Source organism: Squalius cephalus (genome assembly GCF_949319135.1).
Source record: "Squalius cephalus genome assembly, chromosome: 12".
In the NCBI taxonomy this organism is placed as follows: domain Eukaryota; kingdom Metazoa; phylum Chordata; class Actinopteri; order Cypriniformes; family Leuciscidae; genus Squalius; species Squalius cephalus.
Genome location: NC_137133.1, coordinates 249972 through 322060, shown reverse-complemented (window position 1 = coordinate 322060; position 72089 = coordinate 249972). Strand labels below are relative to the sequence as shown.

At 39.4% G+C, this 72089-nt stretch overlaps 2 protein-coding genes across 3 annotated transcripts; one reads left to right on the top strand and one right to left on the bottom strand.

The window, feature by feature from the left end:
* Positions 1 to 417: 417 nt before the first annotated feature.
* LOC307168061 (NACHT, LRR and PYD domains-containing protein 1 homolog) lies at positions 418 to 6845 on the top strand. Its single transcript, XM_079887620.1, has 3 exons — positions 418 to 522; positions 3321 to 3403; positions 3782 to 6845. The coding sequence occupies exons 2-3, from the start codon at positions 3339 to 3341 to the stop codon at positions 4659 to 4661; spliced, it is 945 nt and encodes a 314-aa protein (XP_079743746.1). The 5' UTR covers positions 418 to 522; positions 3321 to 3338; the 3' UTR covers positions 4662 to 6845.
* A 7564-nt stretch (positions 6846 to 14409) lies between these two features.
* On the bottom strand, positions 14410 to 60074 carry LOC307168023 (NLR family CARD domain-containing protein 3-like; the record flags this gene model as incomplete). 2 transcript variants are annotated; one of them, XM_079887523.1, is made up of 7 exons in its annotated part: positions 59995 to 60074; positions 51780 to 51976; positions 46633 to 48489; positions 21196 to 21369; positions 20932 to 21105; positions 16326 to 16372; positions 14410 to 16245 (listed from the first exon to the last, which is right to left on the bottom strand). In XM_079887523.1, the coding sequence occupies exons 2-7, from the start codon at positions 51953 to 51955 to the stop codon at positions 15713 to 15715; spliced, it is 2961 nt and encodes a 986-aa protein (XP_079743649.1). In that variant the 5' UTR covers positions 51956 to 51976; positions 59995 to 60074. The 2 variants fall into 2 exon arrangements, with proteins under 2 accessions (XP_079743649.1, XP_079743650.1); XM_079887524.1 differs by lacking the exons at positions 14410 to 16245; positions 16326 to 16372; positions 20932 to 21105; positions 21196 to 21369 and having other exon boundaries at positions 46629 to 48489.
* Positions 60075 to 72089: the final 12015 nt, after the last annotated feature.

Here is a 72089-nt window from a genome sequence, read left to right as displayed (position 1 = left end):
ATTGACTCTTGTGAAGCGACAGCTGCTGGTCAATGAAGATCTCGGCCCAAACATCTGTAATGTTTAAATATACTGTTTATAGAGCAAAGAGTGACGGATCGTGTGCAGTTCATCATCAAACATATTACAATACTCATTAATCAATAAAACTGAAACCCTTCACAAACAGAAGATATCACATATACTAGATTATAATCATCTGTTTCTCATGAATAAAACAAACAGATAAATGTGATGTATATTGATAAAGATGTGGAGTGGAGGTTTAGAGATTGAGGAAGTCATGATGTCACACACTCAGTGTACAGTAGGAGACGCCAAACATCCTTCACGATAGAAAACTAAACGAGGAAGAAGAGAGATGATGGGCGGGGTTTATTTGTTGTTGACCCCATGATGTCTATGGTTGACCCGATGCCTCTGCGCATGCGCATTCTGAGCAGAAACCGAAAGTTAAAAAAGATCCAGGAAACGCAAACTCACCTTCAGAAGTCTTAAAACTGTCATTTATATCACACTACGGTAAGTTAATCTATGTGCTTATGATATCATGCCATATTATGGTACAATGTTTTCGCATTCGCGTCGCTATCATATTAAACTCGATCCTCCAGGATGAACTGTATGGAGTTGTGGCGCATGTAAAGTGTCCCAGACAGCAGAACACACGCCGGCCAGTTCTGGTTTATTCTCCCAGCCGGACACGCGCATTAAAGAAGATGCAGAAGTCAAGCCAACACGTATATACTAACTTATGAATAAAAGGCAGACATAAACTTAAAACAGCTTATTATATTTATCCCATAATTGTTGCAAATGATATAAAAACCAAGACCAGAAAATATGAAGAAAATAAATGTATTTATAAAATTGCAGATGCATCAAGAAACAACTTAAAACACTTTTTTAAAAATAAAACTGAACATAAGTTATTTAGGGAATTGCACAAGTATAAAGAAATAAACTTGCATCTAAAAAAACTATTTGAATTAAAAAAGTGCACACTGCACAGGTATAAAGAAACACCTTAAATACAGACTTTTAAATACATTTGAACATAAGAAATATAACATTGCACAAGTTAAGAAATATCCTAAAACACCAGTTTTTAAATAAACTTGAATAAACAAATACTGTAAAAATGCACAAGAATCAAAGAAACGTCTTAGAATGGCTTCTTTTTAAACAAAGTTTAATATATTTTTAAGTATGAAGAAATATCTTAAAACACCTATTTGTAAATAAAGATTAATATAAAAATGAATGAATATAAAAAAAATATAAAAGTGCACAAGTATGAAGACATCTTAAAAGCCTTCTTTAACTAATTAGAAGTAAAAGTAAATTATGCATTAAGCACGTTGTTAGATTTCGCTCTATCCTTCTTCCTCCATCCCCGTCGGGAGAAGCTGTAGCCATCTTGTTCTATACTTCTCCAGCTCTTCATCAGTGGACATCTTGTTCTATACTTCTCCTCTTCATCAGTGGACATCTTGTTCTATACTTCTCCTCTTCATCAGTGGACATCTTGTTCTATACTTCTCCTCTTCATCAGTGGACATCTTGTTCTATACTTCTCCTCTTCATCAGTGGACATCTTGTTCTATACTTCTCCTCTTCATCAGTGGACATCTTGTTCTATACTTCTCCTCTTCATCAGTAGCCATCTTGTTCTATACTCCTCTTCATCAGTGGACATCTTGTTCTATACTCCTCTTCATCAGTGGACATCTTGTTCTATACTCCTCTTCATCAGTGGACACCTTGTTCTATACTTCTCCTCTTCATCAGTGGACATCTTGTTCTATACTTCTCCTCTTCATCAGTGGACATCTTGTTCTATACTTCTCTTCATCAGTGGACATCTTGTTCTATACTTCTCCTCTTCATCAGTGGACATCTTGTTCTATACTTCTCCTCTTCATCAGTAGCCATCTTGTTCTATACTCCTCTTCATCAGTGGACATCTTGTTCTATACTCCTCTTCATCAGTGGACATCTTGTTCTATACTCCTCTTCATCAGTGGACACCTTGTTCTATACTTCTCCTCTTCATCAGTGGACATCTTGTTCTATACTTCTCCTCTTCATCAGTGGACATCTTGTTCTATACTTCTCCTCTTCATCAGTGGACATCTTGTTCTATACTTCTCCTCTTCATCAGTGGACATCTTGTTCTATACTTCTCCTCTTCATCAGTGGACATCTTGTTCTATACTTCTCCTCTTCATCAGTGGACATCTTGTTCTATACTTCTCCTCTTCATCAGTGGACATCTTGTTTTATACTTCTCCTCTTCATCAGTGGACATCTTGTTTTATACTTCTCCTCTTCATCAGTGGACATCTTGTTCTATACTTCTCCTCTTCATCAGTGGACATCTTGTTCTATACTTCTCCTCTTCATCAGTGGACATCTTGTTCTATACTTCTCCTCTTCATCAGTGGACATCTTGTTCTATACTTCTCCTCTTCATCAGTGGACATCTTGTTCTATACTTCTCCTCTTCATCAGTGGACATCTTGTTCTATACTTCTCCTCTTCATCAGTGGACATCTTGTTCTATACTTCTCCAGCTCTTCATCAGTGGACATCTTGTTCTATACTTCTCCTCTTCATCAGTGGACATCTTGTTCTATACTTCTCCAGCTCTTCATCAGTGGACATCTTGTTCTATACTTCTCCTCTTCATCAGTGGACATCTTGTTCTATACTTCTCCAGCTCTTCATCAGTGGACATCTTGTTCTATACTTCTCCTCTTCATCAGTGGACATCTTGTTCTATACTTCTCCTCTTCATCAGTGGACATCTTGTTCTATACTTCTCCTCTTCATCAGTGGACATCTTGTTCTATACTTCTCCTCTTCATCAGTGGACATCTTGTTCTATACTTCTCCTCTTCATCAGTGGACATCTTGGTATGGGCATTTGTCCTCACTGCATCTGTAGATAGAAAACAATAGTCAAAAATAGATAGTTATACTTTTCTAAACTAGTACAAATCTGCTGATTATGAGGAGTGTCATCACTAGTCTTAGAGTTATGAGTTTGCAAAGACTTCTAAATCTGAGCAACACTTTCCCAGGCCTTTGTTTGAATTTTAGAATTCATATAAAACTCATATTTCTCAGCCATGACTTGCATATAATGGCCTCTTCTGTGTTGAGCTCGGCAGCTTCAGTGATCTTGTGGTCTGTCAAAAAAAAAGATGCGTAAACAATGTCTAAACCCTCCGTCCTCAACTAAGGTTTCTGTTTTCACGAAACTTACAGGAATAATTATATTATGTATGATTTGTTGTCTGTGTTTCCATATGCAGATCTGATCTCGGTTTCTCATGATGGAGAACAATGAAGCAGTGACCTCTGACCCCAGTGATGAAGCAGTGACCTCTGACCCCAGGTGAGTGTAAACATGAACATATAGTGGGTGATTTAACTTCTCTATAAGAGTCAAACACACTGAATTCACACAGAGAGATGAGATCTGCAATAGGGCTGCAACTAATGATTATTTTGATAATGCTTTAATTTGTCGATTATTTCTTCGATTAGTCAGATGAAGTGGCAAATAAATACAGTTCATATGAATTCTTAATTTTTTTTTTTTTTATTAAATGTAATTTTCATCCATTATGTAAGGAATAATTGACTCCGGTCCGCTACTGAATATCTACTAACGCAGTTAAAGTCACCGGCAACTGTTATTGATTAGTTTATTCCTCAGTGATCTGCATAAGAACAGCTGACTCTGCTCCTGTCTTCTCCTGGTTCTCCACAGGTCCTCTCAGCCCAAACCCTCTGGGCCCGACAGTCCTCCGCTGCTGACCTGCCGGTCCTGTGTCCATATAGCGGACTCTGACCAGTGGCTTCAGATCGAGCCGTCGGCCCGTACAGAGGAAGGAGGGTCAAAGTTCAGGGTCAGCACTGACCCAGGCCGCTACGAGTGTGTGAGGACCAGAATGCGCTGGGTCTGTGACTGTGCCGTCACCCTCCAGTACCGGGCCGTGAGCGGATCCTTCCTGAACGGAGAGCTGGGGAAGCTGCAGTGCAGCCGGATCGGGCCAGTGATTGAGCTGACGGTGACCTCAGGGAAACTGGAGGAAGTTCATCTGCCCCATTACGCCTGTTTAGGAGACTCTGACCCCTCTCTCAAAGGTGCTGTGAAAGTCCTCAGCGTAGAAGACGAGGGAGTAACCACAGAACCGGTGCAGCTGACCCGATTCCACGCTAAGATCCTCCAACCATCCTTCTCTACCGCAACAGTGATTATAAGTCGGATAAAGCGACTGTACGAACACTGCGATCTTCTTCTCTACATGCGCTCTAAAGATCCTCTCATTCTGTTTATCTACTTCTTTCCATATGATGATTATGAAAAAGAAAAAGTTGAGAAGACTGAAAAGACAATTGACCCAATACCGTATCCCAAACCCGACAGGCCGTTCCGGATGAAGACGCCACACTTCCTTACCCTTCCTGGTGCCTTGATCCATCCCAATGAAGGCATCTCCTTCAGGAGAGAAACTCCCCCAAACTTCTTCAAGGTCAACACTCGTCTGAAGAACGATCTGCACATGACTCTTCTCAGAGAAGAGGATCAGAAGACCGTCTGGACTGCAACCATTAAGAAAGATGAACTGGATCTGATTCGTCCATAAGAGAGACGAGCCGCGTCTGAGGAAGATAAAGCAAGATATTTCTATAAACATTGGCCAGATCTCATTCAGGCGGTTAAAAATGTCCAGATCATTGCAGATAAACTGTGTCAGCAGAAACTAATTAATGAGGAACAACATTCAGAAATCACACAGAGTTTAACCAGTCAGGAGAGCATGAGGAAGATCTGTGCCATTATAAACACAGAGATGCTGTGAAAGCTGAGTTCATCTCGGTTCTTCAGGAAGAGAAGCTTTACCACTTCTGCTCCTGCCCTGACAGTCTTCTCTGTTCTGTCTCTGTTCAGTGTCTGCTTGTTCCTCTTGTGTCTGATCACATGGCTTTGTCTTTGTTTGTGTTGGTCATGTGCTCCTTTAGCCCCGCCTCCTTGTTTCCTGTTGCCACGCCCCCTCGGTTAGTCCCTGTCTAGTCCTCTCGTCCCTTTATACTGTGCTCTTTCCTTCATGTCTTTGCTGGCTCGTTGCATTCATTGTGTGTGTGTGTGTGTGTTGTCAGTCACTGCTAGATTTAGTTTTACTTTTTTGACAATTTCCTTTTGATAATTCTATAGTTTTCTTGTTTCTGTGTTTTTACTCTAGTCAAGTTTCAGTCTTTTGCTCCAGTTCTCCAAACCTTATCTAGTGTTTTATTATTATTTTATCTAGTTCTCTGCAAGGTTGCAGTTTTTTTTCTTTTGTTTGCAGGTCCAGTAATTCTTTTCTAAGATTTTCTTTATTTTGTTTTAACCCCTTAACGCCCACTGTCGCGAATTTGCAACAAACCCCTTCCATTCAGACTGCAGGCGAGATAGCGTGTGTTTTCCCCCAATGCCTGTTTGTGCACATTCGATACATACCTAGGAACATTTTGCACGCACTGGTTTCTCGTAGGAGCGGTCGGAGTGGGAACTACATCCGGGTCACCGAAGCTAATATTTTGGTTTGCAAAATCCGCATATCAAGGGCGCAAATGTGGAGAAATTGCCCAAAATGAGTTAAGTTGTGCTAAGATAAAAATATGTACCAGCTTATTGATTGCTTCTATAGCTATGTTATTCATATAGACTTCATGTGACGAATATTTTTTACGTACTTTGTAGATTTCTGTTTGTAGCAAATTTGCGACATTGGTCCATAACGGCTGGATTGGGCTAATGGCTATATATTATAATAATGCTGTATTTAGATGGTTTCAGGCCAAAAAAAAAATTTTTTTAATTTTTTTTTTTTTTTTCACAAAAAATAGCATGTTAGGATATAACACTATAAGAATATATAATGTATGCACTGGAGAAACAAGGAAAGAGTTAAACAGAGTGTAACATGGAATGTATAAAAACTACTGTCAATGTTAGGGAGTAGGAGAGTGTTTTGTTTCTTGCTGTTGTCAAGATTCATTAATTTGTCAATTAAAGTTTATAAGTTCTAACAACTTTGTGCCATGAATAAAATCTACATACCTGAGATGGGAAAATGTGTTTTATTAATTTTACCATTTTGTAAAAATTACCCCAAATGCCTGTTGTCGCAAATTTGCAACATACCAAAATTTCTATTTATTTGTTGTGCAAAAGTGAAATTGATCATCTCAACATTATTTACCATCTACTTAAAGGCAAAAACACACATATTTTTTTTTATATATACAGCTATATAAATTCAGGCGTTAAGGGGTTTTAACCTTTCATTCTTTTTCAATATTTAGTCATTAGTCTCATTAGTAACATTTTTCTTGGTGAAAAATTAGCCATAAACTATGAAATGTAGAATTTACTAGAAAGGATAGTTGTGGCATATAGAATCCAGCTGCAATGAGGAACAATAATATTGTCTTTATTTAATAAAAGCCATTTTTTTGGAAACTTTATTTTGTTGTCTCAGAATTTAATGTTGGGATTTTTTGATATTTCACTGCATGGAAATATTCTGAATGGTAGACGTTCTGCAACAACATGCTTTACCCCTAATGTTGGGTAAGTTGAGCCACTTCTGTGTCACTAGCTCCATTTCTGTGTCCTTATGATCCGTTCCTTTATTTGTCCTGATAGAAGACAGCTGAGATATGATGTGTTGTATAATAATGCTGAAGCACAGATATTTCTCAGTGAAGAATATGTACTCCGAGCTTCATGTCCTTCAACGAACGCCTTTATTGTCATCGCATTTAAATTAAAGAAGATTATAGAGCTACTCTAGTAAAGTGCATCATTATAACACATACAGTATATAAACTCATTTCACATCATATTCATTGCAAACACACACACACACGTACATAAAGTACACTCACTCATCATTCTCTCATCTTTCCTGCAAACACACCCTAACCATAACACAAAACATAAAAAACACAACTGACCCACTCTCCTACTAAGTGGCTAATAAATATTCTAGTATGATAAAGTGCTGAGTAACTGTGCAAACTACATCATTAAAGTTAAAAAAAGTTTAGCTTCATTTAGGACTGTTATTGCTTTTGGAAAGAAGCTATTCCTAAATCTACTAGTCAGAGATGTATAAAGTACTAGTGACCCAGACTTGAGTAAAAGTACAAGTGCTCTATCACAAAAGTGACTTGAGTAGAAGTTGAAGTGCTCTTTAAGCAAAACTCTTAAGTAGAAGTACTAAATTATTCAACATTTTTTGTACTTAAGTATTGCAAGTAGTTTATTTTTAAATTTACTACTCAAGTACTGAAAGTAAAAGTACAAGTATTGTGTTATGAAGTTATTAAAGAAAACAGTCAAAAGTTTGAACATCATATTGTTTATATTATTTCAAATGTTTAGAACACTCACAATTAATTTGGCTGAAGCAGCAGTACAAGGACAGGAATGTTCAAGAACACCTTAACACACTGAGCTTAACTCTTCGTAAACAAAAACAGATCAAATATGTCCCTTCCCCCTTTAAAGCATCCCTCTCTTCTCTTCCCTGCTTGTGCCTTTTTTCTCTACAGCTTATTGGGTATTAATCAGCATGTAACAGCGATCTCTGGAAGCTTGTTTATGTCAGGGAGTTCCGGGAAGCGATATTTTTTTTCCCAGGAGGGTAGGGGAAGACTCATTAATATTCATTAGGGAAGTCATCACTGATTGGTCTTTACCCCAGTGACGGGTAGGTTTAGGGGCGGGGTTGGGGTAGGTCATCACATAGACCCCAGTGACGGGTAGGTTTAGGGGCGGGGTTAGGGGTAGGTCATCAGACCAATCAGTGATGACTTCCCTAATGAATATTAATGAGTCTTCCCCTACCATCCTGGGAAAAAAAATATCGCTTCCGGGAATGGCTCTTCTTCATGTGTTCCATATATGGTCTAATGTGCATAGGGCGCCCTCTAGCTGCCAGTATGGACTGAAAACACAGTACATCAGAGTATCCAGCGCTCATAATGATTACATTGGCCCATTTTGGTTATAATAATTTAAATAAATATTATTCCTCTATAGAAATCTAACGTAAAATTATGCACAAAATCTGCACATTTTTGAGCTAAAAGCCCCGAGGGACGTTGTTTGGTCAAGCGCTTTCATGACGACCGCACATGAGTTTATTTTTTGCTGAATGGGTGCGGCTGACGCTCATAATTCATATTAAAGGTATCGACTATTTTTTCCTGATATATAACTGCCACAAATTAAGACATAACTGTCCCTATAAGTTTCTCAGAATAAAATAGTGCTCAAATACTGAAACTTGAGTCTTATGTCATTTTAATGATGTATAGTTTGTCAAGGTAATAACATTACATCTAATAGTAGCCTAACTTTAAACTATTTAAACAAAGAACGAACGATTCAGTGCATCGGCGTCCTCATGACGGCTAACAGTTACGCACTTCAATCTATATGAATTGTCTTTCACTCCAACAAATGAAAACATGGACTCTAAGTAAGGCCAGGGGTGGTCTCCTTCCTCACCCTCACTGCCACGATCACTCGAAGTTCTGGTTCTTCCATCTCGAAACAAATTAACAAAGCTCAAGTGTTCTCAGTGGAGGCAGGCAGCAGAGCGAAAGGCAGAACGGGAGCACACACGGTCTACTTGATCGTTTGATTCGCTGGGCTAGCTTCATCCAACCTGGTGACAGAGCCATCTACCGATCTGGCAGTGATAATGTGGGTTTGGAATGATTCGTAACATTTTTATAATTGTAACGAGTAACGATGCAGCACGTAAAAAAAGTATCGGAGTAAAAGTATTACACTCGTCGAAAATATGTACTGAAGTAAAAGTGGAAGTAGGAGAAAAAATAATACTCTAGTAAAGTACAGATACAGCCTTTTAGTACTTAAGTACAGTAGGGAAGTAGTTCTACTTCGTTACTATACATCTCTGCTTCTAGTCCTTGTCTTTTGACATCTGTAACGTCTCCCTGAGGGCAAGAGTAGAAGAGCACCAACAGCTTCTCACACAGATGTGTTTTTTTAAGAATCTGAGGAAATACAGGCGCTGTTGTGCCTTCTTTACCACTGCTGTGGTATTGTCCGTCCATGTGAGTCGGTCCGAGATGAGGGTTCCCGGGAATTAAAAATTGCTGGAGTAAGAGGGGTTGCAGTCATAGGTGTACAATGAGTACAGAGGACTCAATACACAGGCCTGAGGGGAGCCGGTGCTGAGAGTAAGGGTAGAGGATTTGTGGGGGCCGAGCTTCACACTTTGGGGCCGGTTGGGTAGAAAGTCCATAATCCAGTAGCAGATATGAGAGCAGAGTCCAAAGTCAGACAGCTTCCTGATGAGGATGTCTGGGGTGATTGTATTAAATGCACTGTAATCTACAAAGAGCGTCCTCATATGTCCCACTGTGCTCTAGATGGTCTAGGGCTGTATGAAGGGCTATGGTGATGGCATCCTCCGCTGATCTATTCGCTCTATAGGCAAACTGGTGTGGATCTAGGGTCGATGGTAGACTGGTTTTGATGTGCTTTAATACCAGCCTCTCAAAGCACTTCATAACTACCAGGGTAAGTGCCACCGGTCTGTAGTCATTCAAACTGCTGGGGGAACCGGGATGATGGTGGATGTCTTCAGGCATGATGAAATGACGGCTTGGGCGAGTGACCGATTGAAGATCTTGGTGAACACAGCGGTAAGCTCGTCAGCACACTCTTTAAGCACTTTTCCAGGTACACCGTCTGGACCGGCAGCCTTTCTTGGGTTCACTGAACTGAGCACCCTCCTCACATCACAGTCCTGCACAGTGAGTGGTGCTAGAAGCAGGAGGAGACAGCACACCTGATGTTGGACTTTTACCTCAAAGCGAGCAAAGAAACTGTTTAGTTCCTCTGCTAGCGAGGCATCTGTGTCGGAGAGTATAGAGTTGCTGCCCTTGTGGTTTGTAATGTTCTTTATGCCCTGCCATGCCCGCCTTGGGTCGATGTCTGTGAAGTGATCTTCTATTTGTCTTTTATAGTCCTGTTTCGCCTCCCTAATGGCCCTTTTCAGGTCAGCTCTAGCTGAGCTGTACCTGGCTGTATCCCCAGACCTGTATGCAGCATCTCTGGCTTTGAGAAGAGTCTGTACCGTCTTATTCATCCAGGGTTTCTGGTTAGGAAAAACCCTGACTTTCTTGTTCACAGTGACTGTGTCCACCCAAGCTGTGATGTAGAACAGCACAGTTTGGGTGTATTCATCAGTCCGGTTGTGCAGATATGTCCCACACAGTGTGCTCGAAGCAGTCTTGTAGCTGTGCAAGAGCCCCTCTGGCCAGGTTTTAATAGACTTTACGTCAGGCCTAGCTCTCTTCCTAAGGGATGTATATGCTGGGATAAGGAGCAGTGAGATATGGTCTGAGAGTCCTAAGTGTGGCAAGGGAAATGCCCTGTATGCATGCTTAATATTTGAATAAACATGATCTAATGTGTTCTGGCCTCTGGTGGCACATTTCACATACTGGGTGAATTCTGGTAGTACAGTCCCTAAACGTGCCTGGTTAAAGTCTCCAGCTGTGATGTGGACACCGTCAGGGTGAGCCTGCAGCTGTCTGTTTATAGTGGAGTGCAGGTGGGCTAGTGCTGAGCTAACATTAGCATCTGGGGGTATGTTTACAGCCATGACAATCACAACCGTCAGCTCTCTAGGTAGATAAAGCGGTCTACACATGACTGACAGAGCCTCTATGTCAGGGGAGCAATAGCTATGTATGATTCTGCTGCTCGAACCCCAAGCGTTGTGCACGTATACACACAGTCCTCCTCCCCTTCAGAGTCTTTGCTGCGGTCCTGTCGGTGCGTTGTGCAGTCCGCTAACTGTACCGCAGCGTCGGGGATAGCCGGGTGGAGCTAGGTTTCCACTATCACTAGCACACAGCAGTCTTGCAAACAGTTGTTTTTCACCAGCTGTAGCTCCATCTCGTCCATTTTGTTGAGCAAGGACCTGGCGTTGGAGAGAAATATGCTCAGTAGCGGTGGCTTGTGCGGTTGTTTCCATAGCCTAGCCAGTAGCCCGGTGGTCTCGCTATTGCTGGGGGAATGTTGTTAGTTCGATGGAAGTCCTGAGTAATCACTCCATTGAGCTGTAATCCCCAGTTTATAAGTTTGTGATGACCATAGGCATAATTTGCTTGACAGTGTTCCAAAACAACTATCAAAAACAAGAAAAAACTTCATACTAAGCACCATGCTAGAGAGCCATAAGACGCTGCACCTCAGCAGTCTCAGCCTTCCTCCAACATCAGGCCACCTGAACGAAGCATCAACAAAATCTGTCCGATTAAACATTATGCAGCTGGAGTGTCTAAATCATTTCAACAAAGAGCAGAAAATAAGAGTCCAGTGATGCTCTTCCCATGAAAGCAGCTGAGCTTTAGAAGCAGAATGTGAGATTCGTCACGTAGAGCTGGAATATTTCTTCTCATGTTGCTCCATCAAGTCATGGTTTATTCTGTAGTTGAAGCACAGTTTGTGTCTCCAGGAGCTTTTTATCTATTTATTAAAATGATCAACTGTAAAGATGCCTAACTTTAAAGTCTGGACTACAACAAAGCTTGCGCTCTTATTGCTTTAGAGAAAAGATGCTGTTCATTTCACACATTTGACTGCTGTGTTGTGATGAACACAATGAACTGTCATGAGTCCATTTATGTATCTTTCCTTTCACGGGGAAACGAAGGGCGCATTTAGCATCGCTTTTGAATCAGGGTAGCCTTCGTCGCGCCGTGGTGCATCCTCCGAAGGACGCAACCGTCCTTCGAATACGGCCTTCCAAAGATGCAGAATTGGCTCGCTCGATCGCTTCCGTGTTTTGTCTCAGCCCGCCCAGTTACATCCGGTGCTGCGTCGGAAGCCGTTTTTGCATTCGGTGGAGATAATGGTAAATTACACTCGCTGTTTACAAGAACTTCCAGCGGTTAACGTGAATGATGTTAACAATATTGTGAGGCAGTTAGCTGTCACACCTAAGAGTAAGAAAGAGAAGGGCTTTAAATTATATATTTCGAATTGGGACGTCCTTCGTCGCGCCGCTGTGACGCAATCGGCCTTCAAATACAGCCTTCGGAGGATGCAGCCTTCACATTGGGACACAGCTTATATAAATATAAGAAGAAGCGCCATAATACTTCTTTCTTCTTTTGTTTAATGGCGATTTACATTCTCAGTGCATATCGCCACCTACTGGGTGGTCTTTTAATCTTTCATATTTTTTTTTATTTGTGAACAGGAATTATATTGTTTATTTAATGCTAAATATATTTATTTAAAGAGAGATGAACTGACCTGAAAAAAACAGTCTGTGCTTTCAAAGATAATATACTCTATACGTTTATTTTTAATGTTTAGCCATTTTACTTCCACATTTGTTGTGAGATGTATCACATATGCATTTTATTATAGAAATACATTATATAAAAAATGTCCTATTTTCGGTCAGAAACCTTTTGAATGCACATCTACGATGTGTGAGAAGAAAAATTAAATATATAAATTGGAGTAAAAACATTGCTTTACTAAAACTTTCTTGATGTTATTATAATAATTCGAGTTACTGGTTCTTATTTTCAATTCAATTCAATTCAATTCAATTCAAATTTATTTGTATAGCGCTTTTCACAATACATATTGTTTCAAAGCAGCTTTACAGAAAGTGCATTTCAGAAATGTACATAGAAAAATACAGTTAGTTAATCATGTATTAATTTAGGGCATAACATATCGCCAGCGTTGAGTCATCTCTTCACGGGCCTCGAGTCGTCTCTTCACGGGCGTCGAGTCGTCTCTTCAAGGGCGTCGAGTCGTCTCTTCACAGGCATTGAGTCATCTCTTCACGGGTGTTTAGGCATCTGAAGTCTCCATGAGAGGCTGGATACAAACTGGAGCTGACGAACTCTATTTACCTCGGAACTAGCGTCCCGAGATAACAACAGAAAAGCAGATGGGAAATAATTAGCGTAGCTGCTGTTCATAATATTAATGCATTTGATCTGATTCAACTGTAGTATAAAAGGTAAGTATTATGTGAATGCTTGGCTAAAGAGATGCGTCTTTAATCTAGTTTTAAACTGGGACAGCGAATCTGAGCCTCGAACAATATCAGGAAGACTATTCCAGAGTTTAGGAGCTAAATGTGAAAATGCTCTCCCTCCTTTAGTGGACTTAGATATCCTAGGAATGACCAGAAGCCTCGAATTTAGTGATCTTAAAGAGCGCGATGGATCGTAGGGCGATAGAAGTTCTGTTAAATACCCAGGAGCTAAACCATTTAGGGCTTTATAGGTCAGTAGTAATACTTTGTAATTGATACGGAACTTAATAGGTAACCAATGTAGAGATGATAGAATTGGTGTTATATGATCATATTTTCTTGACCTAGTAAGAACTCTAGTGGCTGCATTTTGGACTAACTGTAGCTTGTTTATTGAGGATGCAGGACAACCAGCTAATAAAGCATTACAGTAATCTAGTCTCGAGGTCATGAATGCATGAACTAACTTTTCTGCATCAGAAACTGATAGCATGTTACGTAGCTTAGCAATGTTTCTAAGGTGGAAAAAGGCTGTTCTTGTAACATATGAAATATGATTTTCGAAAGACAAGTTGCGGTCTAGTATAACACCCAGGTGTGATGACGAACCTATGTGATTGACGTCATCCCCATTTCAGTATGTCTCTGTGAGTGTTAAATGTTGCTATATTTATTCTGTCAAGTACATTGTTTAAGCGCTTTGTTTACATTTTATTTCTTCATCCCGTATAATTAGCTATGGACATTTGCAACTCCACAATTCATATATTCAGTAACATCATGCAAGTTCAATTTCTTTGTTTACTGTTAGCGCTTGCTGAAGTGTAATAAATCACAAGGAGTCTAATTATTTTTTACAGACTGTTTATTGGTAATTTAAACGATACAGCTCTGTGGTATTGTTTGTGCTTACCCGTTGATTTCTGCTCTGCTCGTTCCGGTAGCGCGCGTAACCCGGAACGCGCTTATAATAGCAGTGGTCATACCATTTTTCACAACTGGGGGGAAGCAACCTAGGTGGGGATTGTGATGTTTGTTCTGTTTAATGTTTAATGTATGTTTGTAACTTTACTTTGCTTAAGCTGCACTAATTGTATTTATTCGAGACTAATTGTATTTATTATTATAAGATGAGGTTGTTTTAATGTCATTGTTGTAATGGACATTATTGAAACAAAGGTTACCCTGTGCAAATGGTACTTCCCATTTCCGTTTGGCGGGAAGTTTGTGTATTTAACCAGAGTGTTCCTTTATTGAAGGCGGTTTGGTAGTTTGCTCTGTTACTAGAGTACAACATTATGGTCTATTGTTGATAGAGCGCTGTTTCAGCAATTTTCCTTTGTCTTTAATGTGCAGAGGTTATAGTGCTGCTTCATTAGCATTCATCATGTATTTTTTTTTTTTTTTTTTTATTATTAATTTGTACTTTACACGGATTATCCTTGGATAATTAATAAATGATCTATTTTCCACCGAAAACCATCTTGTCATGCCATACCTTCCTAACTCCTCTCTAACTCTCGGACTACAACACCTGGCTTTGGACAGTCACAAAGGCAGTCCTTTGCGACACCAGGTCTTTTACTGTAGTGGATAAAGTAACAGGACATCCTTCTAAATTAAAGTTGTATTGTAAGAGGTTTTGTGGGCAGTTTTTTGGACCAATAAGTAATACCTCCGTTTTATCTGAATTTAATAGCAGAAGTCATCCAGTATTTTATATCTTTAACACACTCTGTCAATTTAGATAATTTTGATAATTTAGTGTTTTCATCTGGTCGTGATGAAATATATAATTGAGTGTCATCAGCATAACAGTGGAAATTAATTCCATGTTTTCTTATAATATTACCAAGTGGCAGCATATATATTGAGAATAGCAGAGGGCCTAACACAGATCCTTGCGGCACTCCATAGTTTACTGACGTTATCTTCGATTTTTCCCCATTTAAACAGACAAAATGGTAGCGGTCTGATAAGTATGATCTAAACCAGTTTAATGCCTGTCCAGGAACACCAGTGTAGTTTTGTAGTCATTCTAAGAGTATTTTGTGATCTATAGTGTCGAACGCAGCGCTAAGATCGAGTAAAACTAGTATTGAGATACAGCCTTGGTCAGAAGCTAGAAGTAAATAATTTGTAATTTTAATGTATTTTAATCTATGGACACTCTTAGTGTGTGTAAAATATGAACAACACTGTCATTACTGTGACGTTCGGCTGTTCATAAATAACCCAAGAAAACACATAGAGAATAAACTCGTCAACGTCACTAATATTACTGTACAATCTATACGACTCAAAATCATCTTTAGACTTGATTTGAAATGTACACATCACAGCAGCACATAACACACAATAATAATAATAAAATATAAAAAACATTTACGACAACAATTATTTTACAGCATAAGTTCCACAATAATGAAAAACATTAATTAAAAATGAATGAATGAAACTGTAATTTAAAAAAAACTGAAACTGTTTTTTTCTGATTTGATGATTCTGTGTGCATGTGGACATTAGAAAGAGGATTTACAAGTGTGTGTGTGTGTGTGTGTGTGTGTGTGTGTGTGTGTGTGTGTGTGTGTTGTTTACTGACACAGAGACACAGAGGAGTAATAATCAAACCTAAATCCAGCATAGAGGGGTTCAGTGAATGTGGTGTTGAATGTGTGTAAGCATGTGAGTGTGTGTGTGTCAGAGACGCTGTAGAAGGACAGAGTGCCGGCCGACACATCCACATACACTCCTGCTCTCTTACAGGATGAAGAGACGACAGGAATATCAGTGACTTTATTATTGTGACGGACAGTGAATCTGTTATTAGAGCAGATCAGACTCCAGGATTTATCATTACATCCAAACTCACAGTCTTTTCTCCATCCTTTCCTGCTGATTCCTTTATATGTCACTGATATTTCAGCATAATATCCGCTCCATTCAGCCTCCCAGTAACAGCGTCCAGTCAGACTCTCTCCACACAGAACCTGTTTATACACATCAAATCTCTCTGGATGATCAGGATACGGCTGACGCTCATACACACGCGTCACTGTCCTGTTCTCCTCAGACAGAATGAGTTCAGTGTGTGCTGTGTTTGGATCCAGTGTGAGATCACAGGCATCTGAACACAAGAAGAGAAACATTTCACTAAATGAGACAAATCAACAATAAATCACTAAATGATTGTGTGTGTAGACCTACATTTGTGTGGTCCTGCTGTCATTCTGAACTCTCCACAATGATCCACACTATAAAACACAAACATGATTCATATTCATTTTCTAAAGGAAACACAAGAAAGAAACGTACAAACACACACACACACACACACACACACATACAATCTGTTCTGTGACCAGTTTTGTTGAAAACATGTCGAGATCACATCCTCCCTTTGAACGCAAGAGTGTGTGTGTGTGTGTGTGCATCATCGTCCCTTTGAACGCAGTTTTATGGCTGAATGGGGAAAAGGAATCAATCATTGGGTCTGTCCAGTAACTCATGATGAACTCTTTACAGAGAAGCTTCATTTGCTCAGACTGTCTGATGTAAAGCACATCTGCTCCTAAAGCTGAAGGCCTATTGTTTTTTTATAGGCTATTATTTGGATAATCTATTAGTATAATATTTCACACATTATCAGAGCTTGGCAGACAGATAATTATTACACTTTTAGACATTAATTCAATGTTAGGCTGCATAGATTAGGTCAGCCGGAACCGGGAAAACTTCCCATTAATCCTGATGTACTTGTTACATCATAAGAAGAATGGCGTCTACGTAAGAAGAATGGACTTCGGCGGAGGCAACCGTCCTCCGCTGCGCGTCGTAAGGTTCACGCCTCGCCGTCGTCCATTAATACCTGACAATGGACACCTCGAAGGGCATTAACCCGCTTATACCATGATTATTACCATTAACCCGCTTATACCATGGTCACTTGCCAAATAACACATTTTTAAAACATTAGTTTATATTTTAATTAGTTTTACAATCGAAATCTAAAGTTTTTACAAACAATAACTTGGTTTCCCTGGTTACGCCAGGTAAATACGTTTATTTACTAGGTGTCCTCTATCACTTCTTAATGGGCACCCTGCAGCCAATCAGAATCGAGTATTCACCCAGACCATGGTATAAGCTAATATTAGTCTCTCTGTTTATCCCGAGGTTTACCGCAGTCAGCCGTATCCAGGCCGTATCCAGATCTGATGAAGGACCTGCGCCTGGACGCGACGCCTTCCCTCCCCTACCTTTACCTCTGTACAGATAAAGCGTTGTTGGAATAATTCCGGTTTGCGTGGCTACGTGGAAGCGATAAAAATTCTGTATTATGAACTTTAAAGCCAGACAAGTAGTTTGTTGAGGGTTGGTTTGTAGGGAAGGACTACATGCCTGCAAACAAATATTCAAAAACGCATACCTATAGACTGAACTCGTAATGCGCATGTACTCGCCATCAGCGTTCTCACAGGTTTGCGTTTTTAAAGTTTGTGTAGAGAGAACTTAAGAGTTTCTGTTAAAACAGTGTCATGTGTAGGGGTCTGACAGGTCAATTTAGCTCAAAGGGAAATATTAATTAATAGGGAATTTGAAAGAATCACTTATTACGGCCGAGCAAATGACTCGTCCAGTGTTCATTTGAACCAACCGTAACTATCAGCTCTGCAGTGGATATACATATCCAAACTATAGTGCAACACTATTTATTAGCAAGGTAACTTATATCAGCAGTTTAAGACATTAAATTCGTAAGCACATAACACAAGAACAATTATCTTTAAAATACAAACAAGACTTTATTGATTATTGTAACACATAAAACTAATATCTAACACAAACACACGCACACACATTCATACGAGTTGCAGAAAGAAAGTGAGGAAAGAATGAGTTTTAAGAGTGAGATGATGAAATCCCAAGTGTCTATATGCACTTATAAGACATGATCTGAACGAACCATCAATCATTAATTTAACCCTTCTATCGTTTCTTAGGCGGGTTGTTAAATCTATATCAATGCAGCAGTTCAGCTAAGAGTCTGGAGGCTACTTGCTTGTCTTTGCGTTCCTTTTGGGGATTCCCTTTGTTAGCGTAAAATACGGAAACGAAAAGTAAGAGAGAGAGAATTGAGACCAGAGTAGTTAGATGGCTTGAATGAAGCTGATTAACCCATGTTCTTCTGAGCTTGATTTGGGTTCTTTCGTCTGCTCGTCTACATGGTTACTCATCTGTCTGGATGCATTCTAACCAATTCTGGAATCTTCTCTAGCAAAAACTCCCCCCTGGACCTAAGATTTTAAACTCAAATGTTTGTTCAGCCTCCTGGATGAGTTCTGACCAATTAGGCACTGTCTTTATTTGAGAGATGGCATTTTCTTCACTTCTCATCGTAAATCATGCGTTATCTGTGATCTCTTTACTCTCCAGCTCTAGCAGAGAGTACAGAGGCCACAGTTTAGACATAATTCCTATTATAAGATTACAAAACATTTTACACAGATTTCAATCAAGCCATCTTCCTAATTGTGAACATACGGTCGTACTGATAGGAAACAAGACACACTTTCATTCAAACATTTAACCCCTTAACGCCCACTGTCGCGAATTTGCAACAAACCCCTTCCATTCAGACTGTAGGCGAGATAGCGTGTGTTTTCCCCCAATGCCTGTTTGTGCACATTCGATACATACCTAGGAACATTTTGCACGCACTGGTTTCTCGTAGGAGCGGTCGGAGTGGGAACTACATCCGGGTCACCGAAGCTAATATTTTGGTTTGCAAAATCCGCATATCAAGGGCGCAAATGTGGAGAAATTGCCCAAAATGAGTTAAGTTGTGCTAAGATAAAAAATATGTACCAGCTTATTGATTGCTTCTATAGCTATGTTATTCATATAGACTTCATGTGACGAATATTTTTTACGTACTTTGTAGATTTCTGTTTGTAGCAAATTTGCGACATTGGTCCATAACGGCTGGATTGGGCTAATGGCTACATATTATAATAATGCTGTATTTAGATGGTTTCAGCCAAAAAACATTTTTTTTTTTTTTTTTTTTTCACAAAAAATAGCATGTTAGGATATAACACTATAAGAATATATAATGTATGCACTGGAGAAACAAGGAAAGAGTTAAACAGAGTGTAACATGGAATGTATAAAAACTACTGTCAATGTTAGGGAGTAGGAGAGTGTTTTGTTTCTTGCTGTTGTCAAGATTCATTAATTTGTCAATTAAAGTTTATAAGTTCTAACAACTTTGTGCCATGAATAAAATCTACATACCTGAGATGGGAAAATGTGTTTTATTAATTTTACCATTTTGTAAAAATTACCCCAAATGCCTGTTGTCGCAAATTTGCAACATACCAAAATTTCTATTTATTTGTTGTGCAAAAGTGAAATTGATAATCTCAACATTATTTACCATCTACTTAAAGGCAAAAACACACATATTTTTTTTTTTATATACAGCTATATAAATTCAGGCGTTAAGGGATAGTTATAACAATTACATGACTTTTATGTGATCTAAGCATAATAGACAAATATATAGGTTCTAGACACAATATAAAATTATGTAGTATACGATGTTTGATTATAAGTCAGTCAAGAATTGTTTTGGGATGTATTTATGTATTTTGATATGTAAAGTCTCAGTCTCTGTGGTTATAAGAGATTTCAACCCTGGGGTCGTTCAGAGGTCCTTAAGAAGAAGGAGGTCTGTTTTGTATATATGTCATGGAATCAAGCAACCTCTGCCGTTATCTTGGTCGGGCCCTGAGCTTTGCCATCTCTGAACCAATCAGTCTTTTCCAAACTATCTAACATTGACAACGTTCTTCCTTTAGTTGGACTCATCTCTTTGAAGCTTGCATGGCCATAAAGTTCTTAGCTGGGGTTTTTCGTTGTTTAGCGTAGACTGGCTGGAGCCTGGAGTTTATGGTTCTGGATTGGTGATTTGGGGTCTGGAGTGTTGAGTTCTGTGTGGAATTATGTTTAAACGAATCACCTGGAAGATTCATTTGTGTTTGGTTCGCCCTCAAATCCTACACGTCTTAGCGGCCCCTAATTAAAAACGAATGATCGTTGCGGCGGAAATGAATCAATCAAAACTAACTTCAGTCTTCTGTTGTCGGTTCTCGTTAAGGTTTGTTCTGAGTTTGGTTTAGGTTTTCCTTGTTGATCTTCGTCTTGCCTTCTACCTGCACCACGCTTAGGAAACGTGACAAATTCAATGACATAATCATTAAGACATTTACCGCCACCTACCGGCAGTTTTAGTTTCTTATTTAGAGTATAATTTCATAAAAAAAAAAAAAATCATATTTCCATATTATAAAAAAAAAACATTAAAGGTATAGTTCATCCAAAAATGAAATTTCAGTCATCATTTACTCAACCTCATCGTCCAAAAATGTATGTGTAATAAATTCTATGCTGAATCACATATTTCTTTCTGAAGCTACTTTTTGTAATGTCTATTTGATGCTTTACACAATGACTTGATGTGCAACTAACTTGCGATTAATTCGATTAATTAATAAGATTGTTAGATTAATTAATTGCCACATCATGTTAATAATCAGATTAAAAGTTTTAACCACTTGACAGCCCTATTCAATATATTGGTAATTAATACTTTCTATGAGAATTTATATTTCAAGTTTTGACTGTAAATGTCACGTCCATAACGCTGGAATAGCTCTACATCCAAATTAGAGTAACCGACTTGTGGTCAGATCACCTGAGACAGATCTTAATACCAGGTGTAAACCGGGCCTCTTATTGTCTGACATACTTGAGTATCTGCAGTGAGCAGTTTGGATCCTTCAGTTTGTCAGAGAACAGCTTGACTCCTGATTCTCCGGGGTGATTGTAGCTCAGATCCAGCTCTCTCAGGTGTGAGGGGTTTGAACTCAGAGCTGAAGACACATAACCACAGCCTTCCTCTGTCACCATACAGCCAGACAACCTACAGACACACACAGTCAGACCATCTACAAACACACATCGACATTATGAGTGGCAGACTGTAAATAATCTCTCATATGTTCTTAAATACCTTAGTATCTGCAGCTGACAGTTTGCGCTTTTCAGTCCATCAGAAATAATCTTCACTCCTGAATCCTGCAGGTCATTGTTACTCAGATCCAGCTCTCTCAGGTGTGATGGGTTTGAACTCAGAGCTGAAGACACATAACCACAGCCTTCCTCTGTCACCATATAGCCAGACAACCTACAGACACACACAGTCAGATCTGATCAGAGCTGATGACACAATTTCACAATCCTGACTGGTAAGTAAGTAATCTTTATTTGTATAGCACCTTTCACAGACAAGGGCCACAAAGTGCTTCACAACACAGTTTAAATCAGAAATAACATGCAATGAAAACAACACCGAAATCATAACAGCCCAAAAAGTAGCTAATTAAAAGCTTGAATAAATAAATAAGTCTTAAGATTACTTTTAAAAGTATCCACAGAGTCAATAGAGCGTAAAGAGAGCGGAAGACCATTCCATAGCCTAGGAGCAACAGCCTGGAAGGATCGGTCACCTCTAGTCCGAAAACAAGTGCGTGGAGCCTTCAGCAGATTTTGATTCACAGACCTCAGAGCCCGTGCAGGGGTATACGGCTGAATCAGATCGCTGAGGTAGAAAGGAGCCTGACCATGCAGGGCTCTAAATGCTAGAACCAAAATTTTAAATTGGATCCTATACGACACTGGCAGCCAATGAAGTTGTTTTAAAATGGGATATACGTGGGTCCTCTTGTTAGTACGGGTCAGAATTCTCGCTGCACAGTTTTGCACTAATTGTAGTCGAGAGAGCTCTTTCTTGTTTAAGCATGAAAACAAACTATTACAATAATCCAAACGTGAAGACACAAACGCATGAATGATAAGTTCCAGATCATTACGTGCGACCATATTCCTAAGTTTAGAAATGTTCCTTAATTGAAAGAAACAGTTCCTTGTTAGCTGCTTACAGTGCTGGGCTAATGACATATCTTTGTCAAAAATAACTCCCAGGTTGCGAAGACTTGGCTTCGCAGACTGGCCTAAATCGCCCAGGTATTGTTTAATCCCCGGAATTGCATCATCAGGTGCGATAACCAGTGTTTCCGTTTTGTCTGCATTTAACTGCAGATAGTTTTCACTAAGCCATTGTTTAATCTCCACTAGACAATGGAGCAGAGAGTTTAACTTCTGGATTTCAGACGGCTTAAAGGAACAATAAACTAGTGAGATTACATCCAACAAGACTAGAAGAGAGTAAATACTGCACAATAAGTTTGGGTTCAGGGTGCTTTTCTTTAAAGGGGCAGCAGTAGCACCTTAAAAACTAGAAAAACAGATGAATAAATAATTGGCAATACAAACATGAAATAAAGTCAAATATTGTGAAATATGTGGCCGTTGTGGAGAAGTAGTCCACATTGGTGGATGAACAGCTTGACACTCACTGTCCATAGGGTTCCCTTGTCATAGCATAGTTATTCTAAACTGAGGTAGTATCTATTACAAAAAATTAAATATAAATCTATAAAAATTTCAAGATAATAAAGGACTGTCAAGATATAATGTAAATAGGATCTGTTTCACGTGGAGTTGGGCCATGATTTAACGACCAAAATAACTAGCTTCCGGCAGACGGCTGTACACATCGATTTACTGTGAAAGAGTATCACTTGACCTGACGCAATGACGAAAGCGGAAGCACAGAGGATAGAGCTAAACAAAACACCAGTCACGAATTAGAAGTCTAAAACAAAAAATTTTAAAGAGAAATGTGGGAGGAGCTTGAGTCCTGTTTGTTTGAACCGCAAGAGGCGTCAAAGCTTACGCTACTCCTACATCTACGTCATACATCATCAAGTGTTACTCTTGTGGCGCAAGTCGACTTGCGTTGCCCGTCTGCCGGAAGCTAGTTATTTTAGTCAATAAAGTTTTAAATATGGATATTTTTCTTACACAGACGCATCGCTTCCCTTCAGAAGGCCTTTATTAACCCCCCAGAGCCTGTGGAGCACTTTTATGATGGATAGATGCACTTTTATGATGGATAGATGCACTTTTATGATGGATAGATGCACTTTTATCATGGATAGATGCACTTTTATGATGGATAAATGCACTTTTATGATGGATAGATGCACTTTCATGATGGATAAATGCACTTTTATGATGGATAGATGCACTTTTATGATAGATAGACACACTTTTATGATAGATAGATGCACTTTTATGATGGATAGATGCACTTTTATGATGGATAGAGGCACTTTGATGAACTTCAAAAAATATACCCATTGACTGTCATTATAAAGCTTGGAAGAGCCAGGACATTTTTTAATATAACTCTGATTGTATTCTTCTGAAAGAAGAAAGTCATATACACCTAGAATGACGTCAGGGTGAGTAAATCATGGGCTAATTTTCATTTTAGGGTGAACTGTCCCTAGGACCATAGACATAAAATACAAATAGGATTACCAAATTGCCTATCACAGTTTTTGGCAAGTAAATCACGTGATGTGACATCCTATTGACCCTGTTCACATTTCTGGGTTTCTCAGAAGTGGAAGGCGTCATAGTTGGGTAAACTTCTATATCAGTGAAGGAAAGACTACATTAAATATATTTTTTGTGTTCCAATTTGCTAAAATAGCAAAAGAAAAACACCACAACAGAGTTTTCACAACTTTCAAAAAGAGTAAAAAAATAGATAATGGCAGTCGGAAGAGAGAAATTTGTCAACTTTGTCACAGCCGTGCTATTATAAACACCCTCAGAGCAGCGTTAACTAGTTTTATGACAGTATGTGGCAACATGTACGTTAAAAGCGCATCTTCTGCACTAAACAATGATATAGATACTTACATGTATCTAACGCCACACTTACTCTCACACTACAGAAGACTGTACATTTTTTTGTATTTTTGTATTTTCAAATTACAAATTACTTGAATTTTAATTAAATACTTTTTTTCACAGCAGTATTTTGTATTTTATATAAATACATTTGATGAGTAAGTATTTGTAATTTGTAATTAAATACTTTTTGATGTATTTGTGCCCATCTCTGCTCACAGTAACATTATATGAGATACTGAATTATGACATACACAAAGTAATCCTATTTTAGCTCCTACAGTGTTCAAATTGAAAAGCCACAATTTAAAAACAGCATTTACTTTTCAAAATGCTCTCAGTCCACACTAGTGGTTTCCAAAAATTGTCTGTCTACACTAAATCATCTAAAAATGCTTAAACCCTTTTACAGCACCAATAAAATGACCAAAGTAGACCAAAGAACTGTACAGAAGAATATACAAAAACAGAACACAACAATACATAACTCATACAAAACATAAAATACAATATAAAACAAATTAAGAACAAAACAACAGGAGCAGTTGATCAGCTGACCTGAGAGAACGAGTGGGTATATAAAGACGAAGTAGCTCAGAAATGTAGGGTGGGGAAAGACCATTTAGCGATTTAAAAACAAATAAAATAATTTTAAAGTTAATCCTGAACTGTACAGGCAGCCAGTGAAGCAAGGCTAAAATGGGGGAAATGTGCTCATGTTTACGCGTTCCTGTTAAAAGACGCGCTGCTGCGTTTTGTACCATTTGGAGACGGGCTAAAGAAGACCCACTGACCCCCACATACAGTGCATTACAGTAATCCAGCCGGGTAGTAACTAAGGTGTGGATTACTGTCTCAAATTGTTGTCTTTGTAAAAAATGCTTTATTTTGGCCAGCTGCCTCAACTGGAAAAAAATTGTTTTAACTACTGCTCTAATCTGACTGTCTAGCTTAAGGTCAGAGTCGATTTTAACCCCTAGATTAGTGATGACTGGCTTAGTGTACTGGGCCAAAGCACCCAACTCAACAGAACGGGTCCCAGTGGTGCTGATCAAAAATCATCACTTCTGTTTTATTCGCATTAAAACTTAAAAAATTAATAGCCTTCCAGGCTTTTATATCATCAAGACACTCCATTCACGGTCTGACAGTGTCATTCTTTTTAATAGGCATGTAAATCTGGCTATCATCCACATAACAGTGGAATGACATGCCATGCTTCCTAATTATTGAGCCAAACGGCAGCAAATAAAGAGAAAAGAGAAGAGGGCCCAAAACTGAGCCCTGAGGGACCCCACAAGAGAGAGGTGCAGAAGAGGACTCAGAGTTCCCACAGCTGACACAGAGAGTCCGACCATCCAAATACGACCTGAACCATTCAAGCGCTATGCCCTTTATGCCCACCCAATGCTCCAAATGAGAAATCAGAATTTCATGGTCCACAGTATCAAATGCAGCAGTTAAATCATGAAGCACAAGAACAACATAGTCACCAGAATCAGTGGCTAAATAGATATCGTTAAAAACTTTTAAAAGAGCCGATTCTGTGCTGTGTAGAGTATAGAACAAGATCAAGTATATGTCCATGTTCATGTGTGGGGCCAGACACAGACTGTGTGAGATTAAAAGAGTCAATGAGGTGTAAAAAGTCCTTTACCATTGGGGTGTCAGTACAACACAAATGGACATTAAAATCCCCAACAATGAGGACGCGGTCATATTTAGGCATAATTTCAGCCAGGAAGACAGAAAAATAATTTATAAAGTCCTTGTTGTATTTGGGAGGCCGATAGACCACTGCACATAATACTGTATGAGAATGACCCAGCTCAAATAAACTCAGTTCTAAACTGCCGAAGGATGATGATAAAGATAGCTGTTTACAGTTATAGATGTTCTTTTAAGCAGTTGCTATTCCAATCATGCGGTAAAAGTTCAGAAAAAACGATGGACTCACCAACACTCAACCATGTCTCAGTCACACAGAGAAAATCCAATCCCCAAGAGGTGAAGAAATCCTTTAGGATAAAAGATTTGTTTGCTAGTGATCTAGCATTTTACTAGGCCAATCCTGGCAGGAGCTGGCGGGTCTAAAGTGCTGTCTTTCCGAGAAACCCGGCACAGAGGCCGCAGGTCTTGCAGGTTCACCCCACGCCAGCGGGGGCGAGGAGAGCAAGGGCCGCGGGCCTGGAACACCTCATCCGGACCGACGACAGGTACCAGCCAGGCGTCGACAGGGTCCAGCGATTGGCGAGAAGTAAAAAGACGAGGCACCACTCGATACTTGGTCCAGGAAGCCATGGAAAAGGTGCGCCAGGCAAGCCTTCATCCTCACCAGCCGTCCGCTGCGTTTACCTCGGTGACGATGTCGCTTACGCCGGTGATGTAAAACAGTAAAACGGCAGAGGTAAGCTGGGATCTGAGATAGGAGCGGGGGCAATGTCTTTTGTTCACCATGATCAAACTTAACAGAAAGTCGAAGATCCAGTAAAGTTTGGCGCTCATACACCAGTAAAGAATCAACATTTTGAACAACGAGTGACACAAACAGCACAAACACACACAGTGACTGCAGGATAAAATGGCGGCCACACACACTGGCGCCATCTTCTTCCTCAAACCAGCATAAACCTATATAAAAGGTCAATAATATGGTGCGAAATCAAAATGCTAATTATTACCATATTTCCTGGGATTTCCCTGTTATCAAGAATTATATGCACATTGCCCTACAAGATATTTTTAAACATGTAAATGCGTTTATCCACTTGGAAGAGCATCTTCAAAAACACAGTCTCAGAGTGGAGAAGAAAAATATGTTTATACAGATTAATATGGTTGCAGCCTAAAACTGAGTAAACAAGTCATCCACTCTTCGAGGCGTGCGTTTGTCTACAAAGCTGTAAAAGGAGTGATCGATTCCTTGCCTCCAAATATGATTTGTTTTGTTGTGCCAGCAGCGGTGGCGAAAAATGGTAACGAAACAGACACACAGTTGTCATGGCAACAACTACAGTTCAAAACAATATGAAACCTGCCACAAAACAGTTTCTGATTCTGCAAGTTTAAAACAGAGTTTAACCCTCTGGGGTCTGAGGTGTTTTCTGGGCCCTGGAGGTGTTCTGACATGCTCTGACATTTGTGCTTTTTTCAGTTATTTATAAACATGTTCATGGCAAAGGTGTAAATTCACTCTATATAGCCCAAACAGGGCTACCATAATATGTGATCAACATGCATGTATATGTTTGAATTTTTAAGAGAATAATGTTTATGCGTGGTTATTGAAAAAAAAAAAAAATTAAAGTTGCTGAAATAAGACCACAAAACTCATACTAAATATGTGTCAACAAGACTTTTGTCTAATGGATGTTGTCGCTTCGAGTTCTGGCTTCAAAATTATGTGAAAATAGTCTTGCTTTATCGTTCGCATAAAACAATACATTGATTTAAATAGTGTAAGATAGGTTTTGCTTGGAAAGCCAATATGCGAGGGGGGCGTGAACGAGGAGTGGTTTACACCTGAGAATACAATGTCCCACCCACTCTGCATAATGAGCCATTCATTCAGGTGTGACACTTCAGCCACAAGAATGAATGCAAGGACAAAAGATATATTTAGAAGAAGACTTATATTGACCATTTAAGATTTTGCTTACATCTATCTTGTAAATATGTTTTGCCATTTTATTAAAAAGGTTACAATTACAACAATAATTACAATTTCAACAATATTTCAAGTGTACTTTGTAAAAAAATTATTATAGGCCTACATTTTATCATATGTATTCATTAGTTTGAATATAGCCAACACTGGAACAGCTAACATCTTAGTTGATGACTTTATTTTTGACAAAAATAGTATTTTATATATATATATATAACATATGAGCAGAAATTGCTAAACAAAAGCTTATTTGATGTGGCAGTATATTCTACAGTAAACACTGTACCCAAATCTAGTCAACAAAATGTTGTCTTTCATTTTCTGTAACGTTGTTTTTATGAAATATTAGGGCATATAAATGTTAATTTGCAGTTTAATACGTTGCTTATACAAATAGCCTACATTTTATTTCAACATATTTCAGTCGATTTTTACTCATCTCAGTATAGCAATACAGTTTGCTAAAACATCATCATTCAATCACAAACAGAAACGCGATTTAAACTGTCTTTTTGCGAGCTGTGGTAGGCTAAACAGCGCGCATCTCTGCCGTTCATTCATTCACACAGAAACGCAATTCACTTGAGAAGGAAAAAAACTTACTACAGTATTCCTCAGCTCAGTCGGATCCTTGCTCCTCGAAATACCCAGTTATTTGCGTTTGAATAGCGCGCTCTCCGTGGGCGGGGTCACATTACAAATAATTAGATGAGATGAGAACGACTGACATCTCGCTCTTTTCTTACAGATTACATGAACTGAGAATATTTGTTTTTTATATAAATGACTTCATTTAAAAGAAGAGAATTCAAGCTTCATGCCTGTGTGTCTGTATGTCTGTTTGACTGAGTATTCGCTGAGTTATTGTTCATTTTCGGACGCGTTTCAGAATGGACTTCACTGACAGAGAGAAAGCAGAACTTACATCATGTTTATTTTTCTTTATTTGGAAAAAAGCACAACACTTTGTTTTTATTGTGAGTATACACAAAAATAATACACATTTAACAGAATCGATTGATGTATGAAACTTGTTTGTAATATCAAAGTCAACAGAGCAAAATTAATCTCTTTTGAACTGATAAAAAAAAAGCGAGCCTATCGCGCCGGCGCGATTGCCGACTTCAGGGGGTTAACTTGCATTGCAATGAACTCTGATCTGCAAATGAACCACATTGAACTATATTTGTACTACAGTGACCAGCTGTTACATTTTGGGAAGGTGATTAGACTGAACTACATCTGTACTGCAGTCAATCTACATCAGACTACATGTAGTTTTACTTTACTGCAGTGTTTTCAGAGGTAGCTCTTTATTATCTATCTCATAGTTTAGAAGTAGGCTAAATCTGTTCTCTCTCATATAGGAATAATAATTAAGGGGTCATAAGACATCAAGTTTTCCTAATTCTTTTGACATATAAGAGGTCTTTGTACCATTGAAATATCCTGCAAGTTTCACAGCTTAAAACACAGATGTCAAACTCAGTTCCTGGAGGGCCACGGCCCTACAGAATTTTGTTCCAACCCTGCTTCAACACACACACACACACACACACACACACACACACACACACACACACACACACACACACACACACACAGTTTTCAAATAAGCCTGAAGGACTTGATTAGCTGATCAGGTGTGTTTAATTAGGGTTGAAGCTAAACTCTTCAGGGCTGTGGCCCTCCAGGAACTGAGTTTGACACATGTGTTTTAAGCTGTGAAACTTGCAGGATAAGGCTGGCTTAAAACGTCCTCAGAAAAAAAAGAAAAAAAAAAGAATGTATTTAACCAATCTCCAAAAATGGCTTGTTAGAATATTGATGTCACATGGGCAAATACATTTGCATATGAGTGCCTCTAGAGCAAGACTTCAACAAATAGTTTTACATCATTGCACTATAGGCCCCGCCCACTGGTGATCAGTTACTTTGATGTTTCCTGTTTAAACAGACTCCAGAAAGACTCCAGCATCAGAAACAACTGGATGGTTTATTTTGAATGGCATCCCGGATCACACTAGAGGATTATGTGTTTGTTTGGAGCATTTGACTGCAGATTGTTTTATAAATGAGGCACAGTGTAAGAGAGAGTTTGGAAAGAAACCAGTGTGCAAAGATCAAGGAGCAATTGTATTGGATCTGACAGCAGCTAGATCTCAGAGCGAAAACACATTTCATAAAAAATGTAAGCAGTTTAATAATTCTTTGTCTATAATTGATCATTTTATATGGGTGTTTTCAAAAACACAAGGGGGCATTGATACTTTTTCCTATGTAGTGACAAATTATAACACTGGTGTTTACTGAGAGATGGCCCTTGAAAACGGATAATCTGAGATGCATCTGAGAAGCATCTCTCTGTAGGCAAGGGCGTGGTGAGCTCGTACCTGCTTATGTCACAGGGCACCACAACTTCAAAAAGGAAAATTCAACTGCAGTAGCCACCGTTCAACCTGAAGAGGGCAGCACTCAGACGTTTTTACACCATATATTGTAGAATTAAAACACTTTATACCCAAATGTCAAAAAATTTACTTGAATAAATGAACAGCATTAATAAAGCCCCATTCTTACAGATAATTAACTAAAAAAAGTTGTTTTAGGGTTTAGTTACCCTTTAAGAAGGACCTTCTTTTTTTTTTTTTAATTGACGCAACCCATATTGACCCGTCATATTTACATGCAGACAAGTCAAGCCAAACATAAGAATACTTATAAGCTATAAAACGGGGCTAAATGCGCATCTGACTTTATTCTACTTTAAAGGTGCTGTATGTAGTTTTCAGCGACCTCTAGCGGTGATGTTTCAGATTGCAACCAATAAGTTTACAAGCACGTGCTCTTGCGCATGCTCGAATTTATGAGCGAGCACTGTGGGTACCTTCCAGACTGAGACACAACACACCGGAGAAAGCATCACACAACATGCTGGAAACTAAGGTAAACTCCCACTGCAACGTTACAATAATAGGCTACTTTTATCAGCTTGACGTTGAACTAATGCTCCATGCTCGTACCATGATAAGAATGGAACCCTATCAACCGTGCCGAATTTTGCCACTGCAAGCACCACTTCACATTTTCTTCAGGAAATGTACATTCTAGGTTTGTAGATAAGGTTTCTCCATGATTAAAATGCCCTGCTGATTTTGAGCCATGTTTTTTCACCCGAAGTTGATCCGATTCACGTCTGGCCTAACGAGCTTCAGCAGAAAAAACTTTTGTTTTTGTTTTTTATCAATATGTGGAGTTTGTGCTGGAGTCTGTGTTGTACGACACAGGTCATTTCTTAGTGTTATCAGACATGTCACAAGTTGCATAAGTCATAAGACCATGTCATAAGTTGCAGTGTCGTCGCTGTTGAGTGCAAAGTCAGTAGGCTAGACGAGGCGAGAGGCCTTGGAGAGCGTGCGTGCAGGTCACGTCACTGGATTTCGCGGTAAATCCGACCAGCACCTTCACATTTTTCTTCACACCTTCACACACAGGCAATAAAAAAAGAATTAATTTTAGTAGAAAAGTTACATACAGCACCTTTTAAACCACTAGATAGCACAAAAATACAGCTCAGCACTTTTCTTAACAATCGCTTTTGATGATGCACATGCACTTGATCCTTAACTCAGTCGCAACGCAAAGTTGATTCTGCACTAATTTAATCTAGCGATATATATAGGGATGCAAATTAAGAATGAAAAAATATCAGTAAATAACAAAAAAGCTAAAATAAAATAATTTAAAGTGAAACTGAAGGTAACTGGGGTTGGGCTCACGTAGCCTTACTCTCTCATTCGAATCCAAATGTTTCCATATTCGTGATGTATTTGGATGTTAAATTATTATTTATTAGGCTTTGTACTTCACTAGCTTTCAAATACTGACAGAAAAAAAATCCTCTTCACATGCGCAGAAATGTGGTTGGAAACACCACAGTGGAGCGGTGCTCATGCTGAATGGCACGAATGGTATTACTGACTATTTAAACTGAGCAGTGTAATTTCTTATATGTTAGGTTGACCATTTTATTTTGATAATGAACAGGCTGCGATGTCAAGTTTGCAATGCTGGAATATGTTGTATGTATTTATGCATTTATTTATTCATTTTACTCAAAATCTCTCCCTTTGTTATTATCATTTGTTATATTTATATACTCATTTATTATTCTGGAATATATTATTCTTTTAATATTTAATTTAATTTATTCTTTTAATGTTGATTTCTTTTATTTGAGATGTCATGTTTCTATGGTTATATGGTGATTTTTCAGTATTGCTAAATATGGCGCGTGGCTCCTTTAATACTTATGTTTCGGTTCTGGTTGCTCTCCTTCAGTTTGCGATAAGTGTGACTTAAAGGTTGGGTAGGTAAGAATTGTCTAAAGAACTTTTTTTCAAATTGGCTTAAACTGTCTTTATATACCAATACATAATTAAAATGTAAGTACTTTGAAAAAGAGAGTATAAAAATTGAGTGACTATAGTGTATTTAATCTTCAAAAAACACAGCTCATTAATTCCTACCGGGACGAAACAAGTGATTGGCTTGCGCGACTGTCACTCTCCGTCGCCATGACTACCGCCGCTATTACTGGCTCTGCCCACGTGCGCGCAGTTGCGCACCCGTTTTTAGGTGGGAGTGAATGGAATTAATGAGCTGTGTTTATTGAAGATTAAATACACTAGAGTCACTCAATTTTTTATACTCTCTATTTCAGAGTACTTGCATTTTAATTATGTATTGGTATATAAAGACAGTTTAAACAAATTTGAATAAAAGTTTTTTTAGACAATTCTGACCTACCCTACCTTTAAAGGGTCATGAAACCCTAAACCATATTTTCTGAGATTTTAACAAAGGTATGTGTGTTGAACACCATTGAAGACAATGTTAGCATCTGTTAGATTTAATAGTAGGGGGAAAATGGTTAAATTTGAGTTTTTTTCCTCTATTTTCGTCTTCTGGGTTTAAAATCTTCATCGTGTCCACGTCTCAGGCTGTGACGTGGCAGAGCACTATAGTACTCTGATGACTCATCAGTGTCTCATAATTATTCATGTACTGAGTTTTCTTATCCAATGAGAAGACACTTGCTCTTGATTATTCATGACACAAAAGTCTGTCATTGGAACTTTCCAATGACAGACATGTCAAACTGTGATATCGCATAGTAGATGAGAGAGGCAATGATGGGACGCGAGTTTGTTTTCGTGGTGCAAAAGTTCCAGTGCATCTTTCCTCGCGATGCTGCCAGGGCTAGACTAACCCTAACCCTAACCCTGGCCACCAACCACGGACACATCTAAACTGTGTGTGTGTAGCAACCATTCAACGGGAGAATGGTGGACTTCGGCCTTGTACACCAATGCAGGTTGCGTCTTGCGAGTGATGCGGTCCCGAGGACTTTTCTATCGCTTCAGAGGTGTGTGTGTGTGTGTGTGTGTGTATATGTGTGTGTGTGTGTCTGTCTGTCTAAAATGTAACCCTGACCGTTTTACATGCCTTTTGTTAAATAATCACTCATTATTAAAATTGAGATATTTCGATAATACCTCAATTGTATGGAACGTATGCTTAATTTGTGCAAATTTCTGTCACTGTCCATCTTTATTATGTGGGTTTAGGGGCCGCGTAGATATGTACGGAACGCTTTTTTTTTTTTAAGTGGAAAATGTATTACTTTCAAATATATGCATTTATAGTGTGTATATAAACAAATATATATTTTATAATGACATAATTATACGTACATTTATATGTTTTAAACACAATTATGATTGCTGTAGTAGGTTAATATATGTAGCAGTGCATTCAGTTACTTTTGAAAGGACAAACATAAGGTGTCTGTCACATTCACCGTCTGTCATCGTCCTGTCTGCACTACACTACCCAGAATCCTCTGTCATCATCACCTGCACCTGCTCCTCATCACCCTCATCATCATCATCACCGTCACCTGTTGTCTTTGTCATTATCTGTGTATTTAAGTTCCCCTCTCACTCCTTTTCATGGCTGGTTATTGTTTGAGCACACGCTCACTGTTTCGTGTCTGTTTGGATTCTTACTTGTTGGAATAAAGCCTTTGCTATTTTGTATCTTCGCCTACCTTCATCTTCTTCATCAACCCGTTGACGTTACATAATAACCACCGATATCCTGGACTTCTCAAGAAATTTTTTTTCATCTCGCCCTCAGCAGTTCCCTGGAGAATGAAACCCTCAGCACCCTGTTCCGGACTGGGATCACATTCCATCGTCCCCTCGACCTCCCAGACACCACCGGACTATCTTGGAGAGAGACTGTGTTCCGGTGTCTGGTGAGTGTTGCGTCCCGGTCCGGAACGCCACCGTCTCCAGCCATCTTCGCCACGCCATCCATCCATAGTCCAGCCGAGCCTGCACTTCACGCCAGTCCAGCCGAGCCTGCACTTAACGCCAGTCCAGCCGAGCCCGCACTTCACGCCAGATCTGCCGAGCCCAAGGCAGTATGCGTCTTGCCCGCCGCCCCTGAGACTGTGAGCGTCATGCCCGCCGCGCCTGTGACAGTGAACGCTCACTGTCACAGGCGCGGCGGGCATGACGCTATGCCCGCCGAGCTAGAGACTGACAGCGTCATGCCCGCAGAGCTTTTTTCTTTTATCCCGCCGAGCTTGAAGCTCCCTTCGCCGCTGGTTTCGTCCAGCTCAAAGCCCTCTTCGCCGCTGGTTCCGCCCAGTTCAAAGCCCTCTTCGCCGCTGGTTCCGCCCAGCTCAGAGCCCTCTTCGCCGCTGGTCCCGTCCAGCTCAGAGCCCTCTTCGCCGCTGGTCCTGCCCAGCTCAGAGCCCTCTTCGCCGCTGGTCCTGCCCAGCTCAGAGCCCTCTTTGCCGCTGGTTCCGCCCAGCTCAGAGCCCTCTTTGCCGCTGGTTCCGCCCAGCTCAGAGCCCTCTTCGCCGCTGGTTCCGCCCAGCTCAGAGCACTCTTCGCCGCTGGTTCCGCCCAGCTCAAAGCCCTCTTCGCCGCTGGTTCCGCCCAGCTCAGAGCACTCTTCGCCGCTGGTTCCGTCCAGCTCAGAGCACTCTTCGCCGCTGGTTCCGCGCAGCTCAGAGCCCACTTCGCAGCTGGTTCCGCCCAGCTCACAGCCCTCTTCGCCGCTGGTTCCGTCCAGCTCAGAGCCCTCTTCGCCGCTGGTTCTGCCCAGCTCAGAGCCCTCTTCGCCGCTGGTCCCGTCCAGCTTGGAGCCCTCTTCGCCGCTGGTTCCGCCCAGATCAAAGCCCTCTTCGCCGCTGGTTCCGCCCAGCTAAGACCCCTCTTCGCCGCTGGTCCCGTCCAGCTCAGAGTCCTCTTCGCCGCTGGTCCCGTCCAGCTCAGAGCCCTCTTCGCCGCTGGTCCTGCCCAGCTCTGAGCCCTCACCGCCGCTGGTCCTGCCCAGCTCAAGGCCCTCATCGTTGATCTCACCCAGCTTCCCTCTCCCACCTCCACTGTTAGTGTCTTCATGCTCTACTGTTTTGCCTCTACTGAGCCCTGTTGACCCTGCTGCCCATCCACAGCTACCCGCCAGTGTTGCTGTGGAGCCGCCTCCGGGACTCCAGGCCTCAGCATCGCCCTGGTCAGTGGATCCCCTGTCCTCGCCTCAGTCCCCTGAACCTCTGACTCCACCTTGGTCCTCCGACCCTGCAGCTTCTCTTCGGCTCATTGTGCCCTCACCTCCGCCGGGTCTTGTCAGCCCTATAGCTCCACCAGGCTCACTCCTCCTTCCTTCCTCGCATTGATCAGCCGTCACCCTGGTTCCACCTCGGGACTCCGTGCTGCCGGCTGCGCCTCTGCCCTGCATCCCTTCTGCTCCTCCGGGCTCCGTCTTCCCTCCTGCTCCTCAGTCGTCCTGCCTCGCACTGGTTACGCCACAGGCTTCCAGAGCCCCTTCTCCGCCTCGGTCCCATGAGCCTGCAGATCCGCCTTGGCCCTCCAGACCTGTGGTGTCGCCTCGGCTCTGGGTCCCTCCGGCTCAGTTGGGGATCCCTGGAACTCCTGCTCAGCCTGCTTCACCGTGGCCACCTCCTCAGCCTGCTTCACCGTGGCCACCTCCTCAGCCTGCTTCGCCGTGGCCACCTCCTCAGCCTGCTTCGCCATGGCCACCTCCTCAGCCTGCTTCGCCATGGCCACCTCCTCAGCCTGCACTGCCGTGGCCCCCTCCTCAGCCTGCTTCGCCATGGCCACCTCCTCAGCCTGCACCGCCATGGTCTCCTCCTCGTTCTGCGCCGCCGGGGTCGGCGATACCATCCTGGAGTCTCCTGTCTGTCATCTCCCTGTCCACTTTCCGGTCACAGACTCCAGGATGCCCACCCCCCCCCCTCCCATGTTCTGCCTTCTGCGGCGCGGGTCGCGCCTAGCGGGAGGGGGGAGTAATGTCACATTCACCGCCTGTCATTGTCCTGTCTGCACTACACTACCCTTGAATCCTCTGTCATCATCACCTGCACCTGCTCCTCATCACCCTCATCATCATCATCACCGTCACCTGTTGTCTTTGTCATTATCTGTGTATTTAAGTTCCCCTCTCACTCCTTTTCATGGCTGGTTATTGTTTGAGCACACGCTCACTGTTTCGTGTTTTTCTTTATTATTAATAAACCTTTGCTATTTTGTATCTTCGCCTAACCTTCGTCGTCGTCTTCAACCCGCTGACGCTACAGTGTCAGTGTATTTCATTAGACTTTAACTCTGCCAGCTATAAAAAAATCTAGCATTTCCTCACGTTTTACCACTGATTATTAGTGACAGTTGATATCCACTGGCAATGACAGTTTCCCCCCTCTCCTCTCCCCTGCCGTGCCATACCACACCCACTCCCCTCCCTTCTTCTCACAGTCATCCACGCCCATTTAGGTTGCATTTTTCAAAAAGATTATGAGCTAGACTTGAGCTGAAAGAGGGGGGTTTCATGACCCTTTAAAAGAGAGGTGAGTTGTGCTGAAGCTCAGTCTCAAAGGCTTGATATGAGTTTTGTTTATTGTACTAAAAGGTAATTTTGTTCTTTAATGCACTTCAGTCTTATTCAAACATGTATGAAGTTTGTGTGAATGATGTGAAGCATGTATTTTTGAAGAGAGTTTATTAAGCATGAGTGTGCAAGCTCTGGGGCTAAAATAATTGCGAGAGATTGCCACAGATTCAAGCTTGTTTTGATTCATTTGTATTTTTATTCATGCAGGTATGTTCTCATTCATGCTTCTGTTAATATTTTTATTTATTTATGTAAAACTCTTTTTTTGTTAAATATGTTGAACACTACTGATTTTGATTTATATGAAAAACATAGAAACTGTAAAATGTGTTGCAGTTTGCGTTAAGCGAATAAAGAGAGGCTGATAATACAATAGCAAGAGATGGCCACAGATTCAAGCTTGTTTTGATTCATTTGTATTTTTATTCATGCAGAATAAAATCTGGCCAGAGTAATTTCTGTTACCCGGTCTCGTTTATCTACCCACACAGCGTAAAGCTAAACTAAGACCGGTCACGCGTGAGGCGCCGGTGCGATCAACATAAAAACATACTCCGTCATTTTGGTCATACAGATAAGAGTAGGATTGTTCGAAACTGCTAAGTATTTACTTTTATTTGTGTACACTCACAATAAAACAGAACATTGTGCTTTTGCAAAATAAATAAAACAAACAGGATGCACTTTCTGTCTTCTCGGTTTCTTTTCCGTCAACTTGTTTGTGGAGCGCCTCACAAAAATAACCCAAACTCAAATTACTTAAATTGTGACTAAATTATTATTTCATTATTTGTCCCATTTTTATTTAGATAATTTCGCACTTTTTTTTTTTGACCAATACTTTATTGTATTTCTTACGAACAAGGCTATCAGTATTAACATTGACAAATTTTCACAAAATTACTTCAGCGCGGAGGACATAACTGATAGCAAATACAAAACAGATATACAGAAGAGAAACATATACATATACAGAAGGACTAATAAAATAATAACAAAAATAAAAAATAAAAAATAATTTTTGAACTATATACATAGTCAGAGATGAATGATGTACAGATAGAAAGTGTCTATTGAAATAAAGATAATTAAGGCCTCTATAAAAATAAATAAATTAAATAAAAAATTTAAAAAAGGGAAGAAGAGGGAACCTGGGGTCCCATTAGCCCTGATCCACATCTAAGTATACTCCCCTATCCCTTTAGAACACTTAAGTTTAAAGAATAGACATTAAGCTGTCATGAGTTCGGCTCCAGTGCTCAATAGTTTTAATCTTTGCCCTATTAATTAAGGCAGAGGATCGCTCCAAACGAACAATATCTATAAAATAGGACAACCACTGCTGCTTTGATAGTGAATTAGGGGGAAACCAAGAACTAATTATGGTTTTCTTGGCAGCAGTTAACCCAGAGAAGGGAGTCCGTTTTTGATTTAACGTAAGGGCAACAGAAGAGACATCGTTAAGAAGGAAAAGACATGGCTCAGGATCAATGGTCAGTTCCAAAAGTTGTGATAGAATAGAAGAGATTTTAACCCAGAAGCTGAAGATCGGAGGACATTCCCAGAATAGATGGAGAAAGCTGCCGATTGCCCCAATGCTACATTTATCACACACAGGGGAGGGAATAAGTTTCATTCTGAAACGCTTCAGAGGAGTATAATATATTCTGTGGATTACATTGTAGTTTATCAGCTGGTGGGCAGGGTTTTTAGACGAGACTGAAACATTTTGCCATATTGTCTCCCAATCAAAACTGCGATCCTGTGCCAAAAGCTCTCTGTCCCAAATTCGGGTGATACCAAGAGTTCCACATTTCTCCACAACAAGACTACCATAAATAATAGAGATCTTGGCTGTTTTCCCCTTCATGGATTCAAACCAATGAGCCATGGGGTGAGATGTCAAAGGTCTGTCCCAAGGAACTCCATAAGCTTTAAGTGAAGATCTTAACTGTAAATACAAGAACCATGAGAATCCAGGCAGATTATAACAAGACTGCAGATCCCGGAATGTCCTTAACCCTGTCTGATCATAAATATTATCTAATGTATTAATACCTCTATCTGACCACAGCGAACAAGTATATGGTTTCATGTTTCGTAATAGGCAGTAATTGTTCCAAATAGGAGACTGCTTGCAAAATTTTGATGAATGATTAACATATTTTTCTACCAGACGCCATGTAGATGTTGAATTAGCTATAATAGGTCCAAATACTTTAGAAGCTTTTTTAAGGTTGATTCCTGAAAATAGCACATCCTGCAATCTATGAGGGGCAACCAATAACTCTTCAATTAATTTCCACTGAGGAGCCAGGGAAGGTTGTACATCTAACCAAGAATTTAAAGACTTTAACTGAAAAGACCAATAGTACAACTTAAAGTCCAGCAATGATAGGCCACCCAAAGACTTAGGACGTTTTAGGGTATCAAATTTGATACAGGGTTTTTTGTTATTCCAAATGAATTTAGAAGTCATCCTTTGGAGGTCTGTGAAGTAATCTTTAGGGGGAGAAAATGGCAACATGGAGAACAAAAAAGAACATTCATCTTTACTAACACAATCCTCCCTTGTAATGTCAATTTCAAGGATGACCACCTTTGTAAATCCGCCTGTATTTTACTCTTAAGTGTAACATAATTCTCAAAGCTGACATTTGAAAAACAGGGAGGAATACATAGACCAAGGTAAGTAAATTTTGAGGTGTGCCACTCGAGAGGTAAGCTGTCAGGGAGGGGAGTCTTCCTCGCTGCATCATTTAAAGGAACTAATAGGGACTTCTCCCAATTTATTTTATATCCTGAAAAGGAACTAAAGCTAGAAAAAAGGTTCATGATCTGAGGAAGCGACTTAGTAATATCAGAAAAATAAAGGATAATGTCATCAGCATATAATTAAATTTTATGACTTGTATCTTTAATAATTATTGGTGAAATCATGGGGTTTTGTCTTATGGCCTGTGCTAAAGGTTCCACGGAAAGGGCAAATAAAACTGGCGAAAGTGGACAGCCTTGACGAGACCCTCTATTAAGAGGAAAAGAGTTGGAGATAACCTGCCCTGTTTGAACCACTGCCTGCGAGCAGCTGTATAGTGTTTCTATCATCTGTATAAAATTACAATCAAAGCCAAATACATTAAGGACTGCCCATAAATACCTCCATTCAAGCCTGTCAAAGGCTTTTTCAGCATCTAGGCTGAAAAGTGCTGCTGGATTATTAGATGTTTCAAGGATATTAAGAATGTGAAAAAGTCGTCTGACATTATCAGAAGCCTGTCTACCTTTGATAAAACCGGTCTGGTCCTCATGTATCAATTTACCAATCAGTGGGTCGATTCGATTTACAAGTACTTTTGCAAAAAGGTTTAATTCTGAAGATATTAAAGAAATAGGCCGGTAGCTTTTGGGGGAAAACGGAGGTTTGTCTTTTTTTAAAAGTAGAGTGATTAAGGATGTGTTTTGGTCTCTATGAAACCTCCCATGTTCAATGGCATAATTTATTGAAGCCAGGACCAGTGGTCCCACCTGATCCCATACCTCCTGAAAAAGTTCAGGAGGAAGCCCATCTAAACCCGGGGACTTGCCCAGTTTCAAAGATTTTAAAGCTCTTGTCAGCTCTTCTAGTGTGATAGGAGCGCCTAGAGCCATAGCTTCCTCCGGAGATGAGGGAAGGTTTAGGTCGGCTAAAAATTCCCTCATCGCGCGTTCATTTGGATCCGCTTCTGAGGTGTATAATGTGGAATAAAATTCCTTAAATGTACAGTTTATTTTTTGCTGATTGTGAGTGATCAGCCCCTGGGGTGTTTGAATACTACTAATAAACGACAAAGACTCCCCGTCCTTCATTTTTAAAGCCAAAAGTCTGCTTGACCGCTCGTTATAATAGTAGTTGACTCTAGTTCTATGAATTATAAATTCTGCAATATGTTGCGTAGCAGTGTTATATTCTTTTTTCAGTGCTGTCAACTGTTTCTCTCTCGATTCACAATATGCAGACTTTTGCCTATTTTCTATTAGAGAGATCTGAGTTTGTAAATCAGATAAAGTCTTTTTCCTAGCCGAATGGAGACGCGATGAGAAGGAAATAGCATTGCCCCGTAGAAAACATTTAGTTACTTCCCACAGGGATTGCGGATTAGAAGCAGAATCCTTATTGCGAAGAATAAAGTCAGCAAGATTAGAGTTCAGCTGTAAAATGAAGTCACTATTTTTCAGGAGAGCATTGTTAAATCTCCAACGCCTAGTCTTGGAATTCACTCTATCCCCTATGACAGTGGTTCCCAATCCTGGTCCTGGGGACCCACAGCTCTGCACATTTTATGTCTCCTTTATCTGACACACCCAGTTCAGTTCATAGAGCTCTTTCCTAACGAGATGATGATCTGAATCAGGTATGTTAAATGAGGGAGACATACAAACTGTGCAGAGCTGTGGGTCCCCAGGACCAGGATTGGGAACCACTGCCCTATGAGAAGTGTATACAGTACCGCACCATGGTCAGATATAAGAATAGGCAATATCTGTGTGGACACAATGCATCCATCAAGTTGAGGAGAAACAAAAATATAATCAATTCGAGAATATGTTTTATGGCGGGATGAATAAAAGGAATAATCCTTAATGGATAAGGTTACCTTGTTCTGCTTAAGATAATGTAAGCATTTAGCCCGTTTTACTTTCGAGTTCAGACCTCGGACATTCCATGATATCAATATTAAATCCTGCACCACTCTACCAATTCTTGTAATGGGGAAATGAACGGATACATTTGCGCTTTAACGTGACACTGCATGTGGTGAGACCACAAAAAATAAAATAAAATAAAAAGCACTTTCAAATTCAAGAAACAAAAGATCCACTCTGACAAACACCTAAACTCCCAACCGGGAGAACTTTTAACCGTTAACAACTGAGGCGGCATAACTTGCCTATCTCTGTCTTTGGTTAAACTCACACACACACAAAAAAAGAGAGAAATACTCCGCGTAGCTCCTTGACCGTGACGCGACCGTCCCAGGCCCCTCTAACTCAGATCGCTACATCAAACTGCTTGTTAATGAACAATCCACAAATGTTTCGAGCGCTGATTCTCGAAGTCCACCAAAGTCTATGACACAGATTTTTCACAGTGCATGACCACTCTCAGCATCAGCAAGTGCGTCAAAGTTGTTACTGCATTCCGGGTCTTCACGAACAGCATTCAGTTTACTGGCTAGAAAATTTTCGGCGTCCGAGGGCGAATGAAACTCGTGGACTTCTCCGCCGTCCTCTCTAACCTTCAAGACGGCAGGATAAACCAAGAAAGGATGATAGCCTTTTGCGTAGAGCTGTTTCTTGATCGCATCAAAGGCTTTCCGTCGGGAAGTCGTCTCGGGGCTGTAATCCGCGAAAAAGTACAGATTCGACCTGGCATGGGATGGAGGAGATTTCAGAGCCCTGGCCTCTCGAAGAATTTTCACTCAGTCGCCGTACCTCAACAAGCAAAAGATCAGCGTGCGCGGACGTCCACCGGAGCCAAGTCCATAGATCCGATGTGCCCTCTGAATTTCAACTTTACGACCGGCTAGTGCAGGAAACCATTTGGTGAGGTTTTCTTGGAGAAACCCAATTGGGTCAGAACCTTCAGCACCTTCTGGTAGATTCACGAGCCGTAAATTGAGACGTCTGGCTCTGTCCTCTTGGCTTACAATTCTTTCTCGTAGTTGACTGATTTCTCCGCCGTGTTCAGCTATATCCTTCTTCACAGCGCGGAGCGAGACATCCATGGCGTTTTGCTGCATCTTTAAGGTGTCGGAGACTTCGGTCTGCGCTTTCACATCCTTTGAAAGCTGTTCAATGGCTGAAATAGACGTCTCGAACATCTCTTTCATCTGCTTAAATTCACCTGACAAAACTTCCTGAACAGTTTCCTTTACCACTTGCTTCATCATATCACGCATCGACGTCTCTTGCTGCTTTAGCGCCAATAACACAGCCGGGTCCGTTTGGTCTTCCGATGGGTCTTTGGCCGGAGTTTGAGTATTTTTAAGCCTGGTAGTGTATGATTTTAGATTCATTTGTGTGCCCGCACTTGTCTTCTTGTTTTCAGAAGCCATTATCTATTTTTAAAATGCCATAAATTGTGTATGACATAGGATCACCATTTATTATGCATAGATATGATTAATATTTATAAACGATAAATTAATAAATAAGATTAATTATAATATATGAATTAATCTGTCTAATAACGTCTACAAATATAATAGTTACCTGTCTATCAAGCTCTGACAATGTATGGAAAATTATATTAAGAGATTATCTAAAAAAACAAAAAAAACAAACAATAGGCCTAACGTTATACCTTTAAAAGCACAGATTTGTCTGTCATGGCACAATGCTGTAAGTCAGAAGTCCACAGCGTGAACAAATGAAACTGTGCAGTTCGCCTTACGTTCATCATTAGTTACAGGACAGACCCACTGATACCTTTTTCCCATTCAGATATCTGGAGAGATGAGTGAGCTCAACATGTTTTTATAAAACTGCGCATTACGCCTGTTTATGGCGCATGTTCTCCAAACTGTCGCTATGGGGAAAAAAGACGCTAACATGCAATCACGCGCAACTGAGCTTCTCTAATCTTGTAAAAATTGATTTCATTAATTACTATTAGTATTATTGACACTGAAAAATCCATATTTGTTTATTTACAGTGTTCGTACACTTTTTCCAAGGTCAAATTCAAGCACTTTTCAAGCACTTTCCAGGTCCATTTTAAAGCTTTTTCCAACACCTTACACTACCATAAATTACATACCTATACATAGTTAAAATTATTATTTAGTGTTTTTATCACATCAAAAGAGATTAACAGCCAAATGTTTCATAATAGCAGAAGGCTGCACGATATTGAAGAAAAATGAGATATGCGATAACTCATTAAATAATGCGATATTCAATATGCGATACGATAATGCTTAAAGTGTGTCAAATTAACTTAAATTATCTTTAACATATCTTTAAAATGATATAACCTACACATACGTGTTTCACATTCTTTTTGTGATAAAAAAATATCCCTACAACTTCAAGACAGTGAACATCAGTATTCTGTAGCATAAGAAGTGTTATTTTAACATCACTGGGGTTTAGGGGTTCAGGTTATCCTACATTAGATTTATTTAACAACAGAAACTGATTAATCAAATGTAAAAATAAACACTGCTTAGTTTTAAATATTTTTACATGAATTACATGAATTAAATATACTGATTCTTATTAAAGCTACAAAAGTTAGCCTATTCAGCCAAAAGCAGTGAGTGATTTTCTTTGTCTTTTGTTCATGACCCCAGTTATTGCAAGCCGTTGCGATATGAAATTATGCATATTGTAATATATACATTTGCAATATTTCGATATATTTTGCAGCCCTAATATTTAAGTTAAAGGGATAGTTCACCCAAAAATGAAAATTCTGTCATCATTTACTCACCCTCAAGTTGTTTCAAACCTGTAAGAATTTATTTTTTCTGCTTAACACAAAAGAAGATATTTTGAAAACTGTCAGTAACCAAACAGTTGATGGACCCCATTGACTTCCATAGTATTTTTTTTTCTACTATGGAAGTCAATGGGGTCCATCAACTGTTTGGTTACTGACAGTTTTCAAAATATCTTCTTTTGTGTTCAGCAGAAAAAATAAATTCTTACAGGTTTGAAACAACTTGAGGGTGAGTAAATGATGACAGAATTTTCATTATTGGGTGAACTATCCCTTTAATCACAAGTTTTATTCTTCAAAATGTATCACTAAGTATACAGCCTAAAGCATATGAATAATATACTTTTCATTATATTAATGTCCAAATATTGCTTACCATATAATGTGATTTATAGGCTGTAAAACTGAATTAATTTCAAATATGAAGACTTAGGATTTGAACAGAAATATTTGACAGGCAGGCCTTCCCGTTTTGGGACACATTCTTGATATAGACAAGGTTTGAACAATATCTGAGTGCACAGGCACCTGCCTGATAAATGTATTTCATTGCCAAGATGTCTTGGGCCAAGACATAACGTTAGCTAATACATTTACTGGAATAGAGCAGTGTAAATATTGCATAGGGCCATCCTAAACCTTACAGTAACAGTATAGCTGCTACTTCTTATGACACTGACTGATTTCTGTTCAGCAATCAACGACTGTTGTTATACACTGGGCTAACGTTTGCAGGTTAATTTGCACGCTACAGTTCTGTAATTTTGGCAATGTTCACTGCATATTCCACAAATGAACGTGACATAACGGACATGCAATACTTACATTACATTATCACACCAAGTACTCTCAGGCACTAATGGCCCTTTCAGATAGGACGCGGACCGCGCTACGCTATGAAATGAAACCGATATATTTCAATGGCTTGCGCCGCGCGACTCGGACCAAAGCAGAGCTCAGAGAGCTCGCGCGCACGCCGCGGTCAAAGTTTAAAATAGTTCAACTGTTGCCGCTGCGTGGCCAATAAAATATGGAGCTTATATTATGACAAAATGATTTGAATTTGAATTGTGTAAATTTGAATTATTTGCAAGTGTAATCTTACAAAATTGTATTTTAGGTGGTAGTTTAAATAGTTCTGAATTTGATTTTTTTTAAACGAATATTGAACATTTGAAATTTAACAAATTGAAATGTTTTTATGGCTGAATTTTATAGACATGTATTTTCAAACAGCTAGTTTTTTTGTTCTGAATTCTTATACTGCAAATATTCAGTTTAAAAAAATACAGATTCAAGTTTTCAAGATGAAGAAATTCGGAACTTCAAATTCAGTTTTCTAAAATTCAGTCTCAAAAATTCAAACTCAAAAATTCAGATCTTACAGAAAGTAGGTCACAGGTCATCCACAGGGAAGAGTAAAGGATCTCAGATAAGTCGAACAGAGCATTTTGGCTGCACTGCAGTAGTTTTCTGCCGCAAACGCGCTGGTGGTTCAAGAGAATCCGTGTATCTTTCGTTCAGTCGTTTTTTTATTTAATATTAAGAGTAGAAAAATGAGAAAACAGCTTGAGTATTAGATTTCTAATATTCTAGTAGCCTAATAATAGTCCGCTGCAGCAGTTGCACGGAGCTTACAAAACTTAACGCGTGTATTACAACTATAGGCTACATTTAATTTTCTCATCAAACAACTAGACTAATAACGAATGGCTCGGTACAACAGAAGAGCCTAGAAAGGGCTTTTTCTCTGTGTAGATCAGCAGTTGGTCTGAATTTGCTATAACCTATAGCCTATTTTCCGGACTGTATAGGCTAAGTCACGTTTTATCATGAAACACGCTGTGATTTATTCCAAAGTGACTCAGGCATATATAATGCATTTAACGTTAAATAATCTAAATGTTGACTTTCAAAATTAGGCGCGCCAAGGAGGCTATTCGCTGTATTTTGGTTCATTTTTGGTTTGCGCCAGCAATATCTTGAAGGAGACCGAGACGCGCTAAAGCAGCGCATCATGTTGTTTTATTTATTTTTCAATGGCATGAAAGTCATTGTAGTCATTTTGAATGTACACAAATAAAAATATACATTTTACTGTTTCGAATGACGACATATTATCTGTAGCCTATGACTATAAATAACAGAGTATTAAGTTATTTCCCAGCAGTGGAACAAATCCAAGTGATGGCGCAGGCGCATCGCGCTCTCACACAACATAGTATCAGTTCTGGCGTTGCTTCATATCGCAGACTGCTCATTATCAAAATGAAACTCAGTCAACCAAACATATAAAAAGTTATTCTGCCTAATTTAATTGGTCTGTTGTACAATATAAAGGGCAAGCTGTGCCGTACACAGTCCTACATTTCCCTTGCTGAGAAGACGCTGATTTAGCCTATACGTGTATTTTGGGACTCGACTGAAGTATGACGCTTTAAAATTATTATTAAAAAGGATTCTTTAGCTATTATTGATTAAACACTCACAGAGCTTTTCTGCAGTTGATCACAGCTGGTACCAGTCTTCTTCTACCCTCATCTGATGTGTTGTATTTCCTGGGGTTCAGCTCATCCAGCGCCTCCTCTGAGATCTGAAGCATGTAGGAGATTGTAGAGCAGTGAGACGGAGAGAGAAACTCCCCTGAGTGTTTGTCTGATTTCACAAACTCCTGAATCTCTCTGGACAGAGTCTGATCTTTCACTTCCAGCAGACAGAGGAACAGATTGATGGATTGATCAGCTGAGAGAGGATTAATATTCTGCTCATCTTTGATCTTCTGTTGAATGTGCTGAGTGGTTCTCCTGATGCTCTCTGAGCTTTCCTCTGTGTGTGTCAGTAGATCCTGTAAGAGTCTCTGATTGGACTCCAGTGAGATGCCCAGCAGGAACCGCAGGAACAGATCCAGCCATCCATTCTCACTCCTGAGGGCTTTATCTACTGCTGATGTTAGTAGATCATACAGAGGGTCAGATCTGTAAAATCTGAATTTATCCAGAAGCTGCAGTGGTTCCTTGTTCTTGATCATAAATGAGTAAAGCACATATAAAGTAGCGAGAAACTCCTGAATGCTCAGATGAATGAAGCTGTAGACTTTCCTCTGATGAATCACAGATTCCTCCTTAAAGATCTCAGTGCAAATCCCAGAATGCACTGAGGCGTCAGTGACGTCTACGGCGCTCTCAATCAGGTCCTCCTCATAGAACATCACATTGCCCTTCATCAGCTGATGGAAAGCCACTTCAGCAAGTTTCATAATCGCTTCTCTGTTGGACTGCAGGAGTTTCTCTGGATCTCTCTCTTCATACTTCTGATTCCTCACGTTGATCTGAATCAGCAGGAAGTGGATGTACATTTCAGTCAGAGTTTGAGGGATTTCTGCACTCGGATCTTCTTCCAGGAGCTTCTGAAGCACAGTGGAGGAGATCCAGCAGAAGACGGGTATGTGGCACATGATGTGGAGGCTTCTTGCTCTTCTGATGTGTGAGATGATTCTGCTGGCTTGATGCTCGTCACTGATTCTCTTCCTGAAATATTCCTCCCTCTGAGGCTCATTGAATCCCTGAATCTCTGTCAGACGGTGGATGTATTTGGAGGGGATCTGATTGGCTGCTGCTGGTCTGGAGGTGATCCAGATGAGAGCCGAGGGAAGCAGATCTCCTTTAATGAGGTTTGACATCAACACACCCACTGATGAAGTCTCAGTCACATCAGAAACTTCCTGAGCGTCTGAAAACATCAGTGTGATTCTGCTTTCATCCAGACCATCAAAGATCAACACAACTTTACACTCCTCATAAATATTTGAGTCCAGATCTTGAAGTTCAGGATGAAAGTCCAGCAGAAGTCTGTGAAGACTGTACTGATGATCTCGGATCAAGTTCAGCTCTCGAAATGGAAGCACAAACATGAAATCTACATCCTGATTGGCTTTTCCCTCGGCCCAGTCCAGGATGAACTTCTGCACAGAGACGGTTTTCCCGATTCCAGCTATGCCTTTAGTGAGAACAGTCTTGATCTGCTCTTTCTCCTCGCGTCCTGGTTCAGGAGAGGCTTTAAAGATGTCATTGCAGTCGATTGGAGTGTCTTGTGAGTGTTGTGTTCTGGCTGTTTTCTCCATCTGTAAAACCTCATGTTCTTCTTTCACTCCTTCTCTCTCTCCCTCTATGATGTAGAGCTGTGTGTAGATCCTGTTCAGGAGGGTTTCATTCTCTTGGAGATTCAGTCCCTCAAATAATCTCTCATACTTGTTCTTCATGCTGGTTTTGTGTCGGTCTTTGACTCTCTGTAGTTCATCATTCACTGGTTGAGGAGAATCTCCAGTCTGATCATCTCTATCCACTACTCTGCTGAAACAACAAAAAAGGCACACAAAAACAAAACAAAGAATATATTTTAAAAATAAGTTTAAATATATAAATAAAATAAAATATAGTAAATCAATGCAAATTTAAATCTTCATTTCATTTCATTTCAATTATTTATTTTAGGACAGTGCACATTAATCAACATTACTGTAAATGTGCCAGTGTTAGCCAGCAGGCTAATTTTCAACTGTAGTCCATTGGCAAGATGTTATACTAGGCACAAGATAGCTAAAAAAGAACATATTAATCTTGTATTTTCTCTGTGTGCATTCGGTGTGTTTTTGAGTCTCACATTATTTGTTTCCTGCTAGTTTCACTGGAGCAGTTAAGGCCCTATCTCAATTCTATTTTATAACCCTACCCTACGCCTACCATACCCTACACTGCCCTACGCATACCCTACCCCACACTACCCTGCCCTACCCTGCCCTACCCTACCCTGCCCTACCTTGCCCTACCCTGCCCTACCTTGCCCTACCCTACCCTACCCTACCCTACCCTACGCCTACACCTACGCTACGCCTACACCTACGCTACGCCTACACCTACGCTACGCCTACACCTACGCTACCCTACCTATGCCTACCCTACCTATGCCTACCCTACACTACCCTACGCCTACCCTACCCTGCCCTACGCCTACCCTACACTACCCGGCCCTACCCTACACTACCCTGCCCTACCCTACGCCTACCCTGCCCTACACTACCCTGCCCTTACCCTACACTACCCTGCCCTTACCCTACACTACCCCTACACTACCCTACACTACCCTACCCCTAACCTACCCTACCCTACGCCTACCCTACACTACCCTACGCCTACCCTGCCCTACGCCTACACTACCCTGCCCTACGCCTACCCTGCCCTACGCCTACACTACCCTACCCTACGCCTACCCTACACTACCCTACCCTACCCTACGCCTGCCCTATGCCTACCCTACACTACCCTGCCCTACCCTACGCCTACCCTACGCCTACCCTACACGACCCTGCCCTACCTACCCTACGCTACCCTACACTACCCTGCCCTACCTACCCTACGCTACCCTACTCTACCCTGCCCTACGCCTACCCTACCCTGCCCTACGCCTACCCTACCCTAACCCTTGAAACAGAGTGAGTTAGGGGTGAAAATTTTACTGTAAATATGAACACAAGATTGCATGTAACATACAACAAATAATTATTTGTCGTTTAAGTACTTATTCATGCCAAAAAATACTCTCCTTGTTCGCTTGGGCAGCCATGCTTAGGGCCCTATGAAATACGCTTTTGTTTTTTATGACATTAAAAACCTTTGGCTTTGGGAGTTTATATTTTTTAACCCTCTGGGGTCGACAAACGCGCCGGCGCGTTTTGCTGGGTTTTCTTCACATAGTAGCACAATAAACTTAAATTTCTCCGTCATTTATGGTCATACAGATAAAGGAAATATGAAAAAAGAATCTGTGATATTTCATCTCATTTATGAGCCATATACCTTTATAAACATTTAAGTGTGTACTTTTAAATGATCGGATTCAAACTGAAAACAAATATTCTCTGTTTAAGTAATTTGTATAAAACCAACAAGATTACAACAATTATTTTTAATTTGACCACGCCCACGCGCGCAAAAGAGATTCACATGCAAATCTCCACATGGAACGCGAACGCGCTCATTACCTCAAAAACAAAGCACCAACAAACTTCAAAAGTCTCTGCTTTTCGTCGAGTTTGAAAGACGTGCCGTGAGCTTACATTGGATTTACCTCAGAAGAAGAAGAACGTGATTTGAAGACAAGAAAGATGTAAGGTAAGAAATTATGGTAACCATAATGTTTCATATTTTGGAGCGAGCTCTGGTTTTGAATGTATCGCGATCGCGTTTGAAACGATCGCGTTTGAAAAGCAAAACGCACCAAACAAAGGCTTCATGTTTTTACTATTATCTCATTTCATATCATCATAACGAATGGAAACATTTGAAGTAACATATGATAATCAATAGATTTTTCTCTAGCGTAGTTGTTACTGAAATCTTTTGGAAGATTTATATGCTGCTATAGGTTATTGTTATTATTATTTTATGCAGCACTGTGCATAGCCTATGCTTACAAGGCACAACAAACCTGGTGTTCATTATATTATATATTGTTGGAAACATTTGTGTGTGTGTGTATTCTGTGAATTTTAAAAAGCAATTTTAACCAGAAAAATCTATAGTTTCTCTTGATATCAGTATGTTCACTTTTTTTTTTTCTTTCAGGGACCAGATGCCACTGAGTCCTGCTGACTTCAACATTCACATGAGTCTCTGTATATGAACATGGTAAAGTGAAAATCAAACACCTTGGAAATGAAAGGTATGTACAATGTTTTTAGGAATGGCACAAAGGTCTCTGTCTTTGGATGATCATTTTTTGTGTATATTTGGATTATGTTGTGTTGTAAATAAATCCAAACAATCAAAAAGCCATTCTTTTTTAAACCTTCTCATTCTTTGTGCAAGGTTGCTCAGAATGACAGGGCCTGATAGCTCCTAATAGGGCCATTAGGGAGTGTCTTTGTCTTTCTCAGGTGTGAAAAGCTTACATATTAATGAGGTGATCACGCCCCTTCGCATAAAGCTTTCTCACACAAAACACGTCTTAGAAATTTTAAATCAATATATTGTCTTCTCTGAATGAGCAGTCAGGGTGATTTTCACATAGTTTTGGAGCAAATATTCTAGGCTACGTGATACAATTTTCAAACGTCTTGTGAAGAAATTATCAGTATGGGTTTCATGACCTTATTTCAGTGACAATTTTTTTTTGTATTTTCACAAACCACGCATAAATGTCATTATATCAAAACTACAAACTTTTACATACATGCTGCTGATATATTATTGTAGCAGAATTTGTGCTGAATACAGTGTAATCAGACTTTAGCCATGAAAATGTCACAAGTAACAGAAATAAGCACAAATATCAGAGCATGTCAGAACACCTCCAGGGCCAGAAAACAGCTCAGACCCCAGAGGGTTAAATGGATAAATTTACTGTACATGCGACTTCAAGAATGATGTATTCATTCTCGCTTTTAAACTCTTTAATTAATGTTTCAGACTTGCATACTATGGTTAACCAAAATCACACGTGTAGCATGTTTTGTCTCTATGAACTCCAATTTTCATTCCACATTTGTTAATTTACATTACATTTTGCTAACTTTAGTTCTACCAGCCGTTTCATTTATTATGAGTCAGTCTGATGCCTCTAATACTGGATTATATCTCACCTGGGGTCAGAAGTCACTGCTTCATCACTGAAATGAAGAGGAGCTTCATCACTGAGGTCAGAGGTCACTGCTTCATCACTGAATTTAGGAGGAGGACCCATGGATCTGTCACTCTTCATAGACACACAGCTGGGTTCTGGAGATGAAGATCTCTCTCTGCTCTCTCTGTTCTCCATAATGAGAAACTGACTTCACACCTGCATATAGAAACACAGATAACAAATCAAACATGACAATATATATACATTATTTCTTAAATGATTATTTAATTTTTTATTATTATTATTATTACTTGACAATATTATACTTTAAAAAATTCAGATAATTGCAATAAGATGATAATAAATAAATCCCAGCCGGCACATGACCGACCTTCAACGTTGAAATAATGTCAGTTGTTTCAATGTTGAAACAACGTTGATATAACGTTTAATGCTAAATGGTTGAAAAAGGTTAACAAAAACACTTCTAAATCAACGTTAACATTTTTACAAGATCTGTACATTGAAACAACGTAATGTCTTCAACAACATACAACAGAAACATCTGCCTTTTAAAGTATTATTATCATCATTATTAGTATTTAATTATATTTTGATCATAACAGCTCTTCAATGTATATGTTAAAATATAATTATTATCAATATTATCAATAATAGTTTCACCCTCAAGAGAGCAGTGCAGCAGAAACTTTTTGCCTTGCGTGATTTTGTGTGGATTTACAATTTTGTGTGCTTGCCTAACAGTTTACCATGCATTATTACATTTTTATTCATACAAATGAAAACACCATTTGACCAATTAATTAAATAATACAGACTGCAAATTAAACTAAATAAAACCGTTACTGTTTGAGTCGGTGTGAGCAGAGCTGCTTGCATTACTCAGTCGGACTCAGATTATTTTATATCTGCCAGTTAAATTCTTATTTTGGATGAATTTGAGTTGATATGTCCATGAAGAACCAAAGCTGGAATATGAACAGAGGAAGGGGTCGTACGTGGTCTGTAAAAATACTGGTGATATTAGATAAGAAACATTTTTCAGTCTTTAACAGTCTATGTAACGTTATGTTCCTGTCCTTAACCCAGGGTTGCCAACTCTCACGCATCTGACAGTCTCAAAGATGACAGAACTCTGTTCATGTTGTGTGAATGTGTTATAATGGCAAACATTTGTACAATATAAATACATTTTAAGAATGTTTAAAGGAATGGTAAAAAAAAAATCCTGCTTATTAAGGACTTTTCAGTGAATAATTTCTTCTTTCCCCTTCAGATTCTCCAAGGATCCAGCTGATTACTGGCAATCTGGTGGAGGATTTCTCTTTAGCTGCTACATTTAGCTGCACTGTCACTTCTGATACCGATTCACTGACCTTTTGTGATATGTTTTGATTTGACTCAATTGAATAAAAATGTACTTAATTTAATTAGTACAATGTATAGTTAGGATTCTGAATTAAAACAGTGTAATGTTTCTCCACAAATATTATCAGAAATATACGGAGCCCCCAGGGGTCAGGCGAAAATTGTTAAAACAATATAAACCTGCATTGAAAGATATAAAGAACAACAGACCACAACCCTCTCAGCTCAACACCACAGTTTGTTGATTTCTTCATCTGTTTCAAAGATGAAATCATGACCTTATGATGATAGTAACCGTAACTGACACATGGAGTAATATAATTTACATTTTTTCAATTCCACCTTCGGGCTCTGAAGAACGGCTTGTGAATAAATGGTTGATATTGTAAATTTACATCTGAATACATCAAATATGTGTTTTAGAATGGTAGTGCTGTATACTTTGTTTTCAACCAGACTAATTGAACTGTAAAGTGAAAATATTGTACATGATTTATTTTGTATTCAGTGTTTTCAGTTTTCAGTGTTTTTGCTTTTATTTATAGGATAGTACAGAGAGCGGACAAGAAGTGAAGAGGGAGCGAAGGCATCGGAAAGGACCTCGAGCTGGGACTCTGTTGGTTCAACGTCGACATACAACCTTTATTCACCCATTTTGAAAGAAGAGACGGTGAAACAACGTCACGATATCAACAGTGAAACATCACGATATCAACGGTGAAACAACATCACGATATCAATGGTGAAACAGCATCACGATATCAACGGTGAAACAATATCAACAATGAAACAACATCACAATATCAACAGTGAAACAACGTCACGATATCAACAGTGAAACAACGTCACAATATCAACAGTGAAACAACGTCACGATATCAACAGTGAAACAACGTCACGATATCAACAGTGAAACATCACGATATCAACAGTGAAACATCACGATATCAACAGTGAAACAAAAGTGAAACAACGTCACGATATCAACAGTGAAACAACGTCACGATATCAACAGTGAAACATCACGATATCAACAGTGAAACAAAAGTGAAACAACGTCACGATATCAACGGTGAAACAATATCAACAGTGAAACAACGTCACGATATCAACAGTGAAACAACAGTGAAACAACGTCACGATATCAACGGTGAAACAATATCAACAGTGAAACAACGTCACGATATCAACAGTGAAACAACAGTGAAACAACGTCACAATATCAACAGTGAAACAAAAGTGAAACAACGTCACGATATCAACAGTGAAACAACATCACGATATCAACAGTGAAACATCACGATATCAACAGTGAAACAAAAGTGAAACAACGTCACGATATCAACGGTGAAACAATATCAACAGTGAAACAACGTCACGATATCAACAGTGAAACAACAGTGAAACAACGTCACGATATCAACGGTGAAACAATATCAACAGTGAAACAACGTCACGATATCAACAGTGAAACAACAGTGAAACAATGTCACGATATCAACGGTGAAACAATATCAACAGTGAAACAACGTCACGATATCAACAGTGAAACAACAGTGAAACAACGTCACAATATCAACAGTGAAACAAAAGTGAAACAACGTCACGATATCAACAGTGAAACAACATCACGATATCAACAGTGAAACAACATCACGATATCAACAGTGAAACAACAGTGAAACAACATCACGATATCAACAGTGAAACAAAAGTGAAACAACGTCACGATATCAACAGTGAAACAACGTCACGATATCAACAGTGAAACAACGTCACGATATCAACGGTGAAACAACAGTGAAACAACATCACGATATCAACAGTGAAACAAAAGTGAAACAACGTCACGATATCAACAGTGAAACAACGTCACGATATCAACAGTGAAACAACATCACGATATCAACGGTGAAACAACAGTGAAACAACATCACGATATCAACAGTGAAACAACGTCACGATATCAACAGTGAAACAACGTCACGATATCAACGGTGAAACAACAGTGAAACAACATCACGATATCAACGGTGAAACAACAGTGAAACAACGTCACGATATCAACAGTGAAACAAAAGTGAAACAACGTCACGATATCAACAGTGAAACAACGTCACGATATCAACAGTGAAACAACGTCACGATATCAACAGTGAAACAACAGTGAAACAACATCACGATATCAACAGTGAAACAACGTCACGATATCAACAGTGAAACAACGTCACGATATCAACAGTGAAACAACGTCACGATATCAACGGTGAAACAACAGTGAAACAACATCACGATATCAACAGTGAAACAAAAGTGAAACAACGTCACGATATCAACAGTGAAACAACGTCACGATATCAACAGTGAAACAACGTCACGATATCAACAGTGAAACAACGTCACGATATCAACAGTGAAACAACGTCACGATATCAACAGTGAAACAACATCACGATATCAACGGTGAAACAACAGTGAAACAACATCACGATATCAACAGTGAAACAAAAGTGAAACAACGTCACGATATCAACAGTGAAACAACGTCACGATATCAACAGTGAAACAACGTCACGATATCAACAGTGAAACAACGTCACGATATCAACAGTGAAACAACAGTGAAACAACATCACGATATCAACGGTGAAACAACAGTGAAACAACGTCACGATATCAACAGTGAAACAACAGTGAAACAACATCACGATATCAACAGTGAAACAAAAGTGAAACAACGTCACGATATCAACAGTGAAACAACATCACGATATCAACAGTGAAACAACGTCACGATATCAACAGTGAAACAACAGTGAAACAACATCACGATATCAACGGTGAAACAACAGTGAAACAACGTCACGATATCAACAGTGAAACAACAGTGAAACAACATCACGATATCAACAGTGAAACAAAAGTGAAACAACGTCACGATATCAACAGTGAAACAACGTCACGATATCAACAGTGAAACAACGTCACGATATCAACAGTGAAACAACGTCACGATATCAACAGTGAAACAACAGTGAAACAACGTCACGATATCAACAGTGAAACAACAGTGAAACAACATCACGATATCAACAGTGAAACAAAAGTGAAACAACGTCACGATATCAACAGTGAAACAACGTCACGATATCAACAGTGAAACAACGTCACGATATCAACAGTGAAACAACGTCACGATATCAACGGTGAAACAACGTCACGATATCAACAGTGAAACATCACGATATCAACGGTGAAACAACGTCACGATATCAACGGTGAAACAACGTCACGATATCAACGGTGAAACAACGTCACGATATCAACGGTGAAACAACATCACGATATCAACGGTGAAACAACGTCACGATATCAACGGTGAAACAACTTCAATATCAACGGTGATATCGGCTGCGCTGTTACACTACGCTCACACTGTTTATTTTTTCATATCATATATCAATTTGTATATTCGTTTATTTTGTTTTTTTCTTTATTCACAAATGTATGACTTTTGGAAGTACAATTTGGTCAGCTAGTTCGTATTAGAACAACTGATTATCGTTCTACAAGAGGCGCATTAAGACAAGACTGTATCATACCGCTTAGACAAAGTAAATTTAGTCAATCTGCTTTTTCTGTTAAAGCTGCACAAGAATGGAATACTATTCCAACAACTATAAGAGATCTAGACACATATGCTTTATTTAGGATTCAATTGAGGAATTGGTTAATCAGTACTCAGATCTGTCAACACTAGAATCTTATATCTGCTGGCCATCCTATTATTGTTTGTATTTTGTTGAATTGTTTTAAATTGATCTTAAATTGTTTAAATAGATGTTTTATTGTATTGTGTAATTATTACATTTTCTATTATGTATTCTTAATCATATTTTCTTTAGGTTGACTTGTAACATCTTGTCCAGGGACTACGGATGAAAAATAGCCCTTGGCTAATTCTGGTACATTTACAGGAATGTTTTTATTAATGTACAATGTCCCTGTCAAACTAAATAAAGCTAAAAATAAAAAAAATAAAAAAATAAAATAAATTTGATTACCATATAATAAAGCTGAATTAACAAAACCTTCTGTCATTTTTACTCTTCAAAGTGTACACTTGCAGGTGTAGATTATAATTCATTCACTGTTAGGCCCATAAATAATAATAATGATAAACAATATTTATAAAAGTATATACATATCTAACATCTGACTAATTAAAAATTAACCACAAAATATTACATGCTAAATGGGCATAAATCTATATGTAAAAAAAAAAAAAAAGAATTGTCAGAACGTCGTCTCTCAGTTGCTGAATGTCTCGCAATAACAACAATTCTGCGTTTTTACAATGTTGCGAGATGTAGACAGCGACGTTGCCATAGTAGAAATACAACGTGCCGAATTTCGACTCCCTGCCAGAATCTGACTCCCCTTGGCGTGCACGCGCATGACGTCACTTCACTAGCGGCGGCGGTCTTTTTTAACGCTCTTCGCGGTAGTTTCCATACGTGTAATTCCTGTCAGGAATTTTGGATTAAGAGGTTTTTTTATTTTTTTTTATTTCTCTTTATTAACGGTTGTTTTGAAAAAAGTGTTCAAAAAGAAAAAACGAAGCAAATATATAAAACCTTTGTCCCTTTTACGGATTAACAATATATAACCATATGCATAACCTACAGTGACACAAAATCACTATCATTTTTAATCCAACATTTTAAACAAGTCTTACAATGGGGAAAATGATCAATGAACATTGGATGGACAAAAGAAATAGTGGAATACTGAGCTATTTAAATTGATAACGGGTCATTCATGAGAGAAAAATGCATTCGTGTATCAAGATGGGCGTGACTCACCGCCACATCAACAAGAACAGGACAGCACTTCCTGGGCCTTTATCCTGACAGTAGGTATAAGGGAATTGGCCAAGAGAGGATTTTCCCTTTACCACTAATGTGCTGACCACATTCACCACTCACTGATGGAAGTCAGTTACACAGTAAATACTATATGCACTTGTTAGATTTACATATGACAGAGTATGTTGTTATTTCTATTAAGAACTAATGCTCTATCATGAACTGCACATGGTTTCTCAATGCCAGTGTATCAGCTGTAATCTCAAGCTCGTATCAGCTGACTCACGTCTCTTCAGGGATACAACGCCTATCACAGAATCCATAAGGTCCTTCAGTATTATCAGAAGTTATTGTGTTTCTCAGCAGCTAATGACCCTCCTCCACCCCCAGCTCCTCCTCTCGGCCAGTCAGAGTTTGCTCTTCTGTTCCCATTTGAATCAGACTAATTTCTCAAACTATGTGTTAATAAATGTAGTGAATTGCATGGATGTGCAGGGAGGTCTAGCCCAGAACAGAATCAAACCAAACCAAACTGTCAATCATCACTGACGATGGTCCTGACAGGAAAAGAAAAAAACACTCAACATTCAGGCTGATACATTATGACTCTTCATATCTAATTTTAAATGATTATAAACAAAATTTGATAACATGATCCCAACAATGTTACATAAAAAGGTTACATATATATATATATATATATATATATATATATATATATTTTATTTTCTTTTTTTGGAATTTATTCAATTTATTTTTTTGATTGCACTTTTATTGCAGTTTTCTCTAAAGTGTTTCTGCTGTGGCTGAATTGACCCAAAACAGAACAGAAATAAAGTCTATAAAATATAGTAAATAATTGATGTGTAAATTATAATAGCACAGATTGAACACTCGAGTGACACCTTAGAATGTGGACTGAATACACACTGCCGAAATCCTGCTCTCCAACATTACAGGCTCCTCCTGCTGAAGCTGAGCTTTTCTGCAGAGATCCTCCATGGAGAAAGAGTCATCAGAATGAGTTCATGTGTCTCAGACCGAGCAAAGCTGACAGAGAACGATTTCGGCAGGAGCTGGGGTCACTCATAGGCTATATGCATATGGTTATAATAATATGTTGTTAATTCCTAAAAGGGACAAAGATGTTCATATTCGCTTCTGTTTTCTTTTTGAACACTCAGTACCATTTGTTCCTTAAGCGAAAGATATGCAGTCTAGAGAAGAGAGCTGCACTAGCTCATATCAGTTATCTCCATAAAAGAGGTTTTCAAACCTTTTTTTCTTCCTCAGCCATGAGATCTAATAAACCGTGTTTTTGTTTGTTTTTAGGCAGGTGCACTGTATGGATGTACTGATTAAGGAATTATTTATTAATTCATATTAATATTATTTAATTCACCCACACAAATGTACTACTGTACCTATAGATAAATGTGTGGAGGGAACAGAGAGACTGACATGGAAATTAGTGAACCCAAACGAGTTTAATGAAAAAAATAACATAGGCTAGTTAAAAGAACGAAAAGTTCAAAATAAAACAGGGCAAAACAACCATTATTAAGGAGAACTTAAAAATCACTTAATCAAGAGTTCCTGACAGAAATTACACGAGTGGAAACTTCCAGCGAAGAACATTAAAGAGACGCTGCGCTAGTGAAGTGATGTCATGCGCGTGCACGCGAAGGGGAGTCAGACTCTGGCAGGGAGTCCAGATGCGGCACAACACCTGTTCGTAAATGTCTGAATTGCTGTCTGAAAAGTAAGCCTGATCAGCCCTAAATTACTGATAGTTGGTCAATCTAGTTCTTAAAACACATTCTTAATTTAGCAGCTCTGTTTATGAAACTGGCCTCTGAAGATGAACTTGTCACCTATGCGTCACAACTCCCTAAAATGACCGTTAAAATATGATAGCGATCAGAAAATATTCTACGATAATATGACATGATATCAGAAGCTGATAAATTAACTTACCGTTATGGGATATTTATGTCAGTTTTTAAGTCCTCGAAATGTGAATTTACACTTCTTCAGAATCGAGTCTTTGGACTCAAAGGTGTTTCCTCAGAATCGCGCATGCGCAGGAGACCTCAGGTGTCAGCAACAGATAAACCCCGCCCATCTCTCTTCTTCTTCTCTTAGTGTTTTTAATAAAAATAAAAAAAAGCAAAACGTATGTATAGAATTTTTTAATCCTTTTCTTTTTGGATTTAATCCCCTGTAGTTATCCCCTGTCTATTTCTTTTTCTTTATTGTTTTTTTTTTCTGTTTCCTTTGATGCTATTATGAATCTAATAGATAATAATTGAATACATTGTGATCCTCTGTATGTGTATGTTGTTATTGTTCTGTTATGCAATAAAAAAATCTTTTCTTACTTTTGGGGCGGGTTTCAGTCTATGTTAAATGTGTTTAGCGCCACCTACTATACTATAATGACTTCCTCAATCTCTAATTACATTCTACTGATTAGTCCAGTCTCATGAAGAACTGCATTAAAGCCTTTCCTACTTCCATCTGCTTATGCAGTATTTCTGTTCATTTCTCTACACTTCATTAAGCTATCATTTCTTTCAATTTAATTATTTCTAAATTAATGTTTTTGCAATTAATTCATATACTGTATGCTGCATGAAAAATAGCACATTACAATCTAGTAAATATGATTTGTTTTATTCCTATTTATGAATGTTTATCTATATTGTATTTAATTGGGTGTTTTCCTTTTGATTTGATTTATTTATTTCTGGATCCAGACGATACAAAACAGCAATCCAAAGGATAACATGCTAAAGTAAAATACTTATTTCCAGCACGGTCCTTGGTGTTACACACAAGAAAACAATAAAAAGACAAACCAGATTAAAAAAATACATACAGTATGAGGAGGGGGATAAAATCACATCATTAAAAAAAATAATAATAATAATAAAAAAAGAAACACTGTAAAAAAAACTCTCCAATTTATCAATAAATATTCACCTTGTTCCATAAAAGTTTCTTGACCTGTGTTTTAAACATCCCTCATGATGATAGGAGTTTTGTAGCAGTAGGCAAACTATTCCATGCCCTGATACCAGTATAAAAGAAAGGGGGGGGGGGCTTTTAATAGGTACCGAATAACATTGTTTTGCAGCACTTGGAATTTGTTTTTGAGTTTCACAGTCAACCCAGAAACCCATGCAGAGCAGAATCTACATGGCATTGAATCAGAGTTAATACCCAATAATTTCTTTACAGAGAAATCAAAAGGCTTTGTCTTGCGATATGAAAACTTCAACTTACAGGCACATTTGGCTAACACCTTGGCTGCAATGGATTCACCTATAAGTGATTGATCCAATGTTAAACCCAAATATGTGACACTTGATCTGGATACAATTTCAGACCCATTACAACACCTTTAAAGTATTTAATTCTGCCAACTTCCTTTTTGTACCAAACAGGATTGATTCAGTCTTGCCCAGATGCACAGAGAGCTTATTGTCTACTAGCCACTGGTTGACAGACTCAAGCTCTATACCAAGAGTATTTTCAATGTCTTTTACATTACATCCTGGGACAAGTAAAGCAGAATCATCAGCATATAATAGCAACTTGCACCGTACCGCAGCTGATATGTCATTTATATATACTAAAAATAGCAGGGGCCCCAGGATCGAACCTTCCCACTGCGCAATGTGACGTCGTAGTGACGTCATTTTCATGTAATTTTTGGACGTCCAAATTTGGTCCATTGAAGGGGTTGTTTTGTAACGCCAGGCGACGTCTTTTTTCGACGTCTTCCGCACGTCTAATGTTGACGTCCGTCCACAAAAGTTTGTTTGTGGGAACAAGGAAGGAGACGGGGTCGGCTTGCTGTGGATTGTGTGTTTTATTAGATACGTCTTTTTCAAAAAAGAATCGCGCTCAGTGCGCTCAAACAAAACAGTGGCTACACACACACACACACACACACACACACACACAAACACTCTAAACATGTTGAACAATGATTATTAAATCAAATAACAAAATTGTTGATAAATGTGTTCACACCAAACACGAAGAGAGTGTGATAATTTCTGATTCGCGTTTAGGCTAAAAATAGGTTCGGCGCTTTTCGCGGTTTGGAAAGAAACTGCATCTTGCAGTACATTTTAAATATAGCGATTTGGAAACGTGGATGGAGCAGTGAATAGGTTCAGTACACAGCAAAATGACATGACAAACTCGCGTTTTGGAAAAGAGCTCTTCATTTGTAAATTAAAAAAATATTAATAATCATGTAAATTTCCTGCACTGTCATAGACGTCCAAATGACGTCCAAAAAAATTACCCAGTTCAGGTCCAATGTTGACCGTAAATATGACGTCCAAGTTGGGTCATGGTTGGACGTCCAAATAGTGGACCTAGTTTGGACGTCGAATTGATGTCCAGAATTGGTCATGGACCGACGGACCCAATATAGACTTGATCTGCACGTCTATCCGACGTCCAATGTTTAGTGGGTTGGGGCGCCCCGCATGTTATCCTCTGTGGATCAGAGCGGGTCTCCTCAACATCACAGACTTGAGTCCTTTCTGTTAGGTAAGAAGTGAACCATATGAGTGCTGAGTTACTAAAACCCATACACTGTAATTTAGAAATCAAAATCTTGTGGTTCACAGTATCAAATGCTTTCTGCAGGTCAAGTAGTAGCATACCAACATAATTACCTTGATCAAAGTTCTGATGCACATAATCGTAAAGGTGAATGAGACAGGTGTCGGTAGAATATGCAGCTCTAAAGCCAGACTGGAGTTCATATAATAGATCAAGCCTGATGAGATACTCCTCCACCTGTTCATACACAAGACGCTCAAAACTCTTTGATATAGATGACAGAATTGATACTGGCCTATAATTTCCAACATCAGCTCTGCTACTTTTCTTAAAAATAGGAACAACCCTGGCATTCTTCATATCGTTTGGGAAAACACCCTGACTTATGGACAAATGTATGATATGGGTAAGAATACCATATGTAACCCCAGCACTATCCCTGAGAAACCTGGAGGGGATACGGTCCAAGCCAGAGGCCTTATTCACTGATGGAGTGGAGAGGCTCGCTCGCTCTTTATCCTCTGAGACGGGACTAATTGCAAATGCATCTACAGAGATAATTTTACTTCTATAAAAGGAGTTAACAAAATTTATGCCAAATTTGTCAGAAACACTAGGCAATTTACTGACCAAACTGGCAGCAATGGTTGTAAAGTAATGGTTAAAATGGCAGGCAATCCGCCGCTTATCAAGACACATCTCATCTTCAGTAATAAGCCCTGCTTTACCAGACTTATATTTAGCTTTTGCTGTTGATCCCATATCACTAAGAATTCCCCATAGTTTTTTAGGCTGTTTTACATTTGCAGCAATGGAATCAGTATAAAATTCAGACTTGCTGTACCTTGTAACTAACTTGATTTCTAAGATAAGCATAAGAGTTATAATCCGCTGGGAGTTTTGACTTTTTAAACTTAATGAAACATCTATTACGTTGTCTGATAATGTCAACGATTTCAGATGTCATCCAACACGCACTTCTATGCTTAATTCTTGTTTCCCTCATTGGAGCGACTTCATCAAGAGCTGATATAAAACACTGCTTAAACAAAACCCAATCCTTATCAACATCATTACATTCAAACACACCAGACCAGTTTCTCTCAGACAGGCTCAGTAATTAATTGCTGTAAACCAGACGCCCTACAAAGACATGAGAGAGATTCTTTAAAGCTTCATGGCAATAATAGATTTGTATTAAAATCACCCATGATGATGCATTCTTTCTCTAGGCATACATTGCTTTTACAATAGACAGATTCAAGAAGTTCATAAAGGTCTGTTTGCTTAGGCGGGCGGTAACATACACCAACAATGATGGGCTTGGTTTTAGGGAGAATGAACTCCACCCAAGCTGCCTCCAAGCATCCACGTGTAGATCACGGCGCGGACTGAAAGATATATCAGTCCTTATAAAAAGGCACACTACTCCTCTGTGTCTGTTGCGATCGCGTCGGTAGATGTAATAACCTGTAAGCCCAACTTCACAATCTTGAATGGAACAGTCTAGCCAGGTCTCGGATACAGCGATCACAGCAGCCTGAGACGTAGACGCGAGGTGTCCAGTTTCATCCCGTTGGGTAGCAGACTCATTAGTTGGGTAGCAGACTCCTTGCATTAACGTGAATAAAATGCATCCCTTTCCGATTTAAAAGGCCGAGTGAATCATAGTGTCTCCCATCCATACTGTCGTCATCATACGTTCTCAATTCATTTATGTCATCAAAGACATTTATGCTGCACATTTCCAGCACACAACACCGGTTACAAACCAATCCTTTAATTTCTCCCAAGAGAGATCTCTATTTTATCATTCATTTTATATATTATGGTCTTTGGTATTGACTTATTATTGAATGTTCAGTGATTTTTAACTCAGATAGATCTGCTAAATGAGTAAATGTATGAAAGCTTTCTTTGATTTTCCTACTGTACATGTTAGGATTGTTGTCTTTGTTCACATGAGCGTTGGAGAAACCAATAACATGAACACAATATCATTTCTTTAGCGCAGATGAACAACAAACTGAACTTTAGAGGCCAAGAACTAGTGACGGAGAAACTCTGTTCTTTTCCAAACTCTGATCACCTGAAGCGATTGATTGCCAGAATGATGGACTCTTCTGAAGCGCTGGAAACACTGGCGAACTCCTGCTGGGCAAACCTGTGTCCCTGTATGACCAAACATCTATAATGATCAATCTTTATCAACACACTGCACATGTGTTCATCAGTGGCAGTTATTACATATAATCTACCATTACATATGACGTGTCTGCATCATTTGTGCTTTTAGTAATGCTTGTTTGTGTGTGTTTTACGCAGGGCTTGGAGAATTAACTTTCACTGTTTCCTCTGGGAACCCATGAACCATGTCTATATTTATTTACTTTTAAACTAGACATTATTTTAATAATCATCTTACATATTAATTTAATATATAATTTTCTTCAGAATCACTGAATTCAACAGCAAGTTCTTGATATATTTCACACATTTTGTAAGTATAAAGTGAAAGAACAATAATTTACAGAAAAGAATAAAAAATATTTAACTTAAAAATGAAGGCCATCAGTAACATATGTTACATTTATCAACCCATGAACCAGTTTCTATATGTTTTTTAAAGTTTTATCAATTTGTAAATATAGTATTAATAATAATTGTAATGCCATATTTGTAATATAAAGGTAAGAGTTTTATTGAATAGTCTCTTATTGACCTGATTAAGTCCTATCACTATCTGTCTTAAGTCCTATTCACAATAATCACTTGTTTCCAGCTATTGATCATACTTTTAAAAGATGGAAAGATAAGGGGATGGCCTGTTTTTCAGATCTTTTTATTGATAATTATTTTGCTACATCCACCAACCTTATTTCCAAATTTAACTTGCATAGTACAGGCTTATTCAGGTATTTTCAACTTTTGTTAAATTCATTTTGTTAAGACTAACTTCCCTAGTTTCCCTCAATTAACAGAGAAATCTCTGGTTGAGAACGTATTGTCAGCCTCTACAGGTGGTAGTCGTATATCCTCTGTCTACGCCATGTTACTTTCATCTAGTACGTCCTCTCTCTCCTGCCTAAAGATGGCTTGGGAGAATGAGCTGCTAATCAAGTTATGGGAAGAGCTATGGTCTGAGGCCCTTGCTAGAGTTAACTCTACTTCTACATGTGCTCGGCTAAGTCTCGTTCAGCTAAAAGTCTTTCATCGAACTCATCTGACCAAAGCTAGACTTCATAAATGGTTCCCAGAAACAGAGGACTCCTGTACCAGAATCTCCTTCTCTCCCGCTGATCTCACCCATGCATTCTCTAGCTGCCCAAAACTGGCCTCATTTTGGGCTTCTTTATTTGACTTCATGTCTGGGGCTCTGCACGTCTTTTTATCTCCATGTCCTCTAGTCGCCATCTCTGGTGTGTCTCACTCGTCATCTATCACGAGACAGAAAGCAGAGGTTATCTCCTTCGCTTCTCTTATTTCTAGAAGGTTCATCTTGTTGCACTGGAAGTGTCCAGCCTCCCCTCCAACTCCCTCTTGGTTAAAGGATCTGATGTCATTCCTTCACTTGATAAACTGAAATACTGAAATACTCTACTCGGGGCTCAACCAATAACTTTGATAAAACTTGGAACCCTATTTTAAATCTTTACTCTGTACCCTCACTAGATTCTGACTAATTATATATATTTATATATATTGTGACGACATCTGCTGTTGATTCTGTGAATTGCGGTTGGCACCTGAGCCCATTAATCACCTTGATTGCCAGTCTACTGGAAACACCTGTGTTCGTGCCTTTAAGAGATTACCAATTGACCGGACGATTCATTCTTTGGTTTTGACGCTTTGGTTTTGGACTCTTTGGTTGTGTTGTATTTTGTTACTCTTTTCATTTTCACTTCAATACTACATTACATTTCAAACCTGCACCTAGCCTTACACACTGACCTTACTGATGAATACAGAAACATTGTTATTTTCTTTAATTGATTTTCATCTTATTATTTAGTGTTGCCTTATTTTGTAATTAAATAAACATTTCTTTGAGCTTATAATTTGGTTTTCGTGTGTCCCTTGTTTTTGTTGCTTCCCTTGAGCCAAGGGTCGTAACAAATTGGGGGCTCGTCCTTATTTAGGTTATTTGATTGCGTTAAAGTTTTGTTTTCGTATAGTTTGATAATTGATTTATTAAAAAAATTTTTTGGACATGCGAAAATTTGTTTGTACCGAAGTCAATTAGTTCACCGTGTGAAATCACCAGTTGGTAAGTACATGTGGAATATTGTTTTTTTGAACGTGAGTTTTCTCTGATAGGTATAGCGGCATGTTTCTTTTGAGACGTGTCGGATTTGTTATTTTTCTGTAGTGTTGCGGTGAAAGTGGGTAGAAGTAATTATCTCGGGAGCACATCCGTGGTGTTGAAGGCGTCGCTGGTTTGACCAGTTGCGTTTTTCACCCAGCGGGCTACAGTGCATAAATACCCCCCACCGGTAATCGCATGAAGACTAGGGTTGAGTTAGGTAGAGGTATTGGAAAAGTAGGTAGAGGGAAAACTCTCGTTATTTGATTGCACTGTGCTAATTCAATTATTCTGGTGATTTTTAGCATGGCTGATATTGATGAGTTTGTTAGTTCACCGTCGCATGAATTTTTGGACAGGTGTACTAAAGAGCAATTATTAAGTATTGCCGAACGTTATGAAATTGTGATTAAAGATAAAAGGCTCAAAGAAAGTGTTAAAATAGCTTTGAAAATTGAGTTAATCGAAAAAGGTTTATTAGACACTGAGATGAAGGAATATGTACCAGTTGCATCTGAATTAAAAAGTAATTTGTCTTTTGAACAACAAAAAGAGCTGCTACTTTTACAGATGGATCACGAGAGGTTAAAACTGCGTTCTGAAGAGGGTAAAGTGGAATTAGAAAAGGCAAAATTGGATTTGGAATTTCTCAAGCTCAACCTGATGAAAGAAGGTAAGCTTTCTAGTTCTGGTCAGGAGCAGAGTGTGTTTTTTTCGATCACTTCTAATCTTAAACTTGTTCCCAAATTCAATGAGGAAGATCCTGATACTTTCTTTACTCTATTTGAACGCATGGCAGAATTAAGGAACTGGTCAGATGAGAATCGTGTTGCACTGCTGCAGTGTGTGTTAACTGGGAAAGCACAAGTAGCGTTCACTTCGTTGTCCGTTGATGATTGTAAAGATTATGATTACAGTTAAATCTCTCATTTTAAAGGCATATGAATGTGTACCCGAAGCATACAGACAGCACTTTCGATTGCAGAAAAAAGACGAGTTGCAAACAAACTTAGAATTTGTGCGTGATCTGAGAAAACACTTTAATCATTGGTGTAAGGCATTAGACATTAAAACATTGGAGGATTTAGTTCATTTGATGGTGTTGGAACAATTTAGAAATTCAGTTCCGAGCCGTATTGCTATGTTTATCAGTGAGCATAATGTTAAAACGCCAGAGGAAGCGGCTATGTTGGCCGATGATTTTGTACTGACGCACAAAACCACTTTTGTTGATTGGCATGCTCGTGATGTTCAGTATGTAAAGTCTCCGTCTACGTATAATCGTGTTTTCACAGGAAAATTTGATCCAAGCAAGATTTGCAATTACTGTCATGAGAAAGGACATTGGAAAGTAGATTGTGCATTACTGTGGGATTTATTTTTAAGGACCGGACAAAGTTCACAAGCTAAGCCTTCTGCTCTTGCAGCACCAGTCCTGTTGGCAGGGAGTGAAATCGTTGAAAGTCAAAAACTTGATGTTGATTTCTCTTCTTACTCACCTTTTATTACAGAAGGGCGTGTATCTCTGGTTGGAGAGAAAGAGGAAATTCCCGTTAAAATCTTGCGGGATACTGGCGCAATGGATTCATTTATTTTGGAATCAGTTTTGCCTTTTTCTTTGCAGTCTCATACTGGTGAGAGTGTTTTAATTCGTGGAATAGGGCTGAATACTCTGTCTGTGCCTCTTCATAAGGTAAGGCTTCAGTCTGATTTGATTCAAGGTGAGGTTGTAGTGGGAGTATGACCAGCTTTGCCAGTTGAGGGGGTCCATATTATTTTGGGTAATGGACTGGTAGGTGAACGTGTGTGGGCTGATACTTCACTGTTTCCCATAGTGACCACTGCTAATAAAATTGAGACTGAACTGAGTGTTTTGTGCCAGGATTCATCATGTGTTGTGACTCGTGCAATGAAACGTGCCAATGATGAAGTGTGTGATCAAAAAGAGATTCAATCTGATAAAGGCTGTTCTAAGTTGTTTATGCCTGACTTGTCTGCTTTGTCTTTTCATGTTTCTGCAGAGGATTTAGGAAAGGAACAGCGAACTGACTCCTCTTTGGATGAACTCTTCCAGAGTGCTGTTCTTCCAGTAGAGGAGTGTAATGTTGCCCGTGGATATTTCGTTCACAATGGAGTGTTGTTGAGAAAATGGAGTCCTCACAAAGATTTTGTTGGGGATCCTGTTTTTCAAGTAGTTGTTCCTACTAATTTTCGACAAATGATGATCGAAATTGCGCATGATCAATTAGGTCACCAGGGGGTGCGTAAGACTTACGATCGCCTGTTGCGATATTTTTTTTGGCCGCGTTTAAAACGAGATGTCTCTGCTTATATTAAGAGATGTAAAACCTGCCAGTTAACCAGTAAGCCGAATCAGGTATTGAAACCTGCTCCGTTGAAACCAATTCAGGCTACTGGTGAACCGTTCGAGCATCTTGTTGTTGATTGTGTAGGGCCACTTCCCCGTTCGAAGTCTGGTAGTAGTTATTTGTTTACTGTGTGTTTGAACACGCGTTTCCCTGCTGCATATCCACTACGTACAATTACATCTCGTTCTGTTGTGAAAGCTCTAACCCAGTTTATATCTGTCTTCGGAATTCCGAAAATCATCCAGAGTGATCAAGGTTCAAATCTTACTTCGCATCTCTTCCAGCAAGTGTTAAAACAGCTGCACATTAAGCATAATCAATCTACTGCGTTTCATGCACAAAGTCAGGGTGCATTGGAGAGATTCCATCAGTCGTTAAAGTCACTTCTCCGTGCGTTCTGTGTGCAGCTGGATAGAGATTGGGAAGAGGGTTTACCTTGGATGATGTTAGCCGCACGTGAAGTGGTGCAGGAAAGTATGGGTTTCAGCCCTAACGACTTGGTCTTTGGCCATAATGTTCGTGGACTGTTGTCCGTATTTCAGCAGGTTGGTAAAGCTGTAGAGCCTCCTAAAAACTTGGTGTCATATGTTTTGGGGTTTAAAAACAGACTCATCCAGGCTAGAGAACTAGCAAAATTAAGTCTCGAAAAACATCAGAAAAACATGAAACGATTGTATGATCGTACGGTTGAACGTCGAGTGTTTGTACCAGGTGATCAAGTTCTTGTCTTACGACCGATGGTATCTTCTCCTTTTGAAGCCAAATTTGATGGCCCATTTGTTGTAAAACGGAAATTGACTGATGAAAATTATGAAGTCTCAATGCCATTGCGGAAAAAGTCAGTTAAACGGTGCCATGTAAATCTATTAAAACCTTATTATGAAAAAGAAAATTCGACATCTTTGCATTCAGCACTTTCGGCCGTTTCCATCGGTGGGGGTAATGTGAGTTTGGTGGGTGAGGAGGAGGAGACCATTTCGCCCGATGATTGTGTTTTCCGGGGTCGTTTGAATAATTCTGAGTCATTGCACAACTTAGAGTTTACTCTCCGTCATTTATCTCCTGTAAGATGTCAGGAGTTAGGTGATTACGTAGTTTTCCTGAATTATTTGGTGACGCACCATCGCGTACTGATTGGGTTGAACATGATATCGATGTGGGGGACGCAAAGCCTATTAAGCAGCGTTTTTATCGTGTTGCGCCTGAGAAACGGGAATTGATGGAGAGGGAAATTAAGTATATGCAGGACCACAATATTGCAGTACCTTCATTTTCTGATTGGGCTTCCCCGTGTATTTTAGTTGGAAAGTCGGATGGTACTGTGAGATTTTGTACGGATTTTCGCAAAGTTAATGCTTTAACAAAACCAGACTGCTTCCCTCTGCCCCGCGTCGAAGACTGTGTGGACCAGGTTGGTTCAGCCAAGTTTGTCAGCAAGTTTGACTTGCTGAAGGGCTATTGGCAAGTGCCTTTAACCAAGAGAGCGCAAGAAATTTCATCTTTTGTCACTCCGTCAGGGTTACATTCGTATCAGGTCATGAGTTTTGGCCTGAGAAACGCTCCGGCGACTTTTCAACGCCTCATGAACCGAGTAATTTGTGGTCTTGAGGGTTGTGCCGTCTATTTGGACGACTTGGTAGTTTTTAGTGACAGTTGGGAGTCTCATTTAAAACGTTTGCGTTCGGCGTTGAGACGTTTGGCTGATGCTCGACTTACAGTGAACTTGGCCAAATGCGAGTTTGCGAAGGCGACAGTAACATATCTCGGGAAGGTGGTGGGGAACGGTCAAGTGCGTCCGATACAGGCTAAAGTGCAGGCTGTTCAGAACTTTCCTTCACCAACAACAAAAAGATCTTATGAGGTTTTTAGGGCTGGTCGGATACTATCGGTCTTTTTGTCGAAATTTCTCTACTGTGGTGGCACCGCTTACAGACTTGTTAAAGGGAAAGACAAAGTTTATCTGGTCTAACCCTTGTGAATTGGCTTTTGAGAATGTGAAATCTTTGCTGTGTTCAGCGCCCGTGCTTATGGCTCCGTGCTTTGACAAACCTTTCACGTTGCACGTCGATGGCAGTAATGTGGGAGCTGGAGCTGTCCTGCAGCAGTCTAATGGGGACGGAGTATACCATCCAGTCAGTTTCTTTTCGCGGAAGTTTAACACATATCAATGTAATTATTCTGTTGTTGAGAAGGAAGCATTAGCCCTTATTTGGGCATTGCAGCATTTTGCGGTTTACCTCAGCTCGAGTGCACCTATTGTGATCTACACGGATCATAATCCATTAACTTTTTTGAATTCTTTGCAGTGTCCGAATCAGAGGTTGGTTCGGTGGTCCTTGTTCCTGCAATCCTTCTGTCTAGATATTCGACATATTCGAGGATCGGAAAATGTGGTAGCTGATGCGCTGTCACGCGCCCCAGATGCAGTTTAATCTACTGGATTTGATGTGTTATTCCTTTTTGGTGTCTTTGGGAGCTGTCTGTGGTTCTGAACTTGAGTGTATCCTATGACTGAATTTTGTTTTGTTACAGGGATCTTTGTGGGAGTCCCTGTCTTATGGGGAGGGGTGTGACGACATCTGCTGTTGATTCTGTGAATTGCGGTTGGCACCTGAGCCCATTAATCACCTTGATTGCCAGTCTACTGGAAACACCTGTGTTCGTGCCTTGGATGCTGTTTAAGAGATCACCAATTGACCGGACAATTCATTCTTTGGTTTTGACGCTTTGGTTTTGGACTCTTTGGTTGTGTTGTATTTTGTTACTCTTTTCATTTTCACTTCAACACTACATTACATTTCAAACCTGCA

What these genes read in the sequence shown, in the direction of transcription:
- LOC307168061 (XM_079887620.1), top strand. Translation starts at nt 3,339, where the DNA reads ATGATGGAGAACAATGAAGCAGTGACCTCTGACCCCAGTGATGAAGCA. An exon ending in GCAGTGACCTCTGACCCCAG is followed by an intron (nt 3,404 to 3,781) that starts GTGAGTGTAAAC and finishes GGTTCTCCACAG; the next exon opens with GTCCTCTCAGCCCAAACCCT.